Consider the following 66,588-nt stretch of genomic DNA (forward strand, 5'->3'; position numbering starts at 1 on the left):
GCAAAAGATGCTTCCTGGTTCACCTTCAGTCCAGAGTCCTAGACGATACGAGCACCATGCTAACGAGCTCGGCTAGCGATCATTTCGGAATGTTTGGAAATAAAAGGCGCCAGGATCTTTCTGGGTGGCAGCTGATAGCTATAGCTGACCTGAATTGAAAACAATGACAACAACTTGGAGTCTCACCTGAAGGCTGGTGATGGTTAGGTGGCGGGCATCGTCAGACAAACTGGCCACAGGGACCATGAAGGGCGAGTCTGGGATATGCTCATCGTTGAACTTGATGGAGACCTCGTAGTCTCCTGTCGGAAGAAACGTGGCGGAAAGATGAGCATGTGAAGACAAACATTGGTAGGAGTTGTGTTTGACGGGAAACAGGTCTCACCGGGCTCCTGGACCACGTAGGAGACGCCGCAAGAACCATCCTTGCGATCCTCAAAGGTAATCTCCGCCTTGCTGGGACCCTCCACTGCAATAGACAGCCCACCCGCACCTGCCTCTCTGGTCCAGATGCTGAACTCAGCTGGGATGCCGGCCACACCTTGCTCCAGTCCTGTGCCGCCTGCCCGCACCTTGTGGGCGCCGCCCTCTCCCAGGGGCCCCACAGTGAACTGGAAGGGGCTCCCGGGAACATGTTGCCCACGATACTTGACATCCACCACGTGTGGCCCCATTTCCTGCGGCACGAAGCGGACGCTGTACGTGCTGTCCTCGCCACGGACGATCTCGGCATCCTCGCACTTGCCGCCCGGACTAGTCACCTGAGCCGCCATCTCCTGGTGGGCTGCCTCTCCTGAGAGAGAGAGACCTTTCCAGTTTGGAGGACTAGGAAAAGGTAATTTTTTAAATCTGTGGTGGCCTAAACACGATCAGAAGCACCAATCCACAATCACAACATATATTCATATTCTCATGTATTTCTTTGTGCAAGTCTTTGTGTTATTTTTCTGGTTGCAGTGGTCACACATACCCTCCTGTGGTGGTGACTTCCCACCAAAGCCACTCAAATTCTCCTGTCCCAGGAAGTCTCCAAAGACATCCCTAAAGGGGTCTCCAACTTGCGTGCGCTCCTCCACGTGGACTTCCCGCTTGGTCTCGCCGCCACGCGTCTTGCTGATCTCAGTGCGCTCGGTGCGCGTGTACGTGTGGCTGCTGCGCGTGAACGTGCGAGTCACCCGCTCCTGCGCCGAAACCATCTGAAACCAGTTGCCTGCGGACAGAAGCAAGGTGAGCGATAGACTACAAATATTTGGTCAGTGTGCTTAAGTGGAAATTTTACACATCTGTACGTTTACTCCAATTGTATTCCCCTGACCATCTTCATTACTTGTTACTACAAAATAAAATGAGGGCGCAGGAAGTGGGTGGAGCAGAGCAAGTGATGTCACAGTTTACCTGGGATCTTGAGGTTGAGGTCACAGGTGCTCCCCACGGTGGCGATGGCGGGGGCCTGGCGCTTCCTGGTGATGCTCTCCTTCATCCGGCCTTTGCCAAACACTTTCACGGTGAAAGGACTTCCTATTGCCATGGAAATGCACGCAGGAAGAAGTCATGTGACTGTGATGGAAAAGTCAGGTTGGCCATTTAACACAATTACTTCACTGTTAGCATCTGTTCCATGCTGCTTAGGAGTATTTTCATTATGTATTTGTGTGTTTAACTGTTCCAACATGACCAATTTTTTTCTTCATTCAGATGTCCTTTTGAGGGGTCAAACTTGGGGATAGGGCATGTACCTGGAACGTGCTGATCAGCAAACTTGATGTTGATGATGTAGTTTCCAGGCTCACTGGGGCAGTAGGTTACACGACACGTGCCGTCCTCCACGTCCTCACAGTTGATGTCTACTTTGCTGGGACCCTCGATGGACAGACCCAGACCTCCATAACCTGTCACAACAAACACACCCACTTAGAAAGTGCAGGCAGGAACTGAGCAAATTTGAACATACCAGCAGTCCTGGTGTCGACAATGAACTGGGCCACCTCGAAGGTGCGTCCCTCCAGCAGTCCCGCCCCGAACACTTTCACCTTGCTGGCATCGCCAATCTCAGACTGCACCACCATGATCTTAAACGGGCTGTTGGTCACGTGAGTGCCGCCCTTCTTCACACTCACCACGTGTTCGCCCACTTCCTTCGGCGTGAACGAGATACCTGACAGGTAGAAAAGAATGGTGAGTGACTGAACCGTGTGCTTCTTTTCCATGACAGCTATTTAGTCACTGATTACTGCCGAGATGGGAGTAAGTCACATATGTGCTAGTCAAGTCTAACCTCCTCAAGTTTCTCATGCAAATTATTGTGGCAAAAATCAAGCCAGTCAAGTCGAGTACCCACCCAATTTCAAGCAAGTTACGTTATTATTTATGCTCACCAAGTCAGAAGTGATTTTTATTTTTTTTTTACTTGAAGGACTTGAGACTTACTTTTAAGTTTTAGTCAAGCAAGCTCCATGTTCTAAAATTGGTGAATTGAGTCTTGAACTTTTCTGCTGGTTAGTCAACGCACCAATGTGTCTGTTGGGGAGTCTCTTCAACAGGCATGCCTCTTCGCTTCCTGACGGAGCTCGAATGGTCGCCGTCAGACTGCCCAGGTCCGTCTCCGTGATCCTCAAGGAGACGTCGGTCGCCGTGCCGACGTTGAGCTGAGACATGGCGAGAAGGTCGTCACCTGGAGAGACCAACACACAAGCTGCAGAACCAGAAGAAAGGGGGCATGTGGCCAAACAATGACAGCGTCACTTTGCATACCGGTAATTTTGGCGGTGAACGGGCTTCCGGCGATGTGTTTGTCATCAAACTTGACAATGATGACGTAGTCACCAGCAGCCGTAGGCAAGTAGGAGACGGTGCAGGTCCCGTCTTTGTTGTCCTTGCAGCTGATCTCGGCTTTGGACGGGCCTTCCACCGCCAGAGACAAACCGCCTGTGCCCACGCGGACCATCAGAAGTCAGTCAGCAAGTACATGTTATTTATTTACAGGTAGCACTTCCAATTTCCCTGGAGAACTCACAAAGTACTTCATATAATTAAAATACAGTCATACATATCGAAAATGCAGAATCACAACATTTTACTGTTAAAACAAGTCAATACAGTGGTACAGGTACATCTCAAAAGGCTTTAGGCTATGTACCTATTGCATTTTCCAGCTAATGAATCACTATAGTCATCTGCAGGCTTCTGTTGCACAATTTATTTAGGTATGTCATCTCAATAAATTAGAATAAATATATGTAATTAACTGAGATATACCTGTAGAGCTTTGATAAACAGCGCCACCTTACCTTCACCGGCGTCCTTGGTAGCAATGGTGAAGGTTGCTGGTATGTTGGCTACGCCGTGGCTCAAACCAGGGCCATACGCTGTCACATGACCACTGTTCATGGCATCCACGAAGAACTGAAGCGGACTTCCTGCAGTGGACAGGGAATTCACAAATTGTTTTTAACTTCCTGTTTGATCAAACTTATCGTCAGGGCTGACTCAGGGATTTTCCCTGACGCACAGCGCTTTAGTGATGGGCGTATCGATTCTGTGGTATTGATATATCGATACTCTCACAAGTATCAATTGGGTATCGACTATGATCATAAAGTATCGATATCCATTTATATTTTATATATGTGTGTGTGTATAAATACAAAGTGAGGCAACATACTGAGTGCCATTTTAGCAATATGATAAAGAGGCTCTTTTACCTTTACATGCATGATGCAGACAATATACTGTATTATTTATGTCATAAGTAAATGGCTAAAGTTGAGAAACAATCGATTTTGCAGTTCTTTCATAAAACATTATTTCTGGTATCAAATTCTGGTATTACAACAATGTTCAATTCTTTCACTTTAAAATATTATACTTAAAATGATATCATTGCGTTCAGTGTGTCACATTTTAGATCAGAGAACATGATTTATATCATAATAATAATAAAATCACTTTTGGTATCATAAAAAAATTGCCCCAAAAGTAATTGGTATCGTATTGAATCAAAATTGTCTGGAAATGACCATCACGACCAAGTTTCCTTTCGTTTCCTTTTCTGAACCTCAGTCTAACAATTTACAATTTGAATCTAAACTGAATAAAATGTAAATACTTATTTGAATAAATACATAACAGTTAAATATACAATTAAGTTAATATGCTCAATAAATACTACGTTTTGTCATTTTATATGATAAGTTCATTTGTTCATATCAAGTTTGTTGTGAATGTACAGTCGAAGAATTGAGCATTTCCTTTTTTGTGTGCTCACCAACTAACTTGTATATGTCAATCTTTTGTTTCTTTAATTTCATTTGCTGATTCACGTGTAATGTCCAATTAGGTAGGGGTGGGGCGTTGTCTTACCTAGAAACCTCGAGAAACCTATTAATGAAGGAAGCAGAAGCAGAAGTGATTCTGGTGACAAATGCTTTATAACCAAGTCTACAAGATTGTTTTGGACTATTTGTAACCGTAGGAAAGTGAGTAAACAATGCCATTGTTTTTATTTTACTCAGACTTAAATGTTGTGTGTCGAAAGACAAAAGGCTAATCGCTGTTAGTGACGTAGCATGCTAACGCTAATGCTAGCGTTCATTCGGCTCGTATATGCACATTATAGAGGTTTATAGAAAAATGAAAAACGAAGAGAGACTTTTGTACATATAATGTATATAATGCTCTATAATGTATAATGTATGGCGGACCGGGAAAACTCTTTGAATTCTGCAGATATGTGAATATTCGCCGCAGAATGGCTGTCCCAAATCGTCACTCAACCAGCCACACTCATAATCGCGCATTTTGAGTGGCGGTGAAAGCGCCATTTTGCATTTTTTTCTTTACCTGACGTAGAACAGGTATCCTAGTATTAATTACGATTTGGAAATTTCACGCGTTATAAGACAATAGTTCCCTAATTTACAGTCGACAATATTTCCCTAATTTACAGTCGACAAACCCAGTCAGAAACTATTACGTGAGTCAGCAGTTTTTTTTTCAAAATGCATATCACGGAATTGATGGGATACTTTTCGACGTTTCTCCCAAATTTGAAGTAAATTAGTCGATTTACAGACACACGTTTTGGACGTAAAGCTGGCCAGGTCCATTGTGACGTCACAGTGACCCGCCAACACGGCTCATATTTTCTATTACTTCCAACGCTAATTTCGTGATTTCTATCAACTATACAGTATACCCACGCGCACATTTACTTATTGTTTAACATAGTAAGTGTAATTAACTATTTCATTAAACGTAATTAACATATGTATTGTCAGTTTCTCTGTTTAACAAGCTTTGCGTTGATACCAATTTTTTGAAAATAAGATAAAGATTGTTACTGAGTGTTCAAAACTCGGATTCACCATAAAAGGTCACATCTAAAATCTCGACCCCTATTAACTTAGCATTAAGACGTTGACCATAAATTGATGCATTTTCATCAGTTTCAAAGAATGTGTCATGGGAAAATGGTACTTGTATCACTGGAATGGTCTTCAAAAGATCTGTCTGATAATGTGGGGCGTGTGTAAAACAATTATATTGAAAAAAGATTATGCACATACCTAGACCCTGCTGCTGTGGAATACAAAGTCATCTCGCAAGCCTGGTTGTCCTTTGTCTAAGCTGCTGTGGTGAGGCAAGCTACATTCACCCTAGCTGTCCATCTACTAAGGATTCGTGAGTAACTTTCCAACTTATTTGCACGTGCTATTTTGGGGAGCGGGGGGGGGCTTGCATTGCAAGTGAAGCAACGATTTATATGTTTGTAAGGTGACAACGCACACAAGCATCATCAGGCCTAAAACTGAACTGAACTCAAAGGGGGTTTTTATTTTAATTTGTAGTAAAATTACACAGGACCCCATTAATTGTACTTAAACCACATTAACGTGAGTTTTAAAGCATTAGCTACATGGGATGAGTTGTCATATAGTGTAGGAGCCAGTTTTGGTTTCTTCTGCATCACTGGGCTGTGTGCTTGTGAGTGTGTGTATGTGCACGTACCTAGCATGCACACGCTACCACCACGGTTATTGGGAGTGTCACCGGGGGAGTGTTTTTACTTATAAGTGCGCTCACCTGTATGTTTTCTGTGTGTGCCCTTAAACATACAGCAGGGTGCACTTGGGGACAAACTTTCTGTTGACCGCAAAACGCAAAAACAAGTCACAAACCATAAATGTCAACACCATTGTCATTGCGGTAGCCAAAAAACGAAAGAGCTTCACTGTTTTGGAGGTACCTTGCATGGCAAATCAAGGAAGTGCCTGTTTTTTTTTCTTTTGCATCTGGAGGAATAAACATCAAAAGCAAGTGTCCACGTACATATCATAAAATTTTAAGCCCATCTTAGCCTGCTCTGGCACATCGATAGAACTTCAAGCTTTAGAGGCCAGAATACCTGGAATGTGCTGGCCGTCGTACTTTATGTCCATCTCGTGCAGGCCGCGCTCGTTCGGTGAGTACTTGACTGTGACGGTGCCGTCCTTGTTGTCAGCTATGTGTGGGCAGGCCTTGCGGCCGGATGGCATCCGCACTTCACCTGTACGTCCGCAAAGTGACGACATCATCATTAACAGCCCACTTATTGGAGAGCTGAACCAAAAGCAGGCTCACCTGTTATTTCTCCCGTCTGCACGGTGAAAGGAATGACCAGACTGAAGGGACGGAGCATGGCCTCCATCCCATTGACGGGGATCATGGTATCGTTGGTCGCCTAAAAGGACGGAGTCAAACAACTATGAATTTTGGATTCCTGATGGAACTTTTTAGCGCATTTCATGTTAGCGCACACATAACGGTGAAGAGCGCCACCTTCAGGATCACACAGGCGTGGGTTTAGCGGCAGATCATGCAGAAGAGACGTGGCTTGTTAGTGAGAAATGGCCAAATTTGGAGTGTACTTGACTCCTTGCCAGTGGCCTGATGGGAAGAACACAACACTTCAACAACAACAACACAAAGAAATTAGACCACCTGAGCTCAACTGGATGTTGAGGGATTAGCATTTTAATTAGGCTCTCCATTAGCATGGCAAAGGGGGATGTTAATTAGCATGGAATTAACGATAGCATGCTTGCGTGAGACTCACCAGTATGTGGAAGGGACTGTTGGGAATATGCTCTCCACCAAAACGGATAGTGATGACATACTTCCCGGGTTCTGGCGCTGTGTAGTAAATGTCAAACGTCCCATCTGCGTTTTCCACCACATCAACATCCAGCTCCGCCCCGTCAGGTGTGGACACCTTGCAGGTGACCTTGCCTTTCCCGGCAGCCTTTGCGTCCACTGTGATTACAGTCTCCTCTCCAATCTGGATTGTGGGACCGACACCAAACCCTGGCGAGATGGACACAATGTCAGGGCTGATCATTCTTACGAACCCTTCATTATAAATTATTTATTCATTACTTGTATTGACTTACGAGATGCTTAATTTACAAGGTAACACTGTATTAAGAATCACGAGAACCAACCAGGACGCAGACTCAAATAGCTCACAGTAAACGTAACTTTTAGGTGTGACACACTCACCTGGTCCGTGTCCTCCAATGGAGACTGTAAGACAACAAGATGCTAATTAGCACCATAAATAAATGAAGGACAGGGAATGGGTAGACCGAGCCTGACCTGTGACCAGACACTTGCTGGCATCCCCAGTGGGCACGGCGTGGATACGGTATGGCGAAGACGGGATCTCGTCCCCACCGTACTTGATGGTGATGGTGTAGCGGCCCGCCATGTCCGGGACATAGGACACGGTGTAGGTTCCGTCGCGGTTGTCCCTGATGTTGGCCTTCTTAGGTATCGACTCAGAATCCTAAAGACAAGTGGACATGCCAAATCAGAGTCAGAAAAAGAAACCTTGACACAGAAAGTGCTTCCCACCAAAAGTCTAAAAACTGTCCAAATATTCAAGCTTTTGACCATTCGTCCATCTTTTCCTCTGTCCAACGTACATCTTCTCCAAGACAACCGAAGAATCAGAGCAAGTAGCAGGAGGACAGTAGAAAGAAGGATTGAAAGCCAGTTTGCTCTGCTCATACAGTGAAACTCTGGAATGACTAGAGCATCTCAATATTCTGGTTTGAGACCAGTGGTGGCAGCAATGTGACATCAAGTCTGGACGTCTCAAGCCATGACTAGTTCGTGATGATGAAGAACAGGATTGTGATGATAAAGTTAAAGACGATGAAGATGAATGGATGAAGAAGTTAGCTGATGATGCAAAATATGTTTGTTGAAGAACTTACAAAGTTTTGGTCATGTAGTTCTGATGACAAATTGCTTTATTAACAAGGCAGGGAGGATGAGATGATGTCAGGTTGGCATTGTTGGCAGGGGAAGGGAAAGGAAGGGGAGGTGTGTGTTGTTGGCCTTACGCAGGCTCTCTTAAAAATGGAGAACGGGATGGTTCTCTTGACTATATGAGATTCCCAGACACGTGTGTGCCAGTCCTGCACGAACACGGCGGCTTGGTGCCCGCACCCGTCAGGATCCTGCATCCGGCGGCACAGGAGGTCACATGGACAGTGTCATGGTCAGCTTTCATGTGCTAATGCTAGGTAGCTAGCTTAAGGTCAAAGTACAGTGTCTCGGACATGCTTCTGGGACTCACCAGGATCTGAACGGTGAGCAGTCCTTCACCAGCATCTCTGGCGTCAATGGTGAACTCCACCGGCAGACTGGCGGGAACGCCGGACGAATTCAGACCGGGACCGCTGGCACGGACCTTGCTAGCATCATGAGCCTGCAGGGTCTTGATCTTGAACGGACTGAAAAGGAAAGGTTTTCACAATCAGAATCATCTTGAACAGAGGATCAAGTGAATGACTGTCCCTCACCTTCGAGGGACCTCCTGCTGGGCATACTTGACGCAGATGGTGTACGGACCGTCGTTGGCGGGGGTGTAATTGACTGTGTGCGTCCTGTCACTGTTATCTATAATACTGACGGGCTCAGTGACACCTGCGCAATGAACAAGTTTATCTTCAAGACAGCACTGTCACATATTTGGATGCAGTTGACCAAAACCATCCTCTCAACACTTCACTTTGACATGTTGAACAACTTATTGTTGCTATATTTTGATGGGGCCCAGCGACCATAATGTTTCAAGTAGACTGTATGTCGTAAATAATTGTACAGATAAGACAACAAAATTTCTTGGTAGCGTAGTCACCATTTCTAAAGCGAAAGACAGGGAACCAAACCGCCATTGAAGATACTTCCTCATTGGTATATTTAAAATATTTGTTGGGTTTTCTTTGAGAAATTTAAAAAAACATAATGGCTAGTCTGCTAGCTAATGTCAACTACAGCACGCTATCCATTTCCTATTCCTCACCTGTGGGCCCAAAGATCTGGACCTCCAGAGGGGCTACACCAGCCTTGCTGCAGTCCACCGTGAAGGTCTGAAAGACGTGAGCACGAACACCACTTCCAAGCCCAGGTCCAGAACAGCGCACTTTGGTGGGGTCCACCAACTCCCGCACCGGGACTCGAAATGGACTTCCTGCGATGAGTAACCATGAGCTCACTCATCTTCAGAGAAGTGAATGCTGCAAGTGGCCACAAGTGCTTGACTGAACCTGGAATCAGAAGTCCTCCAAAGGTGATGTTGACGTCATACTCTCCAGAAGTGAAGGGAAGGTACTCCACGCTGCAGCTGCCATCTTTGTTGTCCTTGCAGCACATCTTTGCCTCTGACGGGCCCTCAATGGCCAGGCCAAGACCCCCGGTGCCAGCACCCCTGAGGAGGGGAGCAGAGAACAAAGTGGGGACCTTAATCTACTTAATTTCAGGGTGAATGTAGGACATTCCTTATGAAAACTTTTACTCAAGTTACCTGGTCTCAACAGTGAACCGGTTGTGTTTGTTGACCAGACCTTCCCCCAGGCCTGGCCCATAGGCTCGAACTTGACTTGGATCACAACCTTCACTGACAGAGACCCTGAACGGACTTTTTGGTAGGGGGTCATCATCCAACAACACCTCGATGACATGCAGACCTGGCAAGACACACAAAAACGCACACTAAAACAAATTTTCCAAAAGTTGTAACTGGAGAAACACGTTAGTTGGGGCACTCATAATTAAAAGGTGCCACTGTAATAACTCTAGTCAAGTGACTGACCGTCCTCAAAAGGCGTGTACTCCACGCGGTACATGCCATCAGCTTTGTCTGTAATGTAGGCGTCAGTGGTGGCGCCTGATGGATTGGAAATGTAGGCTTTAACATGGCCGCCAGCCTTCTGGTAAACACTTCTGGCGTCCACGATGAAGTGTGTGGTGACTTCTCTCAGGACTCCTGTTGAGGAGAAGAGGAACATGAAGAAAGCACAAGTCCACTTGAAAATTAAATCATGCAAGTGCAGATAGCTGGAAAATCTACTGAAGCACAGTGAGCAAATAGTCGTACTTGCTCACCAGCTTGGTGTTTGTGCAAGACTTGCAAGTATTCGTACTTGCTCACCTCCGGCTTCCACACCAGGTCCATGGACCTTCACGCTGCTGATGTCGAGGGCTGCTTCCACTTGCAGACGTGCAGGGAACTTTGGCACCAAATGTCCTCCGTACTTGATGGTTATGGTGTACACACCGTGGGACTGAGGGATGTAAGTGATAGAGTAGGTTCCATCACTGTTGTTCTCCACGTGAACTTCAGCTTTGGAACCCGACTCAGAGATGATCTCGATGGTGAGCTCTGCCTCTCCTGCTTTGGAGCAATCTACCAGGAAGGAGCTGGCCTCATGTGTTTTACCCCGCTCCAGACCAGGCCCGCTGGCCGTCACCCTGCTGGGGTCGAACACAGACTGGACGGCAGCTTTGAAGGGGGACCCGGGGATGTGCTGGTCGGCAAACAAAATGTTGATATTATACTTGCCACACTCAGTGGGCAAGTAGGACACGGAACAGGAGCCATCGCCGTTGTCCTGGCATTCAATCTTGGCCTCACAGGGACCCTCCACCGTTAGGCCTAAACCACCGGTGCCCGCTCCCTTTGTGTCGATAGCAAACGGGGCCGGTTTACCCACCACACCACCCTGAAGACCTGGACCGTAGGCTCGCACCTGTGAGGCCAGCAAGGAAGCTGTTGATGTGACTGTAATGACTACCATCTTTTGAACGAACCTCATCATCTTCACACTGGAAACTCACCTTGGAGGGGTCAGGGGGCAAGATGCCCTCCACTGCCAACGGACTTCCTGAGATGGGGTTCTCGTCATAGCTGATTTCCACTCTGTAAGACCCCTCCTCCGGCGGAAGGTACCTCACCGAATGAATCTCATTGGCTACACCGGACTCCAGCTTGCATGGAATCGGTCGGCGGGACGGGGAAATTATCTTCACGTCCAGTTGGCCCTGACCACCTGCGCCTGAAGTACTGATGCTGAACTCCTGATCCTTCCCGACGTCCACCTCTGATTGACACATCACTGATGTCAAGATAGAGCTGCAAAAATAAATTGTCTAACACAGTGAATCCCCGCTTTAATAACAAAATATGTGCATTATTGACACCCCCACTTCAAGGTTTATAATTGCTGATAGATGCCACAAGACGGCAGAAAAACACCAATTCTGTCTAAATTAAGCTCCTCAACTCATCCATCCATCCATTTTCAACATCGCTTATCCTGGTTAGGGTTGCAAGAACCTCTCCCAGCTGACTTCGGGCAAAAGGCAGACTACAACCTGAACTGGTCGTTAGCCTGTCGCAGGGCACATATAGACATGGAAAACCATTCGCACTCAAATTCACACCGTCACTGAGTGGGAACTGAACCCACTGCTGCCTGCACCAAAGTCAGGCGAGTGTACCACTACACCATCAGTGACTGCTCCTCAACTCACTTCAACGTAGTTCCTTAGCACCAAAGTGCCATGAGATGTTGGCAAAGTACTACTTTTGTCTTAGTGAAGCTCCTCAACTCACTTCAGCATAGTTCCTTGACATCAAAATGCCACAAGATGGTACCAAAGCATAACACCTTTGTTTAAATGAAGCTTCTCAAATAATTTCAACATTCTTTGGCACTAATGAATATGGGCGGTTCACTTTAAAAGAAAACTTTACTGACTGTTGTTCAGGCCGTGAACTAGGACCTTGCTGAGATCCAAAGGTGGAGCCACCGTGATGTGAAAGGGACATTTTGGAATGGCGTCGCCCCCGTGGAGTACAGTGATGGACAAACTTCCCTGAAGGACGGAAAACAATCACGAACGTGAATGACACATGGATGCTCCCAAAAATAAATAAAAAATAATAATTAATAAATAAATTTAAAAAGTTGAAATCCAACTCACCTGGTGGGTGGCAGTGTAGCGGACCGTGTACGAGTAGTCGTGGTTGTCAATGATCTCAAAGTCTCGCACAACGTTGCCTGTAGCTCTGCCTCCAAAATGGACCTCAGGCTGGGCTTTGCCAGCCCCTTTGGTGTAGATGGTAAAGTGTGTCGGCTTTCCTGCTTCAACGCCTTCACCATAACAAAACATCCAATTGGTCAATGCCAAAACTCACCAGAAATATGGACATTCAAGAAATTGTCTTCATATTAGCTGACCTGATTGACAAAGACCAGGTCCTTCTGCTCTCACTTTGGCAGCATCATGAGAAGGATCCACTTTTATCCTGAAGGGGCTGATAGGAATTTCCTATTTCAACAATAAAAGGTGTGATGTTTAGTTTCACGTCACGAGTTATTGTTCAGCGTCTTTGGCTCCTTTGTAAAGGCACTATATACTTTGAGTTGGTTACTACAGTGGTATCTTGATTTATGCCTAACAAGTGCGCTTCTGGCGGCACGGTGGGCCACTGGTTAGCACATCTGCCTCACAGTTCTGAGGAACCGGGTTCAAATCTGGCCTCGCCTGTGTGTAGTTTTTATGTTCTCCCACATCCAAAAGCATGCATGGTAGGTGGATTAAAGACTCTAAATTGTCCGTAGGTGTAAATGTGAGTGTGAATGGTTGTTTGTTTGCTAGCTGTTTATTATCATTGTTTCTCCATCTCACCTGGTCAGCGAAGAGCACCATGATGGTGTACAATCCGGAGCTGGGCGGCGTGTACTTGACTGTGAACGTGTCGTTGTCGTTTTTGATTATGTCAAAGTCGATGCCAGCTTCGGCGGGTCCGACCATGCCAGGCGCACACTTGATGCCGATGCTGACATCACCTGAGGCGAGGGGCACAAGCGGCCAGACGTCACTACGTCGTTGCCGTGAAGACCAAGGAGGAGGAAAAAGTGGTGCCTCACCTTGTCCTGCCTTGCCGCAGTCCACCGTGAAGTATGTCGGTTCGTTGGCCTTCAGTCCGCTTTTCTCCACACCAGGACCAAAGACATTTACATTCTGTGGATGACTCCCCTCTCCGATGCTCACCTGGTACACAAAACACGTTTAGGAATCTCTTCCATCCTCCTTTCTCAGACTTTCGCACAGACATTAGGTATTTATCTATTGGGATTGAAATGTTTAAAATGCATTTTATTTAAAGAGTGCTTATGACAAGATGTTAGGGCTGGGTGATTATTGAAAATCACAATTATTTTGTTTAATATTGAAATCACGATTAATAAATGAAGCAAAGAATCAATGAATAATTGTATTGTTATTTATTTTGAATATTAGTATTTCACTACCAAAACTCAACTTAAATATAACTTAACAGAACAAACCTGGCTAAAAACATTGGCACGCATGGGGTGACTGTAACGCCTGGGATGACTGTAACGCCTGGGGTGACTGTATTGTCTTTTATTTATATATTTATATATATTTGTCTAAAAAAAATCTCTCAATATTCTGGCATTTAGCAAATAGAAATAATGTTGGTAATCCTAATTGACCTAAAACAGGAAAATTGTATGATTTTATTGAATGTCACATAGTCAGGGGGGAAAAAAAAGCTTTTGTCTTTTTATACAAAGCCATGACTGTATCTGCTGTTTCTGTGCACCTTGGCCTCTTAGAGGTAGTGCGGTGCGATGCATGCATCAGAATCAGAATCATCTTTATTTGCCAAGTATGTCCAAAACACACAAGGAATTTGTCTCCGGTAGTTGGAGCCGCTCTAGTACAACAGACAGTCAATTTACAGAACACTTTGGGGACATAAAGACATTGACAAAAAACAATTGTGCAAAAAGATGCAGAGTCCTCTAGCACTTAGAGCAGTTAGAATGACAAATATTGCAATAGTCCGGTGCAATGACCATTGTGCAAAGGGCTCTGATACTTCAAGGAGTGTATGCGGTGTAAAGTGACGAGTAGTGCGATCATCTGGGACAATGTCGGTTGTGCAAATGTTACAGATACTCCTCAATCAGTGTGCAAATGGAGCAGATGCTACTCTGGCATGAGTGGCCAGTATATGCAAATAGTGCAGCATGGCGAGACAACTACAGTGAGTGCACGAGTAATACATAATTGGGCCCACAGAAATGTGACAACGAACTCAAGTCAAAAAATGTCCATCTTGTTGTAATGGAATTATAGGTTAGGTGTTTAAGAAGTTGATCGCAAGAGGGAAGAAGCATGGAGCTGCATATTTACAGTAAGTTAAAAAAAAAAAAAAAAAAGTCAAAGAAGAATGTCACAATAAAACTTTAACTCGGTATTCACAGATTGGGAAGAATATTTACTTGCGAGTGTTGTTATATTGTTTGTCTGTATGTGTTACTATGACATTTGTGTGTGAATATTCGTAAGGTAAATCCGTCTTGTGATCTAATGCTAATGTTACCTAACCCGTCAATAGGGTTTTCCATTGACTGTTAACAAAAGCTGACGATTTCTAAAACGGTGTGTGTCTTGTATTTAAATATACAATGCGTGTAATTCTTTTTTTTTGTCTATTTAGTTTTTCAGTAAACTCCAACTGGGGTGTCAATAAACAGCTAAAGCACATTCAGGATGGACAGAAGAACATGAGTCACACGCTTGCTATAAGCAACAGGAGGGTGCATTCAGGGTGAGTTTCCAACGCAGGAACTTGAACACACAATCTGCGTCGTGGCCAAGTAAGGTTTTTCTTTGATTATAATGTTTTGATGATTGTGAGAAGCCAAAATTGAAATCCCGATTAAATTTTGATTAATCACCTAGCCTGACAAAAGGTTACAGGAAGAGACCATAGTACCCTGAAGGGGCTGTTGGGAATGTTGACCTCAGCCCACGTGACGATGATGGTGTGCTTGATGGGTTTTGTTGGGATGTAAACGCACAAGAAGGTCTCATCTCCGTTGTCCCTGATCTCCACGTCTATGGGGCAGCCTTCAGCGTCCTTCAGGGGGACACAGACAGGAAGTAGGTGAAAGTGGTTGAGTACTCAGTCAAGGCAATTTTATTTCAATACTGCTAATTTACAATCGAAGTTATCTCAAGCCACTTTACACATGCAGCAAGTCAAGAACCACACTCCTCATACTACCCCAATTCCAATGAAGTTGGGACATTGTGTTAAACATAAAGAAAAACATAATACAATGATTTGCAAATCATGTTCAACCTATATTTAATTGAATACACTACAAAGACAAGATATTTAATGTTCAAACTGATAAACTTGCTTGTTTTTAGCAAATAACCATTAACTTAGAATTTTATGGCTGTAACACGTTTATCAGTTTGAACATTAAATATCTTGGCTTTGTAGTGTATTCATTTAAATATTGGTTGAACATGATTTGCAAATCATTTTATGTTTAACACAACGTCCCAACTTCATTGGAATTGCGGTTGTACATTAAAGAACACCAAATTAACCCAACATCAGCAAGCATTTGGCAACGGAGGTAAGGACAAACTCCGTCCCAGAACCCATTTTCTCTGGAGCGACCATCTGTCTCGGCTTGTTGAGTGGATGGAAAGACAGAGTAGAGGGACAGAGGGTAGCTAGAGAAAATAGGATGGAGTGGTTGAATGACGAGAGAACAATGGACAGAACAACATCTGTATCAACAGCAGTAATAGTCCCATGATGACAGGACTCAGGCGTGCAAGTCCTCACCTGAGCGTAGAGCCTCAGCTTGCCTCTGCCAGCTCCTCGGCTGTCGATAGTGAAATCCGTTGGTTTGTTGATGATGCAGCCAAGGGGCTCGAGGCCCGGTCCATAGCACCTCACCTGCGGAAGAGACGACAGCACGTTGAGCTGCCGAAAATCTCTGCGGGACAGACGGTTCGGGCCTGTTAAGTGCCACCTTTTCTTGGCGTAGGTCCATTGCGGCAGGCAGTATGTGCGCTATGAAGGGGCTGTCCTTCACGTCCTCGTCGTCACATATGACGTGGACGGCATAGTCGCCGGGCTCGGTGGGCCAGTACCTCACGTCACACGAGCCATCCCCTTTGTCATCGCACTCGATCTTGGCCTGAGACGGACCTTCGATGGAGAAGCCTGACCACCAAAAAACAGTCATTCTCAGTCAGCCACGTCTTCTTCCTCTTCTTTCTCCTGCCCATGTTGCCTGTTTGAGGTGTGAGGACATACCCAGTGTTCCCACCTCCGTCCCGATGGCCTCCACCACGAAGTCAGCACTCTTTCCCACTATGCCCGTCTCCAAGCCAGGACCCCAGGCTCGCACTTTCTGAAGCCCAGCTTCCTCGTTCACATAGACCTCAAAGGGACTGAAGACACCCACACCCAAAGAAATGTAACAAACATTCCACTTATTGAAGATGGCGGTCAGTTGAAGGATCACCTGCGTGGGATGCTGTGGCCCCCCCAACTGATGGTGATGATGTAATTTCCTGTCACAATGGGGTAGTAGTTACATTTGTAGAGGCCGGTGTCCACCTCAACCACCTTCACGGGTTCCTCCAGTCGGTCTGTAGTGAGCATGTGCAGTAGAATCTTAATGGTGACTGAGCGTCGCCTTCAAAGATGTGACGTGTGCTGAAGATGCTCACTCAGTCCCTTCACCACCACTTGGAGCTCGCCAGTGCCGCCACCTTGGGTGTCCACTTTGAACTCTGCCACTTCCTTCACCCTCAGACCTTTCGGCTGTAAACCCCGGCCGGACGCCCTGCAGGCATTTGGGTTGCAGGCTGCATGGACCAATCAGGCACTGGTTAGATTGCGTTCAAATCGGCTCAAACGACACAGAGCATCACTGTTAGTTGTGGAAAAGCAAAGCAAAGCAAATGTATAAGGCATTTCATACACTAAGTAACTCAATGTGCTTTACATGATGAAAAGCATTTAAAACAAAGGAAAAAAAACAGTCTGGGCGTCCCTGCTAAAGCTACTGCCCCCGCGACCCGACCCGGATAAGCGGTAGAAAATGGATGGATGGAAAAAAACGCTTATAAACATTTAAAACAAAGAGAAAAATTAAAATACAATTAAAAGAGCGTACAGTGCAAGAAATATTTAAAAGTGGAAATGCTCTAAAAAGCATGAGGAAAAACCTGGAAAAGAGGAATGAAAGGTGAAATGACGACATCTGAAGAGGAAGCAGATTTCATTAATTAGGTAAAATAACCAAAAAAACCTAACTGTGTCAAAAGTAAAGCCACCAGACACTACAGTGGACCATCGCTAGGTAACGTCCACCTACGTGTTCGTAGCCATTGAGAAGCGTGCGGCAATGACTCAATCCACACGCAGACATAAACAGGCTCGCGCGCTGCTGAAGATGAGGAACCGGCTCAGGACAAAGCGGATGGAGCCATGCTGGCAAGCAGAGTCCAGGGGCGCAGACAGGCGCCAGTCACAAGCCCGACCCCCGCCTCTACTAACTTGGTCGCCTTGGTTTTGGCGGTGTTGGAGGGGGGGCTCTCCTTGGTGGGGTGCATACTGACTGAGGTAGAACCTGCACCAGAGTGAACGCAGACACCGGCGGAGGCGTCGACACGTTCTGTGGAACTGACCAAGGAAGGAGGAAGTGTCCAAGTCGCATCATCAGCCGCTCAAATCATATGATCAAGTGTCCAAATCACAGTGTCAGGTGTCTAAAGGGTCATACGTCCAAATCATGTTGTCAAGTGGCAGTCATATGATCAAGAGTCCAAGTCACAAAGGCGTACCTTGGGCAATGAGTACAGGGAAGGGGCTTCTGGGAATCTGCTGTCCAGCAAACGTGACGTAGACTGTGTGCGTCCCCTCCAGGACGGGAACGTAGGTGCATCGGAAGATGCTGTCACCCTTGTTCTCCAGGACCACCTCCACAGTGTCCCTTCGACCATTCGAATCCACGATGATCACGCCCACATCACCGGCACCAGCCCCTGGTTTTCCAAAAATTGCATGGGGGGGGGGACGACGACACATTTAGGGGACACAATGCAGGGACATTAGGAGGTTTTAGGGCACAGATGTGGACCTGCTGTGTAGATGTCGAAGTAGGTGGGCTTGGTGGCCAAGTTTCCCATGTGTTGCAGTCCTGGGCCCCGTGCCTGCACCCGGGTCGGGTCCCCCATGGCTTTCGAGACGTGGATCATGAAGGGGCTCCCGTTGATGTCCTGGCCCGCAAACAGAACCTTCACCTGGGACAGGAGGATAACGTTAGCGGCTAGGTTGCTTTCACTAGCTGTTTGATGAACTTACTTTATGGAGACCCTCCACTTTGGGCAGGTAGCCTACAGAGTAGGTTCGGTTGTTGTCATTGTTGGGGATCACTCGGGCCTGAAACAAACACAATAGTGACATTGATTTGTTTTGAGCCCACCAGCTCGGTCTCGTGTACCCACCTCCTCTGTGTGCCCTTCCAAGTCCTCAACATAAACCAGAACCTCGCCCATTCCGGCCTCCACTGTTTCCACCAGGAACTCTGTTGGTTTGAGAACCACGTTTCCTCGAGGTTCAATGCCTGTGACCCAAAAGGAGAACATTTTGTCTTTGTTTTAGACTATTCATCATGTTTGTGGCCGCACGGTGGGCCGACTGGTTAGAGTGTCTGTCTCACAGTTCTGAGGACCGGCGTCCAATCCCCAGCCCCACCTGTGTGGAGTTTGCATGTTCTCTCCGTGCCTGCGTGGGTTTTCTCCGGGGACTCCGGTTTTCTCCCACATCCCAAAAACATGCATGGCAGGTTAATTGACAACTCTAAATTGGCCGTAGGTGTCAATGTCAGTGCGAATGGTTGTTTGTTTGTATGTGCCCTGCGATTGGCTGGCAACCAGTTCAGGGTGTACCCCGCGCCTCCTGCCCGATGATAGCTGGGATAGGCTCCAGCACGCCCGCGACCCTAGTGAGGAGAAGCGGCTCAGAAAATGGACGGATGGATAATGTTTTTTAACAACAAGGCGCCACGTCATTTCAGGGTGGCAATACGAGACTGACTTCCGCTGACCAGAACTGAAATCAATGCCAAAACCCTGTTGCGTTTGCACTGTCAAATATCTAGTGGCGCAATCGGAGAAAGCGCTTTAATTAACTACTCGGAAGTACGTGACGTCACGGTGAAATAGTTTCGGAAAGCAGCATGTTCATGAGTTCTTATGTTCTTCCCACCTGGCCCAAAGGCTTTGGCCTTCTTGGGATGCAGTGTCTTTGCCCTCAAGGGGGCGCCTGGCTTCAATTTGGCTTTGGGAAACTGAGACAAGTAGGTCATGACCGAATGCTCATCCACATTGGGGTCCACTATCTCCTCTGGATCGATTACCTGTACACACGGCGAAATTCAGAGAACTAAGAAATAAACTTCACCAAACATGGGATGCCACAATACAAAGGAAAAGGACATGTAGGAACATGGAAAGTGACCTGCGGTACGCCCAACCAGTCGTCCGCCTGTTGCATGGCTTCTCTGGCGTTCTCAACTGGCTGACTTGGATCCCAAGTTTCCCAGTCTGGACAGAGACCTGAAGAGACATGACACTTCTAAGGACCAGCAAACTGCTACTTCCTATCCCTTCGTAAGCATCGAGGGACCGCTGGTCTTACCGGGGGCACAATTGTCCACCAGGGCTCCCAGGGCCTTGCCGTCCCTCCAATCACGGTGGAAGTTGGTGATGGGCATCTGGCGCACCTTGTTTTGGATCCAGCCCAGAAGACGCTGCTTGGGCGTCAGTTTCCTTGCGTCCTCGTCGTCCTCGTCCTCCCACATGGGCATGGAGATGGAGTAGTGCAGGATCAGCGTCCAGATCAGGCCCAGGATCAGCTTCAGGTTCCCATCCACAATGGCTTTTGAATCTGGCGTGGGGGGGGGGTACAGTGTAGTACATAGAGCATTTAAGAAACGTGAACTGCTACCGCTGACTTGAACTGAAACCAGGACAAAAGGATAACTTTTTTCAGATTACCATTTAAAAAAAACAATAGTAGTCCAACAGAATCTGTGGGAAAGGAGGGAGGATAAATGGAGTGAATGTTGAAAATTGTTGTCCAAAGAGAAGAAGATCGCAAGACGGTAGTGGAGTAGCCACTTCTAAAGGGACAATTTGGGAACCAAAACCTCAGGTTTGTAGAAGGTATTTTATCACACGTATAAAAAAAATCTGGTTCAGTTGTCTTTAACAAAACAACAAGCTGTCATTTCAGCGTCAGAACAGCTTGTCTCTGCCATTAATCCAAACAACCGAAAAGTCAATTAATTAGCCAGTGCCTCAATTTTCATGTTAACTATATATATTTTTTTTTAAATCAACTTATCTGTTCAAATTTAAATTACATGCAGCGTTCCATCTCCCTTCCAAGCAATTTACCTCAAGTTACATCTTTTAGTCTGACACTTCACACATTCAAACTATGAAGGCTAAAAATCTTCATTCAAGGCATTTTAACCTAGTTTCTCAATTTATTTGCCTGGTCAATACACATGGATGGGTTTGTTTACTAATGGTGTCACCTGAGCTCTTAGCACCTGGAAATATGTGTGACATCTTTGTGAAAAGGTATAGACAAAATCCTGAAAAATTACATGAAAAGCCTTAGAAGCTACATGACATCTTTTTAACCAGCGGCCCGTCATTAGCATATTCACCCAGGTGAAGTTCCCACCCCTTATTTAGACTTTGCCCTTCCTGGATTTGAATGCCTGTCTTCTTTCTGCTCCATTAAAAGTCTGAAGGATTCTTCATTTTGGCTCACTCGAGAGACTTCTTTGTTCCACACAAACAGCCGTTACCCATGGCAACAGGACAAACACAAATCGTGTGATGTTGGAGGGAAACCGTTCCACGACAAGCAGGAAATGGGACAGATGAGCACACAGGGAAACTATTTGTTTGGCTTGTTGGCACCTGGCTGCCCCCCGCAGGATGAAATTATCATCGCATGCCCACAATGAGGCTTGGACCCACTTTGAGCCAATTTTGACTCAAAATAACCGGCATCCCTCGACCCAAAGCTAGATGAACATTCCACCAGTATGACTTCAGTGTGACGTAATGACATCATGCAGTCATGAAACCATTCATTCACCTTATTACACATTAACACACCCGTCAGCTATAAAAGACAGCAGCTGACACCAAAGTCCAGCAAAATGGCAACGCATTTGTGTTCACAGTTGTTTAGAGCGAACAGCTGAAGAGGTTGTTGGTCATGTGGTAACAGAGTGCACTAGTTATGCGTAAAGTGTGTATGAGTAGCGTTTTATCCCACATGCGTTTTACTTTTACTTGAGTATTTTTGTTAAGGAAGGCTTTTACTCCGTCATATTGAGCTCCATTTGTAGTGTTGCAATTTTGCCACACTATTAATGTAATTATCCTTTCAGTAACCCACATTTGTGCATGTACGAGTGCATGGACCTTATGCTGAATATCAAGGATACTGAATAAAGGCTTTTTCCATACACCCGTTTCAGCATTTATTCAACAGGAGTTTACTCGTGCATGACGCATGGCTACTAATTGGGGCTAGTTGTGTGACACAGGAGCTCACTAGTCAGGTTCAATTACATACTAGTTGGTCAAAAGTAGCAGTAGTAAATGTTACTCGTAACACAAAATCATACAACGAGTGCACCCTTGTCTTTTTAGTAATGTATTGAATTATCTTTCTGGTGAGGACAAGGATTGTACTAGTAGCCTAGTGTGTTTCAAATGCATACTAGTTGGGCATATAAGTGCGACCAGGGCAGCGCAGTAGTTTACTAGTTAGTTTTCATTGTAAGCCAAAGTGGCGCTAGTAACACACAGTTGTTTTACGAGTGTACTCTTGTCATTCTACTAGTGCTCCAAATTGGAATAAATGCTCAAATGGCTTTCCCTAATGATAGTGTGTCCAAATTTTGATTGGTAGTGTATGTGAAATGCATGAAAATAATATTGTGATCTATGTGTTATGTTATGGTGTATGGCATCGTAAAGCCTAAAAGAGTCGTGTGCTTCTATTTTGAGTAGGGGGCAGGGTGGGGGGGGGGGGGGGGGATGTGGGAGAACTCAGCTGTCGCTCTGTCAATCAGGACCCCCACCCCCGGAAAACAGAGGCCCACCCCCACAATGCCATGTTAGGATTTAAGCGTACGTTTTGAAAGGAAGTTTAAAACGTGCAATCAATTAAAAATGTGTTTGGGGTCTTTGGCTATGGGGCTACCGGTTTAGCAACATTCCTCCCAAACCCACACTCACCGATGGACACCAGGCGAATGTGCTCACGTTCCAGGAACTCCAGTGCCACAGACACATTCTCCAGCTTCATCTGGCGGAAGTTGGGCCTGGTGTGGTACTTGCGGTACATGTTCTTTTGGCTCAGGACCTCTAGCAGTGCGATGAGCCTCAGGCCATCTGCCAGGTCCTTCTGCAGGTCCAGCATGCGCTTGTGGACGCTCTTCAGGTGCTCGTTGCACCACCGCGTGAATGTGTTCTGCTGGATCTTCTTCCAGGGAGCGTCCTCAGCCAGGTCCTTCTCTGTGGCGGGCATCTCCTCCGCTTCCTGCTCATCTTCCGGATCATCGTCCGCCACAAACTTGTGGAGCTGCATCATGGTGGTGCTAGTGGTTGGTGTCCTCTGCGCAGCCTGGAGAATGCGCCAAACCAGCGCAAATATGGCACGAGACGAGCCTCCTCCGGGGTAGCGAGCGCGTGCTTCAGTGTGAAGGACTCCCTGGAATGTTCCTCCCAGACCATAATAACAGGCGCACTGATAGCCAGCCGCCAGCTCATTGGACCGTGGGCGACCCGGGGGGCAGGGCCGGCCCTGCTCTATTTTTAGAGTTCAAGCTCAGGAGGGACACTTGGGGCCGCTGTGTTGTCATCAGCTGACATTTTCTTGCAGTTTTACAAAATTATTTTATCACGCAGCACTGTGAAAGAAGGGGCTTAATACGTCTGCCTTACTGTTTTGTGGTTCGGGGTTAAAATCTGGATAATAAACTTTCTGTGCTCCAATTGTTCATTGTTGTTGATCAACATGTAGACCAAACCACATCGGAATGATGTTTATTGGCTTGAAACAAGACATCAGCACAACTTACATTATTGTGCTAGCTGTTAGTCAAAATCTGACCCAAAAAAATAAATAAATGTAAATGGCATGAGTAAAACCATTGACTGAAAGTGGGAGTATTAATTGAGACAAAAAGCTTTTGAAATATGTCAATATTGCCTGTAAAAAAAGCAGATAAGTCCAGCTACTGGCTGCTGCAAGTAAATCAATTTGTAGTCAGTTGATGGGTCACCACCACCTAAAATTTACGTTTGCTTTCACATTTCATGTTTCCTGCTTCCCGATGCAGCATCCACACTCAACGAGGGCCCTCATTAAAAAAGCTGAGCAGAACATGTTTTATCAAACTCTGCATATCGATTATATTTCAAATGAACTTTGAATCTGGACTGGTAAGGAGATATTTTGGTATGGCTGCTCAAACAATATATGGGTAGTTTAGAGAAGTTGAAAAAGAATCAGGGAAATTGGTTACGTTGAGATTCTGTTGTGAGACTGTTGGATGCATGTATGAGACAAGAATAACTAGTTGTAAAAGATGAAGAACAAAGATAAAGAAGATTAAGACGGCGATGACGAAAATGTAGATGAACAAAAAGATGAGAGACGACAAAAAAAAAAAAAAAAAAAACGAATACTGCGTAAGGAGACTAAGACGAACAAAACGAAAAAGACGACAAGATGACGACGGAAACGACTACAAAAGAAAAAATAATTAGATGCTGACGACAAAGAAGACAGACAATGGAGAAGTGTATGATGAAGAAGACCTAGACAACTAAGAGGGAAGTACACGGCAACGAAGACAAGGATAAAGAAGAAGACGATAATGAATACAGAGATGACAAAGAAGACAACGAAGATGAAGACGACAATGAAGACGAAGATGTCATCGAAAAAGGGATGACGTCAAGATGACAAAGATGAAAAAGAAGACGAAGACGAAATCAAAGATGAGGAAGTCGAAGACGACAAAGATGACAAAGACAACGAAAAAGACAACAAAGATGAGGACAAAGATGACAAAGAAGTTGAGGACAGAGGATGAAGAAGACGGAGAAAACGATGAAGACGAAGAGAAAGAAGATGAAGCAAACAACAACGAATGTAGAAGATGACCAGCTTCAGGTATGTTTTCACTATCTCACATGCAGCCGAGTATTTTTCTCTGCAGGTTTATAAGATCATAGAAGCAGCAGACACGCCGCAGAGAGAAGCCCCAGCATTCGAACCAAGTTTGTGGGTTTTTGTCAAGGTGCATCGAGCTAGATGGAGTGAACCAAAGTGATGTGGACCATACGAGGTACTGAATTTATTTTCTTATTCACTTCTATCCGTTAATATACTTGCATTCACAGTGGGTGCACATCTCCCACTGTCCTGAACGGAGGAATTATACGACGATGAAAACAACGATGATATATACATGACGTGTTGTTTGTCAGGTGGAGAAGTGGCCTGAAAGCGGCTTTGTGAAGAAGCTCCAGCGTCGCGAAGACACCGACTACTACGGCCAGAGCAGAAAGTTCCACAACGGCGACGACTGCAAAGTCAAAACTCTTCTGTTACTGACTTGCTCTCGTTTTATTCACTTTTTGCATCATTTAAGTTACTCACGTTCAAAACTCTTGACCTGTACGCAAACCCCATTTTCCGGACGAGGATGCTCTTTGTTCTCACGAGTAAGACAATTCAGCACACTAGTAAAACGACTAGGGCGAATTGGGAGACAACTAAACTTCGAGTGAGCCAAAACTGTTCACTACTTGCCAACTTTCCCGAGTTACGTGTAGTTCTTCTCGTGCGCTGAATTGTCTCAGGAGAAAGTGCGGACGAGTACATGGACAGTTCAGCGAACCCGTAGGACATATGGAATAAATGCTGAAATTGTCTTGCATATGTGACAAGATTGATTATAGTCGCTAATTGATCCAAATGGGAGTTTTTCTGGCCTCCGCTCATGTGACGACTCACTGACATCCATCCACGGCTGACGCTTCTCCACCACCGTGCCGAGAGTCTTCGTAGTGTCCGCTTTTATCCGTCACCGTTTCGACAAATACTGGACCACAAATAGAAAGCCGACTGACGACGACAACCTGCACTAAAGCAAAGGTGAGGAACCCCAATACCGGACACACATTTGCTTGGATAATGTGCCATTTACTGTATGGGCAAACAGGCACACAAAAATCCAACAAATACTGTTTGTATGTACTGTACATTCAAATGAGCAGCAGCATTAGTGGCAAATGTGTATCAAATAAAATGTGCAGATGAGAACGTGAACAATGGAGAAGTGGCGGGTGATGTTTATTTTGGATGTTTGATTTGAATGGGAGTCTGAAATGGTTTGTTCGTATTTGCGTTTTTTTATGAATTGACTGTTCAATTAAGTCTGCAGTGATTCGGACGTGTTTTTTTTTTTTTTTTATTGGAATATGATTTATTTGTGCAGTTTATTTTTTAATGGAGTCAGGAATAATTTACTATTTTAGTTGTGTTGAATTGTGTGTTTTAAGCGCATTGTGGAACAGTTCTTATTTTTGAATGTTTTTCTAATTAACTCTGGAGTGATCCGTTTTATATTTTCCCAATGAAGTCTGGATTGCGATCTCCTTATTTTGACGGTTTCCTCGATGGAATCTGCAATGATCTACTCTTATTGTTTTTTTTTTTTTTTTTTTTTTAAATAAGAGTCAAGAAGGCTTTGCTCATTTGTTTTTGCCATTTTATTTTTCATAGAGCCAGCAATAATTTGTTATTTTCTTCTCCCCAATGAAGTCAGGAATTATTTGTTCCTTACAATGTTACCTTTTTTTTTTTTTTTTTTCTTGTCTTGAAGGGTCGGTTGTATTGTCGGCTCAGTCACGCGGCCAGCCCCCTTTAACTGCTCGAACTGGAAGTCCCTGCCTTTAAATCCTCATCGAACCTTTCTGTGTGGGTTTGCGTTTGTGTAAAGTTTACTTTCCATCCGAGGTGACGCTCAGCTGGTAAGGCAAGTATTTTCATTTGTCTTTCAACAATATGCTGGTGTTTATGTCTCCTCTAAATGATCCTTTGACCACACGCACTGAGTTGTTAGCGTCGTTAGCTTAGCCTCGCTAGCCGGAATTATAGCCTCGCAAAGCTGAGGTTAGCACGGGCAGCTAACAGTTTCTTGACGACAACGTTGTGTTTGCTTCGCGTCGTTGAAGGCGTCCACTTCCGGTTTACTGACACCTGTCACCGCATCAAGTCAAAGGTCAATACATCAGCGCAAGTCATAGCACGCACACGTTCCCCGTTTGTTGTGTGCAGGCGTCTGATTGGGTGCGCGAAGTTCCTGCAATAGTCCAGTCAGTGTTGTCCGTAGTATGGGGCACGCCGGCTACAGCCTTGACTGGCACTTCTTGACAAACAATAGACTGCTCGCCACCCAATCACAGGGCAATTACAAGAGCTGTGTGCACATTCATATACATATTTAATCGTATAAATATGTGCTGATCGCTGTGGAAACCAACGGCACAAGTCCACAATTGATTTGCACTTAAAAATCACTGCCCTCTCATTTACCTATGAATTGTTGTCCAAGTGTAGTATTTTATTTCAATTTGTTCTATGAATGCTTGTTTTAAGTTGCGACTATAAGTTAGCGGCCAGGTTTCTTAAAGCAGCTTGAGCATCACAAGTCCAAGGAGGAATGCGCTTTGTGGGCCCTTAAGCTGCTGTTTTTATAATTGCCCCCTTGTTTTCCAAGGCTTTTGATTCCATTCCTCCTGCCTTGTGACTCACAATGACAAGCGGTGTGCGTGTTCACTTTTAAACGTTGCGTCGGCATCATGCACAGTCCAGATTTGTTGCACTTTCAACTTCCTCTTTCTGCCGCATCAACACATGACAAAAAAGTGGAAGTCAGGCATTCAAATCACTTTTCTCGCAAAATTTTATACATCACTGAATACCAACTGTATATGAGCCTAACATATTTGTGACTTGACCAAAAATCATAACTTTTGTGTTTATTGCACAGACTAAAGTGTCGTTGCAAACTCCCAAATGTCCCATCGGCCCCTCGACGACATGGCAGGACGCTAGGAAGCCGGGGCTAGCATGCGACACTGGCCCAGTGCGTCCAGGTGGTGGCGCTGCTGAGTGGCGTACGTGCGAGCCATGGACGAGTTCGGCAGTAGGACGTACGGCACCAGCGGCCTGGACAACAGACCTCTGTTCGGGGAGACGTCGGCACGGGTAGGATGGCGCTCGCTGACTTTCCAGTAAATTTCCATGGGAAGAAATGTTGAATAGCTTGGCCTCAGCAAAGTCCTGTTAGCTTAATGCTAACACGCCATACATGGACTTGCGAAAAGCATCAATGACACGGTGTTACAAAACTAACACAAATGGTGCAGCAACACATGGAGACAGACTAAAAAAAAAATACTCACAGGCCTATATTCTTTTTCTCCATGTAGTCATGTGTTGCCATGGAAACGCTGAATGATTTGATGTTCGTCACGTGATCCAAGTTATTTTTTTTGTCCCAGGATCGCATTATCAACTTGGCAGTGGGAGGATTTACGGCTCTTGTTGTGCTGGTATGTGCGCATCGCCGTGTGTGCGTGCGTGTGGTTTTGTGAGTGTCAGCTATTTGTCTTAACATCCACTCAGCTGTTTTTTATTCCTAAAACACTTGAGTCAGCACTTTGTATTCCTAAGATTAGGCCTCACTACATTTTACAGTTTTCTTTTTATAAACAGTGATTTATAGCAAGGCATTTTTTAATATGACAAAGATTTTAAATTTCAAGATCGTCAGGGAAGTGATCCAATTTCACATAATTGGTCCCAAAAATATTTTTCTCCTATAAATATGTTAATGGAATCTTTAAACATTTATTTCCATCGTTTTGTTTTGTACTTTTTTGAGTACAATTTTCTGTTACGACATTTCAGCACAGTGGTAATGTTCAAACGGCATCATGCTGCAGGGGCTTGAACTTTTTTTTCCATCCAGTCGAGCACATTTTTTCAATACATTTCAGTTGTGTCTGTTTGTTTTTGAACAGTTATCTAGGCGCATTTTATTTATTTTTTAAAAACTTTTATGTTTAATATAAGCATATTAGCATTTAAGCCTACAATGCAACTGTATTGTAATGTTCACTATAATGGCAGTACTTTGAGACCTAAGCATTTTTTTAAGTAGTACTTGGTTTAAAATGCTTGAAGTGTTGCTCTATATAACGCTACGTTGTACTTTGTTATACTCTTATCTTCAAAATTCTAAACATCTGTATAGGAGAAGCCCAGTGAACACTTAAGTAGTCACGGCTCTTCACTTTTTCCACATCTGTATTACAGCTGTAAGAAAAAGATGAATTGAATCCATTCTTCTTTATGATAAGTTTGGATTTCTTTCTTTTGGAACTCAGGCCGTAACGCGCCCTGAAGACTTGCCGGATGCAGTGAATGATGACGTGATTGACTGATGCGTTTACCTTGCAGGTGACAGTCATCAGCTCCTTCGTGTTCCCTTCGTTGCCTCCGCGCCCGCTCAACGTTTTCTTCGCCGTTTGCATCCTGCTCGCCTGCGGATCCACCATATTGTTGGTACGCACGCAAAAACCCTCTTTGTCAGTTCCGTAAACAAAACGGTTCATTTGCTCCTTTCCTCTCAGATCTTCTGGTACCGCCAAGGCGACCTGGAGCCCAAATTCCGTAACCTGATCTACTACAAGCTGGCGTCCATCGTGTTGCTGTGTCTGTGTGCCAACCTCTACTTCCACGACGTCAGGTGAGCCGTCGACGTGCGCCGGGACTGCGAGGCGCGCCGGACGGACGGGACCTCTCGATGGACCGGACCGGACGTGTTTACACACTGGGAAAGCGAGACATAAAAGCACTCCTGTCCCGCAGCTGTTTGTCGTTTGTCTGATGAGCCTCACAAACGACACAATGAAGCCAGCCCTTTAACTCTGTGGCTTTTTTGGCTTGCTGTTACCATGGCGACGGCAGCCAGACTTGTAGGAGGGGACACAGTATGGAAAGCGGTTCAGCATTTAACCCATATTCTTGACATCCAGCTTAGGTACTAGTTCACTCGTTGTCCTCACTAGTAAGACATTTTAGCACCATAGTAGAACGACAGTCTTACAAAAAAGAAGAGAGAAAAATCCACTACTAGTAACACTTTTGACCTGCTAATATGCATTTAAACATTACGGGTAAACTAAAGTGCTGCAACAGAAACACTAGTCATGTTACACGCTAGTAGCCAACTGCACTCTACTAGTAGCACTAAAATGTCTACGAGTAGTTTTGCCTCACAATCAACATGTAGTTCTAGTATTATGCCAAAGTTGTCTTACAAGTGTACAGAAATGTCCTAGGGTAGTGGAAAACATGTTATATGTAAGACAGTTGTTCTACTGGTGCGCTAGATTTGTCTTACTCGTGAGGCTTTTCATGATGCTGATTTCCAGCTTCACTCGTAGGCTCTTTGTCCTCAAGAGTAGGAAAACGACTGTACATATTACCAGTGAGCCACTAGTTGACATCCATGTGTGACTAGTACCACTACTGACATAAAATTCAATGAGTTAACACCTAGCGTTTTACTACTTGTACTAGTAGTGGGCAGATGTCCACCAGTCCATAGTTTTGCCTCACTAGTAGCATGTAGTTGTCCTACTAGTTTGCCATACAGTAGTGGATACAAAACTACGATTTTCTCCTAGTGCGCTGAATTGTCTTACTAGTGAGGACAAAGAGTATACTAGTACATAGATGAAGCTGGATATCAAGGATAAGAAAAATCCTGAAACGGTTTTCCGTGGCACAGAGCCCAAGGCGAACCTAATTATGCAACTTTATTTTCTTCTATGCCAAATGTAAACTCTTTCCGCACATTCCAGGTAGCTTAGCAGGGCGGCGTGTTTGCATTTCTAATCGCAAGCTCTAGTCAAAAGGTACACAGAGCCTTGTGATAGGTTGTCGAGAAGAATGGAGAAAACACGCGTACCTCAGCACTTCCAACTATGAATAAACACTTCTTGCGCTTATGTGCTCCAACCAAAACACCACAAAGGAGTTTTATTTTTTACATTTGACACTTTTAGCGTTTTCTCTGTTCCCACACGAGAAAATGAGCCCGAAGAGTAAAAGCTCACGACGACTTTAGGATTGTCAAAGCCATGTTTTCGTTTTGTTTTTATTTAATATTTGAAGAAATAAATAACCTGTAACCTGAACTCAACCGAGTCACCATTTCTTCTTCATTCCATCACAAGCCCAGAAACGTTGTCGTTATTTTGAAAAATTGGCACTTGTAAAAAGTCTTCATATATTTAAAAAAAAAAAAAAAAAAAAAAAAAAAAAAACAAGCTTGACTTCCCAAGCTCCTGGTCCTAGTCGCACCCATCCTGGTTCTCCAAGATGGGATCTGAGGACAAAAGACAGAAGCGTCAAGTGGCAACACCTGGACCCGCCGATCGCGCGTCGCGGGCGTCACCTGTCAGCGTGCTGCCCACATTGGGAGGGGACACGATCAGGACGGCGCCGCCAGCGGCTATCCCAGAATGCACCTCGGCTGCGGGCGAAGTAAGCTGCTAATCAAAAAAATCTTAGAATTAGGAAGAATCTGATTTTCCCAATATTTATTGAGCCCATAAACACAAACAGCCAATAAACACAAACAGCACAGTTTCTCACATTTAGGAATTTAGAGGTATATTTCTGAGTAAAAACAACATTGTTTTCTTCTACTAAACTAGTGAGAACGTAACTCCCAAATACAAATAATGTTGAGCATTTATTTGCAGAAAATATGTTTTTTCAAAAGCTCAATACCAAAAGGTCCAGTGTTCTCAGACATCAAATAATGCAAACGTTTGAATCAACTTCATAATTCAAGAATTGAATCCTTTTTCCTCACACACTTTTTTTCCTCCTTTTCATTGCATGGTCAATAGTTGTTCATTACTTTTGATGTACTCGTAACACTGTTTTTGCCATCCAGTTGGCCCTACTGCAAGAGGATAGTTACAACCACAGCAATGTTTTTTATTCTTATTATTTTTTGAAATACTTTCACTGGTTTCAAAAGATTTGCTTCAGGCTTCCTCAGTCACTTATGCAGTAGAAAATGGTCTGTGTTTGAATTCAAGAAACACTGGATTGGAATGACAGTCTTTTGGAAAGAAACATTTGCAGTGGTCTCTTCATTTAGGATGGCGCACCACCCAAAAACAAATGGACAAAAAGTACAGATACTCAAAGAATGATCTCTGAATGGCATCAGGTGGATCAAGAGGTTAATTGGACCTTGTGTCATTTAGTGGTAGGAAATTTAATCATTACATTGACATTATTTCTCATGAATAATAATTCATGAGAACAATGAGAGAGTGTTTGGGAATCACTGATTGAGCTCACGTCTCAAATGTCTTCAGTCAACATCTCAATAACGTTTTGAACACTGCGGGCACCTTGTCAGTGAAGCCGTCCGTCATTGGCTCCTCACTGTCTTTTTCCGAATGTTCCAGAAGACCGGAAGTGTCGAGACGTTCCTCCTGCCGCCGTCCCTCTGTCTCCACGATCAGCGACTCTGACGCCACCGTCTGGATGATGACGCCATCGCTGGCGCACAGGCCGTCCGTCTACAAAATTGTTTACATTAAAGAATATATACTGTATGTACACTACTGACAAAATGTTTTGGGTATTTGGTTTTTGGGTGAAATGTCAGGATGAACCTGAAATGCACGATAACCTTTCCAGCTAAACTTAATTTGACCCTTTAATGTTGCAGTCTTATCACAAGAGAAAACGCTGGAAGCAGTTTGGACGCACCGCCAGGCTGTGAAAGATGATGTGCTCGTGGGATGCGGAGGAGGAGCTCGTCGTCAAGGTAACTGTGTTGTTACTGGCCAGGCTGAGGGGCAGACCCTGGCTGGACGTGGTCTGAAGCAAGTACGTGCCCGGCGTGCTGGTGGGCTGCAGCTGAAATGACTGACGGCAAAATAGCGTCATCAGTAGATCGTCATCATCATCAGTTACACACATATGTGTGTGTGTGTGTATATATATATATATATATATATATATATGTATATAAACACACACATATATATATATACACATATATATACATATACATACATACATATACACACATATATATGTGTGTGTGTGTGTGTGTGTATATATATATATATATATATATATATATATATACATACACACACACACACACACACACACACACACACACACATATATATATATATATATATATATATATATATACATACATATATATATATAATTCTCTCTTTTATCAAGTTAATACTGAAGGACAAAGCTCTGTAAAGCAGTCAAATGTTCTGCCTGTCATTCATCTTTATGGTTGTAAGCATGAGGGGACCATCCATTTTCTTTACCGCTTATCCTCACTCGGGTCGTGGCCTCTGGAGCCTATCCCAGCTATCTTCGGGCGGGAGGCGGGGTACACCATGAACCGGTCGTCAGCCAATCGCAGCAAAAATAAGTTATTATATTCATAATTTTTTTTTTAATTAATTGGCCCATTAATCGGTTATTGGAATTTCATTCTGCAAAATATCACAATCGGCCTCCAAAAATCCATATTGGAACATCTTGCCAGCGTTCAGCTTCACTTACCGGAATAATCTCAAAGGCCTGTAGCGCGCCGGCGTTCAGCGTGATTGTGTCAACCTCGCCGCCGGCCGCCGAAGAGTCTGAAGATCACGACGCAAGCCACTCAAAGGTCAGAGTTCAAACAACTGGCCCCAAACGATGCGCCGAATCTCACCCAGGTGCGCGATCTGCAGCGGGATCTGCAGCGCCGCCGAGCCGCCACCGCTTTCCTCCAAGCGACCCACGCGGATCTGCAGCGAGGAGACGGAGGACGGGCTGCACGATCCGCCCGCCGACTGCGAGGATGACATCATCACCTCGTGGAGCGCCTTGAGCAGCACTGGAAACACACAAACGCGCACATGTCGGCATGCAAGTACTATTCGATATAGTTCATTAAAAAGCCCAATAAATTTGTATTTAAAAATGTATTTGTGTGCATTGGGGACTGTTGCCCCCCCCCCCCCCCCCCACTCAAGCGGTGGCGTATCTGAAGATCTCATCAATAAAATTTTGGCTGGCAAGACAAAAGCTAAAAAATAAAGAAAAATAATCAACCAAGCAACGGCTAGTAATTAGAGGTGGGTAAAAATATCGATTATTAATGCATTGCGATAGTCCCCCTCAATTGCCATTCAGCAAATCCTGAGTCAATACACCTCTTAGCCAGTTGGGGGCGCTAGGTATTTGATTTGCAAATTTGAATTGAATCGCATCTGAAATAATCTAAATTGAATTGTGCATTACTTTAACAATACACAACCCTACTAGCATCTTTGAGGTACAAATTACTTTTGCTCGATGTTAGTGCGAGGGTAATGTTTTAAAATAAGCCTTTTGAGTCTTTTAGGATCAAGTTTTTGGGAATATTTACAGATTAAACTATCAACATCGCCAATTGTAAACATTTTAGGGGCGTGTCTTGGCTCAGTGAGGGTCGGCAACGCGGCTCTGGACGAACAATTGACTTGCTCACCCGGGAACGGGATCCCCTTGTGATTGGCCACTTGTCTCTTGATGCTCCACCACTTGGAGCGCAGCCACTGAGGCGAGCGCACGCTGCTCCAGCCGCCCGCCAGATCTTCCCACTTGATTTCGTTCTCTTCTTTCACGTCCAGCTCCAAAATCCTGGGAACGAGAAAGATCTTGGCAAAGAACAACAAGCGTAATCGCGCCTCGATTTGCGATACTTCATCTCGTTGACCTGCGGGTGAGGTGGAGGTCGTCGTCCTTGGTCCATTCGGTGCCGCCGCTGTGCTTCCAGTTGAGGTAGTTGAGCCACTTGGAGCGGCACTGCTTCTCCGAGCGCGTGGCCACCCGGTTGGCCACCGAGGCCCAGGACACGCCCCCTGTCACCGCCGAGCCCGGAGACACGCCCGCCATCTCGTACACCGCCTCGGCCAGAAGACGCTCCTCCTCCTCGCTCCACTTGCCTACGCAAAACCCTTCCGGCATTTATTCCGCATCAGCTTCACCTCTGTGTACTAGTACACAGCAGTAGTAGACAATTCAGCTCACTCGTAAAACCTATGTCTTATGAGTAAGGTCCCCCCTCCCCCCACACACACACAACTGCCTTTTACTCCTGTATGACATTACTGCTAGTAGAACTAGTCGAAAGATGACTGTGCACATGAACAGCAACTGCATGTTACTGGTGAGGCAAAACTGGGCGGTACATGTGTGTGCTACTAGTGAAGTGCCGGATGTTAAGTAGTCAAATTTTATAATGTCACTAGTACAGTGAACCCTTGCATATTTTTGTGCTAAGGTCAAAGCGCCATCTTGGTGGCAAGGAACTAGAAAGTCAGTTGAGGAGCTTCATTTAGACAAAAGTAGTCCTTTTCCGCTATCTTCTTGCCAAGGAACTATCGAGGTGAGTTTAAGAGTTTCATTTTGACAAAAGCAACGCTTTTCCACCAATTTGTGGCATTCATGGCAATTATAATTTTTTTTTTTTTTTTTGCATCAGTTACTTGCGTATTTTCAAAACTCTCAACGATTCTCCAGCAAATAACAAGCTTCACTGTACTAGTAGTTGTCAAATAGCGCCGTTTTGCCTCACCAGTAAGATGTTGTTGTTCTACTAGTGCACAGCAATGTCATACAGTAGTGGAAAAAACGTTACTTGGTAAGACAGCCATTCTACTAGTGCTCCTTGATGTTCTACTCGTGCGCTGAATATGTGGACCGATAAGCCGATTCAGTGAGCTCGTGGCTTCGTACCCGTGTTGCACGTGTCCTTCATCAGCCGACAGCGGTCCTTGACGGACGAGGCGCTGCGGCCCAGCGCCGCGCCGATGGTCGCCCAGTCGTTGCCGTGGCGATCCCTCAGCCTGAACATTTCGCGGGTCAGCGACAGGTCAGGTCAGGGTTCTCGAAATTATCGCGAGGAGCCGCTCATAATTCTCACGCCAATTTAATAAAAAAACACCGACATGCCCTTGGAATTAAATATTTGCAGAAGAAAAAAATAATCTAATGTTATGATAACAAATGAATATTTTGAAAAAAAGTTGTAATGACATGACAATAAAGTCATTTTTATCAAGAATTTTTTTTTAATGAAAATAAAGTTGAGAAACAATATTAAGGTCAAAACTGACGAGGGAGGAAAGTCCGATTTTAACAAGTGAATTATTTTTTTTATTTCAACTCATCGTATTCGTTGATTCTGTAACATTTTAATTTTCATCCTGTAAAATCAAACTTGAATGGAGGAAGATGATGACAGAAGAGAGCTACTTACCCTTTCAACTTCTCTATCTCTCCTGGGGTGTACCTAACCACACACACACACACACACACACACACACATGCGCGGGCCAGATATCAGTGCGCACATTCATCACGACGTCACAGTGGTCTTCCTCACTCACTTGCCGACGTGGTTGCGGTTGTCGTACATGCGCAGGACTCGTCTGTAGACGGCGAAGAGCGGCCTGTTGAGGCCCGACGCCACCGAGCGGTAAAAGTCTTTGCGCTCCTCTTTGGACATCTCGAAGATAATTTCGGCCGGGTCCTCGATGCCGCGACCCTGAACGCACACCCGCGAGCGCATGCACGCACGCGCACACACAAACGAGTGAACGTCGGTGTCTTGGCTGCCGTCGATCAAATGATGAAATGCCGTTGAGCGACCTTGACGTATTGTTGGATGTTGCTCATGAGAATGTCGACCTCCTCTTTGGACCACATTCCTTGTTTCCACTTGTGACCTGACAGGAAGGAAAGAAAAACGCTCGTTCAACTCATTGCCTTCACCGCCGCTTCTCAAACTGGGGTCCCCGGAACCGCCAGGGGTCCGCAAAATCATTTTTGACTTGATGGAGTCAAGTGTGATGTATCCTGAAATATAAGTTTTGCTTTGGCACCCCATCTTGTGGCATCTTGGTGCCAAGGAACTATGCTCAAGTGAATTGAGGCGCTTCATTGAGACAAACGTAGTGCTTCGATGCTGTCTTTTGGCATCGACAGGCTATTACAAATCTTTTTGGGGATGACATGGCCTTATTTGCAGGGAATAGGGACCAAGCACTAAAATGAAATGAAATGAAGCTCCTCATCTCCCTTCAACGTAGTTCCTTGACACCAAGATGCCACAAGATGGAGTCCAAAAACAGCAAATAGTGGAGGACAGATTAAAAAAAAAAAAAAAAAAAAAAAAAAAAACGTTGAATCTGTGACTCTGCGACTCGCCAGTATGTGAGGGAACACGGTCCAGTATTTTGTATACATTTGATTCTTTTTTTGTCTTTTCGTCAACGTGGGGATGGCTGGATCCAAAAGGTTTGCCAACCGCCGGCCTACACGTCCCGCTCGCCCTTCGAATGGCGTCGTTACCTTTGTTGGCGAGGGTGTCTTTGTCTTCTTTGGTGGTGAACCAGGCCTGACTGACGGCCGACACTTCCGCCTTGTCGTCGGGCGACAGAGCGGCGCCGCTGTCGTCGCACAGGACCTGCAGGCACGCCAGCGCACAACTGTGAGTCGGGTGCGGAAATCGCAGGATGTTAACGACCCGACCTGAATCTGCGCCACGCCCTCCTGAGCCGCGGTGTCGTCCGGCGCCGTTGTCGTCATGGTAACCTCGAAGCTCTTGCGGGTCTCGGCCGCTGAGGGGAGACAACGGCTTGGTGTCACTTATTTTCTTTACAGGTAAATGTGAAAATGAGTTGACCATAAATCCAAAGTTTACAACACGTGGATGAATCTTCTGCTTTTGCCTATTCACTGTAGATCTACTCGCATCGTGTCCAGACATGTTGTCGCCAGCCGGCATCGTGTCTGACGTCCGCACAGCATCTCACTCACCCGGCATCGCGATGAGAGAAAAGGACGCGTCGGAACCTTCCGGCGAGGCGCGGGCTTTCTTGGTCGGCGGCTCGCCCTCTTCATCTGCACGCATGCGCACGTGAGCGCCGTATTGTCGTGCGTGCGAGGGCGGAGGCGAGGGCGGCGACGTAGCGCCGGCGGGGCAACGCAGTACGACGCTGGCCTCGCTGTCCTGCGTCAGTGTGAGCGACTTGAGCGTCTCCGGCGCGGCGCCGTCCTGCTCTCCTGCCGCCGCGCTCATCGCACGCCTGCGCTACAAGTAATGTCAACACACGTGCAAGACAGAGATTATTGTTAAATAATCGGTACATTGATTTCTTGTAAAAACAAATTGTTTGAAACAGTAAAATATACATATTTTTTCTATGCATCACAATGTAAGATGTCCTATTTTCTATGTCAGAAGAAGAAAGACCCACATTTTTCTTTACACAAAAAGCTTTTCATCTTGCATGCTTTGCATTGATTGCCTTTCAACTGTGGAAGAGGACGCGTTATGTTTGACTCAAGTTGATGTTTAATAAGGACTGGAAGGTCTATTAGCCGATAAGCAACATTCTATTCAAAATTTGATTTGTTCCTGTCTGATGGCTACGGTGATGAGTTGCTCTCGACACCGCTTCATTGCTCTTATTTGTCTTGTATTTTGGTGCCTTGTAAGTCTGTGAGGCCTGGGCATCTTGTTTGGTGTATGGCACAAATTAATAAAGTAAAAAAAGCTCTACAAATGTTTGCATGAAATAAAACAGTGTATGTAAACAATTGAACATTAACAATGTTATACAATGATCCATTTCGTGACATTCTATGGAATACTTTCAAAAGTATTTTTCAACAAGTTTAAGTCTATTTGAAGGAGTTTAAATGTATTTAAAGTGTGTAGGAGGGGTAAAACGGGAAAAAAACATGTTTGTATCTGGTTTTTCGATATTGCGGTTTTTCAGCCAGCCAGAATGATCAAGCTGCCCACTGGCGCCCTCTGTTGTTTAGGCTTGAAACAGACTCTATTCAAAGGCCAACTCGGTAGAACACATGTAAGTCGTTATTTTTACAGCAGTTCACGCCACAAAGTGGAAAGCGATTTTCATTAATCACTTTATGGAGTCCATGTATGCATAGGTTTTACTTGACGTTGTCTTTTGTGTTTTGCATGACACAAAGCTACGTCGAGACCTTTCCACAAATGCACCGACGCACACACGGCAACAGTTTTGTAGCTGCTTTCTTCAGTCATTGAAACGCAAAACAAACATTTATGATGCTAATCGTTAGCTTCCAGTGAGCTAGCCCCGCTACGCTAAAACGAAAACGCTACGCCGCCATTTTAGTGCCCACGGAGCAGCTGATGGCGTCTAGCGTGATCCGAACGATTAATATTCGAGCCGGTGGACGTTCTGGTGGCGTGCGACAGAAAGTCTTTTCTTTTTTTTTTTTTTTTCTTTTTTTTTTTTAACTGTTGAATGAAGTACTTACTTCCTGTTTTGGGTCCGGGAACTTGCTAGTTGCCAGGATGAAGGCAAGTGCCAGGATGCACGACGTCCAAATGTGGGCCAGCGGGTTGCCAGATATCGAAGATACCCGTCAATATATAGCGAGTCTTAGCTCACTACCAATGCGAATTAAATTAACATAACACTAGATGTATCAACTCTTACTTGAAAAGATTCAATGTACGTTGAAAAAAAATCTTTAAAAAGCCGATTAAAATGTAATTTTCGTAAGACGCAAACGTGGCAACCATCTTGTCCGCCTGATAATATCTTCCGCTGCAAACAAGAATTTGGCTCACATTTACGGAATATAAAGAGTAGTACATGTGAATTAGTTATAGATTTATATTCGATATTTTATATCCTATATTTCAAGTAGAATGCATGATTTATTAACACGTTCGTTGTGTGCGTGTTTTTAAATCGAATGTTCCGTTGTTGTTTGCAGCGGAAACGAAAGACGTACGGAACCTTCAAGTTGGAGAAATCTAATGGCGGAGTTATCTTCCATCTGAGTAAGAAATGGAAGAAAAACCGGCGAGAGTGTAAGTAACGCCGCCGAACCTTTTAGTTAACCTGCGATGTAATTCATGCCTCGAGTAAAAGTTGCGCTTTTGTAGCTTGGTGTGTGGGGACGTTGAAGGCAAGCTTGGAGCGCTCTTCAACAGAGTGCACAGCATCCAGAAGAAGACGGGACAGTTTGACGTGAGCGAGCTGCAATACTTTTATCGAAGCACCACTCAGTCTCAGAGCTGTTGAAAGGGTGCTCTTGGTTTCTTCCTGCAGCTTCTTCTGTGTGTTGGAGAATTCTTTGCATCGACACCGGAAGCCGAGGAAGAGTGGCAGCAGTACAAAAGTGGAGCAAAGAAAGGTACATTTGTTTTGACATTGAGTGAATGGATTTAATGTCAACTGTTGTGCTTCCTCAGCCCCCATCCACACGTACATCCTGGGCGCAGGAAGTCAGGAAACGGCCAAGAAATTCCCCAGTGCGGATGGCTGCGAACTGGCTGACAACATCACATACTTGGGTGAGAAACGTCGGCCCTCTCGCCAGGCTCGGGGTTAGGTCTGGGCGTTTGCCAATACGCGGTGGGCCTGTGCTCCAGGTCGCCGCGGCGTGTTCACGGGGGCGTCGGGCCTCCAGATCGCGTACGTCAGCGGGCGCGAGGCCCCGCGGGAGCCGGCGCCCGCCCACTGCTTCGGCCCCAAAGATCTGACAGCCTTGCTGGACCCGCTGACCGGCAGCAGCAAGTTCCGAGGCGTCGACGTCCTGCTGACGTCGCAGTGGCCGAGGGGGGTGTGGCGCTACGCAAACAACCCGGTAACCGTTAAAACGACATCGGGCCGTCCATTTTGTATATTGCGTGACCTCGTTCGGGTGGCGGGTAAGCTGGAGCCTGGCCCAAAACAAACTCAATCGAAACCGATGTCATTCTGATCGTTCCGCTTGCAGGAAGTCAACACAAAGTGTTGTGGAAGCGGCGCCGTGGCCAAGCTGGCAGACAAACTGAAGCCCAGATACCACTTTGCCGCGCTGGAGGGCGCTCACTACGAAAGGTTACCTTACAGGTGAGCTCAATAAGACCGAAATTGTGATGGCTCTTCTGGTGATGTCCTACTAACCCCCCACCCCACACCCCCCAGGAATCACGTGGTTCTCCAGGAAAACGCTCAGCATGTCACTCGCTTCATTGCCTTGGCAACCGTCAACAATCCTGCCAAGAAGAAGGTGAAAGGATGTCGAGATCACGCTAAGCTCGTTATGAAGGCGAGGCAAACATTGGTGCTCAAGGGCCCCGTTAGATTTTTTTTAAACAGATGAGAATGCTCATTTGTAGTGGTTTACAATTTAAATTATATTTTTAATACATCTATAAAAACATTTCAATAAATTCACTCAATTTTTGATTTCATTAGCTATTCTTATTATATTAAATGTTATCTGTGAATGTTAAATTGTAGTTTAGTCTTATTTCAAATTAAGATTTTTTTTCTCAATTTAAAATTTGTACTGTACATTTGTATTTCAAAAAACGTTTTATATTAAAATTATTTATGAAGCAATATTTAATTCAAAATAGTATTTTTTTTTTTTAGTTTTGTATATATTATATTCATCCGTAAATGATCTATTTTATTGATTGCATTCATCCTGAATCATATCTAAAAAAAATAAAATAAAAAAATGACCATTCATTTAATACAAAATGAATGAACCAATTTTAGCGGGGGAAAAACCCTACATTAATGGAATAAATATGACACAGCTCTCGATAATGTAAACGTTTGGCGGGCCGGCTTCACGTGTGCCGACGTGTTTGTGCGCGCAGTACCTGTACGCCTTCAACATCATTCCCATGAAGACGATGGAGCCGTCGGAGCTGGTCAAACAGCCGCAGGACGTGACGGAGAACCCCTACAGGCGGCTCGCCAAAGACGAGGAGACTCTGAAGAGCGGCTCGGGCGCCGGCGTGGAGGAGGAGGTGCGAGCGCCGTCCGCTTACGTCGCCACGTCGCCCTGACTTCTTCCCGCTTGTTCTCTGCCCAGGAGCCGAGCCCTCAGTTCTTCTTCGACCTCGGCGGGGGGGACGGACACGGCGGCGGGCGCGGCCGGAAGAGACCGCCGGACGGAGACCGGTCGGCACGCAAGCGACCTCGCGAGCGCCGTAAGTCACATCAGATAAATTGACGGCAAAATGGTGAGCATCCGGGCGCCGTTCACGGTCTGATGTTGGCAAAAAAAAAAAATCTTGTGTAGCGCTTCCCCCCGGGGAGTGCTGGTTCTGCCTGGCGAGCCCTCAGGTGGAGAAGCATCTGGTGGTCAGCATCGGGACACACGTGAGTACGGCGTAATCCGCCACCTCGCGGCAGTCCGCGTTCTTCACGTGACCTTGCGCCGCAGTGCTACCTGGCGCTGGCCAAAGGCGGCCTCAACGCGGGACACGTCCTCATCCTGCCCATCGGACACTACCGGTCCACGGTGGAGCTGGCCTCCGAGGTTCTGCGGGAGATGGACGAGTACAAGGCGGCCCTGAGGAGCTTCTACAAGAGCCGCGGGGAGCGCTGCGTGCTCTTTGAGAGGAACTACAGGAGCCAGCACCTGCAGCTTCAGGTTCCCTGCCAGCTCCGGTCGACTTTCATCCAAAAGGCTTCAAGTCAAGCGGCCCTTTTTATGTCTTCGGGGGCGGTGGTTGTTGGTGCCACCAAACATCAACAAAAAGCCTCAACCATTAGAAACCACAATAACAATCATCCAATCGCCAATAAGTCTTCCACAAAAATTGGGAAGCCACCCCTCCCCCCAAAAAAAATCTGTCAGTGAATCTACAGGTTCCCAACTGTGAGTAGGCGGGGGGGGGGTCCACTGGATTCCACGTGAAACGGAAGCCTTTTGGATTAAACATAAAAAAACAACTGACCTGGATGTCAGACAGACAGTCTACAGCGAAATACAAAAAGTTTTGAAAAGCTTCGTGCTTTTCTTGTCGTCAGGTGGTTCCGGTGCCGCCGGACCGCTGCCCCGGCGCCGGCCTGAAGGAGGCCTTCGTGGCGCAGGCTCAGGAGCAGCAGATGGAGCTGGTGGAGATTCCGCAACACAGCGATCTCAAGCAGGTAACCCGCAGCGCGCCATTTCGGCAGCGGCTCGCTCTGATCCTCGCCCGCCGGCGTGCCTCGTAGATCGCGCCGCCCGGCGTGCCCTACTTCTACGTGGAGCTGGACTCGGGCGACAAACTCTTCTACCGCATCCAGAGGAATTTCCCGCTGCAGTTCGGGAGGTGAGCGCCACCTTCGGCCAACTTTCCGCACGACGTCGGCTTGAGGGTTGTTTTTTTTTTTTTTTTTTTTTTGGTTCGCAGGGAGGTTCTGGCCAGCGAGGCGGTTCTGAACATTCCGACCCGAGCCGACTGGAAGGAGTGCAGACAAAGCCGAGCGGAGGAGGAGGCGGCGTCCGCGCGGCTGAGAGACGCCTTCCGGCCGTACGACTTCGCCTGGGACGAATAACTACATTTGTTTTTTTACGTTCGATTGTTGTTTTTCGAGTGTAAATCAACTCCGATTTTCACGACACGTTTTGTTTTGCCAGCCAATCACGGGGCCGCTCGTCCTCCGGGCTGCTGAACGTCATCACGATTGAACTTTTTTTTTTTTTTTAATTCATTTATTTGGCATAAAAAGTTCAACACAAAGTAAACAACATAAAACATTAGTTGCAATAAAATTCAAACAAGCTAAATGTTAGCGTGTTTCGTACATAAACACTCCGCCAGAAGACGTGCCGAGCAAATTGAAAATTTTTTTGTGCCCGGCGCAACACAGAAGTGAAGTGGGACTCGAACGCTCGCCGACTTGGGCGCCACGCGCTCACTCGTCCAACGTGGCCGTCCCGCGTGCCCCCGCCCCGAGCGGTGAGTTAAAAAAAAAAAAAAAAAAAAAAAAACCCAAGTAGTAAAAAAAGCATTGGTTACTAAACTGAAGGCGGGAGCGGGCGCCCGACGGGGTTAAACAAAGTCTCTGGATCGCTTGATGGCACAGCAGAGCATCATGCTGAAGATCATGCCAAAGATCTGAAACAAACAAATCCCAATTCCAAGTGAGCCACAATGTGCGTGCGTGCCGATGTTTGCGCGGTCCGCCCGCTCACCATGATGACGCCGATGCCGATGCCCACGCCGCCGATGATGTGCAGCTTGTTGTTGAACATCTCCTCGATGGCGGCCGGGCAGCTCTGACACGCGCACGAGTGAAAAAAAACAACATGCCCGTTATCCAAACAAGCGGAAGCGCGCTCACGGCGTTTATGGGATGTCAGCTGGTGGTTACCGTGGTGATGAGCACCTCCAGCCCCTCCTTCTTGGGGCAGATGTCCTTGGTGGCGTCGATCACCGTGCCCGTTGGCCCGCAGCAGTTCAGCTGAGGGCGGGAAATAGCCGCCGGTGAAACAGGAAGTGGTACAAGAGAAAAGCACTCAATTGCGGTGCCAAACACTCACTCGTGAAGTTTACTTTCTAACGAAACTAAAAAAACTACATTGTGGATTCAAAACAACTTTTCCTTGGGAGTCAGTTTAGCTTCATGCCAACAAACGCCGCAAAATTCCATAGATGGGCTCCCGAATAGCATTGGCGTTCTCTACCAATTTTATTGAGGAGGGCCCGCCCCCGAAGACTAACGTCGCGGCGGACTCGTTCTTACGCCGAAGTGGATGAGGCGGAGGGTCTCCTTGAGCGCCTCCTGCCTGGTGTCCTTGTAGTTGGTGTACGTCTGCTTGTAGAACTCGGTCACGTCGTCCACCACGCGATCCTTGTTGGACAGACCCCAGATGCCCGCCGCCACCTCCACGGCGAAGATCACGAGCAGGAACAGGAAGAACTGCACCGAAAAATGACGTCTGGTCAAACTTTTGTGCTTCATTTTTATTATTATTATTATTATTTTTTTTTAAATCAGGTTATTCGGAGGGGGAAGAAGTTTGGAAGTAAAATTGCATCACATTTTTGCTCCAATGAAAAAAAAATTCATTAAAATGTGACATTGTATTTTTATTTGACTCATATTCTGTATTTGGTTGATAAAAAAAATTAAAATGATGGATCGGTAGAATTTGTTTTCAATGTATTTTTTTTATTTTACTAGTTATTGAAAGTTAAGTAAAATATGTTAAATTTTGAGAAAGTAAAACTTTTAAATGTTGTATTTTAATTTAGTTTTGAATTAACCTTTGTTTTGTTTGAAAAGATTCCATTTGAATTTAATTTTTTTTTTTAAAGATGAACAGAATTTTTAATATACCAATGAATACAGGTATTTATTTTATTATGTCATTTAAACAATAATTTCATAAATCCCAAATTTAAAAAAAATTAACCAATCAGTTTTAGGGGTGAAAAATAGATCAATATTACAGTGCCGGGACATTCATAGGTTTTAACAAATCATGATTATTATATGTATAATTCAGTTAAACTAAATGAATACAAAAAGCAATCCATTTTAAGGAAGAAAACAAAAAAGCAGCCAGATGAAGCTCATAGTTGAGCGTTGCGCTCGCAAATGCTCAGCGGGCCACACGTGAATTTGAATGGGAAGCAACTGACCAATCCCAGCATGCACGGCGACTCCTTGATGGCGCCGCAGCATCCCAGGAAGCCCACCACCATCATCAGCGCTCCGGCCGCGATCAGGATGTACACGCCTGCGAGCACACGTGACTTTTCATTCATTCATTCATTCATTCAACTTTGTCGGGGGGGGGAAGACATTTTTTTTTTTTTTTTTGCAGCTTTCGCGGTCGAACGGGTGATTTTGAGGACGCTCGTCCACAAGCGTCACGGGGCCGCGGTGACCTCGGCGCCCCTCCCGAGCCCGCCTCCACAAAAGACGCATTCCGGGCCGGGACAAAGAGCCCGCTGTTCGCCCGCCGGGCGCTCGGTCGCCAACGACGCCTCATCTTGTCCTCGCGTGCCCGCAATCGCCTCAAATCGCATCTCGGTTGGTTTTGAACCAAAAAAAGGCAAATGAAGAGCAAGCGGCACATTTCTTATTCTATCCTGGAAGACAAAGATCTTATATTGACCATTACTTGGATACATTTCTGTAAGACACGACTAGGTTATATATGAATAACCTCTTATTGTTTTAACAGTTGGACGACATCCATTTTGACTGCTTTGATCATGTGAACCGTGTCATTTATTGCCACATAAAACAATATATTTATTCATTCTGATATATTCATTTCCCAAATCCTTTTTTGTGTTCAAATAAAGGAAGAAATCCATGATTTGGCCGACATTTCTTGACCGATTCAGACTTGAAACCGTCCAAATGTTTCCGGGCGTGTCGGGAAGAGAAACGCCGCCATTTGCGTCTTTTCCGCGACCGGCGAAAAGGCCCTCGGGGCCGGCCGGCGTTCTTACCCGTGAAGAAGACGGAGGGCGAGTCGTCGCCCTCAAACAGTCCGGACGTCCTGCTGTCGAAGCGCAGCCATAGCCCCACCGCCAGCACGCCCGTGCCGGCCAGCTAGAGGGCGACAAGAAGCAAACGCATCATCTCAGAGTCGGCCGAGCGAACCGCCATTTGGAAGCAAAGACAAGAAAACGTTTTGGAACTCGAGATTTCGCTCATTTGCTGCTTTGTACGTTTCTGCTCGTCAGCTGGAATCCGTTTGTTCGCCGCCGACCGACGTATTCGTCGACTACGTTTTTCGGTTTCGTACAGCTCGTCCGCGAATACGAAGTTTGCAAACCACCGTCATGACCGACGCATCCCTGACTTGAAGATCAAGATTGGGGGGGGGGGGGGGGGGGGGGGGGGCAAATCTCGGCTCGTTGAGGCACCCGACACTCCCGTAGTAGCGTTTACTCCGGTTGGAGCAGATGTGAGTATATATACACACACAGTTCTGTGTCGCAGTAGGTCATAGAAAGTGTGCGAACGCCACAAAAAAAAAAAAAAAAAGCCGTGCGGTGAGTCATCGGGTTTCTGAGTTGCACATCTGTAAATCCATTTTTGCTATCAAAAGCCATTTTCAGTTTTTTTTATAGCTTGAGGTGTTACAAAAGCAAAAAAACAGCGTCACTCACTTTCTTTTCACAAAGAGCTCATTTTCTCCGCTTTTTGTTGAGAAACTGGTGAAATCAACCCGTTTGACTGCTGATTAGTTATAAAAGGAAAAGGGTAGGAAAAAAAAAATCTCATCTGGCGAACGACGAGAGTCTTGCGTTCTGTCGATTTTGAAAGATCCGTCAAAACGCTCCAAAACGTCTGCCAGCGAGCGAAGCAGCTCGCTGGCAGACGGAACTTGTTGTCATCCATCGAGTTAGCACGCTAAGGAAGTTAGCATGAAAATACAAAAATGATGATTAGGAACAAAATGGCCGCAGGCGAGAGACAAGTCGCGAAGCAACGAGTTCATTTGTCAAACGAGCTGTGAGAATGCGGAGCAGGTGAGCCCCGCTGCCTCATGGGAAATGCAGTTGCCAACTCGAGACAAACGCAAACGTCAGGAGGGCTGCCATGTAAACGATATAGTCGAGCAAACAATGTGCAACGGACGGACGGACACGCACACACACACACGCACACACTTAATTGCTCGAGAGCGCACACGCATAATTAGTTTGCTTTAAAGCACACAAGTCGAGACAAAATTTGAATCCTGGCGTTGTTTTTTTCGCGCCGTTGACTTGAAGTCGTGTCGACGTACCCAAAAGAGGACGTTGAAGATGAAGAGCAGGTACTTGACGCACTGCAGCGCTCCCATGACCACCGAACTGACCTCGAACACGCAAACTAAATCCCAATTTGCACTTGAACACTCGCACACAAGCAACTGGTGTGACTCAACGAGTGCAAGTCGACGACAAGAAGAAGAAGAAGAAGAATGAGGAGGAGAGGAAGAGGTGGGAAGTTTCTCTGGGAGCCACACCCTGCCCTCGCTCACCTGGGAGGCCAAGAGGGGGAGGGGGAGGGGGGGGGGGAGGGGGAGGGGGCGGGCGCGCCAGGTGACCGGAATCAGACAGACACTATATACTTCAATAACATTATTTACACGGTTGCATATTTAGATCATGACGACGACTCTCGGTTCACGCCTCCCTCATGTGACAACGGTCGCTTTGTCTTCCCCCCTCCCCCACAAAAATATAAATAAAATACAAATTAAAAAAACAAACATCCTCCCACGTCTTTCCTTCAACTCAACAATTCCATTGAACGAGCAAACTGATACTAATGTTAAATATCAAAATGTTGAAATGAAATGTTAAAAACAACACGTGAGAGCTGGCCAGATGACACAAAAGTTTCATATTTATATTCATTATTCTGATACGTAAACGGATATGTAAACATATCAGAAAGCAACAAGAAAAAAACGGACACTCAGGTTGAAGAACCACGAATGTTAAACATACATTTTTTTACGAACATTTATGAAACTAATTCATGTTTGACAATGTTATCCAATGACAGAGACACTTTTGTTGATAATATCGTAGTTGATATCGTTCACGAGTAATACACTGAAAGTCATTTTAAATAGGAATCATAAATCAGCAACGCCCAGTCAATAAATCGCAAGGGAAACGGCGCCGTCTGGCGGACACCAGTTACAATCACACCCTCCAGTCATGCAAGATTTTGACTTCTTCAATTTGAACCCTTATTTTATTGCTTTAGCCTTTTAAAAGTAACTAATAAGTACTGAAAAACAATAACACCTTTATTAATACTTGGTCAAATACAGGTGTTCAATTTCCTTGTGTTGTAAAGTTAAACAATTGAGCATTTTCTAAGTGATGACGTTGTTTGCTAAATGTCTGCTCCAGCAACGCAAATAATGGCATTACACACACAAGATTAAATAGTGTGACAATGTTTGAATTGAACGGAAACTTATGCAAGCGAATTTGTGCCATCTGAGTTTGAATTTGAATTTGCAACAGCGAATTTTGAGCTGCAAAATCCAAATAATGTTCAACGAAAACGCTCACCCAGAAGATAAAGTTGAAGACGAAGAGGGCGTACTTGACGCAAAGCTCCCAGCTGCTCAGAGCCGTCATCTTCTTCGTTTTCTTCTTCTTCTTCTTCTTCTCCTTCTCCTTGTTGTTCTCGAGCGAGTGCCCAAGTGGCGGACGGTCGTCCGAGCATCTTGTGCCTTCGGAGGGCGTGGCCCGCGCGGCTCGGCGCAGCTCGGCTGTCTTCGGCTTTTTCCGCGGCTGGAAAGGTCAACACAAAAAGTCGTTGGACCAAACCGCTGTTGTGGGCTCCCCGCTGGCCTCGCTTGCTTTTCGATGCAAATGTCATTCAAATATCGAATGGAATTGATTGCAAACATCAAATTGCACCTTTTGGCCAATGGAAACCCACGAAAAAAAACCGTGTTTTCACCCTGTTATGTACTGGATTGAATCACGCAATTTGTGTCGAATGGGTTCATTCCACATTCAACACTTGAAAATTGGAGTTATATTTGTATTCATCCATTTTTGGACAAGCAGGGCAATTTGATGGACGACTTATAGTTTCCCAATGATGTGTTTAATGCTTTACTTTCATGGAGCTAAAAAATAATAATTGGAAATTCAATTTGGATTTGAATAAGTCGAGACATCAAAAGTGGCACAAGTACAACAGCTGTACTACTAGCAATATTTTTAAAAAGCTAGTACTGAGAATTTATACATATATATATATCATTATTTTTAATATTTGTTCCAATCTGCCCATTGTGCAAACACACTGGTTACAAATATTGTTGTGATAAAAAGGTTAAAAAAAAAAATCAAGTTTCTTTTTATTGGATATTTTCTACTAATGACAAGAACTGTCATGAGTTCAAAACTTTGTGCTGTTTAAATAATAATAATAATTTCAAAAATGACAGACTATGTCTGTATGTGGCCAACAACAAGCTCAAAGGGGAAAACGCCACCAGGAAGAACTTACCTGACACGCATGACCTCATAGGATTGAAAAGTTAAGTCAAACACGCAGTCCAAGATATTTATTGAAAAATGGGCAGCCTTGTTAAAATCCCAGCCTTTCTTGCCTACGACCGAAGATTAATTACACGCGCGTGGAGCATCATAAACCACTGCACATACACTGCAATTAAAAACCTTTGGGGCTGAATACTTTTCATAGGAATAGTGAGTCATGTTTTGGCGCTATTGTTGTTTTTACACAGAACTAAATGATGATGAACTCGTCATCCAAACGTGCTAAGAAATCATCGACACTGCACTGCAGTGAACACGTTTAAGTCTTTGTGGCTCCGCAGAGTATTTCTTATAACACCTGAAAGATGATTTTGTGTCCGTGTGTGTGCGGTTGCACAAAAGCGCGAGTGTCCCCTTTGACAAACAACCTTCCTGCTGTGCGAGCGTTTCCTTTTTTTCTGTCCAAAACAAGTCGTCCTTCATGTCCTCACAAAGATTCCCTTCACAGCTCCCCTCGGTGTGTGAGGGAGGGAGGCCGAGAGGACATTTTCTGCATGTTTCCGCGTTGAAGTCGACACAAATGTGCGACTGCGAGACCACAATGTCTCTGTGTTATTGCGAAAATGAAACATTATGACGATTATTGGCAACAAACTGCAGCTCGTGACTCAAATTCTTCATTTGAACCCGAGCACTGGCACCACGTCTCCCTCTAGTGGCGACTTAACCAACTGCAACAACTGCTCTCTGCATTCAACCATTTGGATCACAATCACTTGTCGGTCGGACGTGGGGCGGGGGGACGTCAATTGCGGCCACAAAACACTCATTTGTCACCGCAAAATTGCCCTGATATGCAAAATATTTCATCTGTGACCATGAAATACTAACTTGTGGCTACAAAAGGTATAACGTGCGTCCAAAATAAAAATGTGTGCTTTTAATGGAATTGCCATGAACAACTTGGGAGGTCAGGGTGAGCAAATGGAGCGCACCTCTGACATCCTCTACAGCAGGTGTGCTCCATTTGCTTAGCCATCTGTCCAGGAATGTTATGATTATTATTATTAGGATTCATCTGAATTTGTTTCGCACATTCTACCAATTTTGTGCACACCTGTGGTTTTGCCACAAACGTAGCTAGCACGCTAACTCCATTCACGACTTCAAGCTTCAACGTCAACAACCAATTATAATACTGTATGACATGTATTCATATCATACTTATACTTACAGTGAAAGCCCGCATATTCATGGTTTGGCACTCGTGAATGTTTGTTTTGGAACCAATATTTGATGAAAAAGTAAAGTGCTGTTTTTGCGCTTCGGTCAAAGCCATTCAAGTATTATTTTGCCAGCATTTTGTGGCACTTCGGTGTTGAGAAACGGTGTTGTTGAAGTGAGTTAAGGAGTTTCATTTCGACAAAAGTAGAAATTTGATGCCATTTTGTGGCATCTTGAAGTCAAGGAACTATGTTGACGTGAGTTGATGTGCCTCCATTCGACGATTGCGGTGCTTTGTCACCATCTTGTGACTTCTTGGTGCCGACGAACTGTCGAAGGCCAACGAAACGTTCCAAAGTGAGTCGACGTATTTCGTATCGGCGGAGGTCGCGCTTTGCCGCCATCTTGTCATATCCATCGGCAATTCGAAACCTTTGCGGAGGCAGGGGTGGCAAGTAGGTGGGGGTCCGAGTATCCCCCGCAAATAAGAGATTGTTATTGCTCCAAAATGCCGCTTGTAAAAAGGTGCAAGTGAAAATGATCTTTTGATGGTTTTATTGATTTATTTTTTATGGAAAATATCATATCATGTAATGAGCAAAAAACATTAGCCAGGTACAGCTGTCGACAGATATACAGACGTTTGTCCGTCAAATACGGTTGACGACAAAGAGCAGGCTGCTAACGCTACTGCTAATGCTACCAGTCGTGGACGTAAGGCGTACCTCCAGTTTGGGAGTGTTTAAGGGTGACTTTCATGTTTTTGTGTGTGAGAGGAAACAGCGCCACCTGAGGCTCTCCAGTCGGGTCCGGGTCCGGGTCCGGGTCAAGGCTCACATCCTGGCTCTGGGATACTGCGGCGAATAGAGATGTTGCTGCAGGAACTCCAAAATCTTCTTCCACGAGTCCTCCTGGGCGCCCGAGTGGGCTTTGGTCCGGCCGCCCCACAGGAGGGTGACTGAGCGCAAGAGTGACACGCAACGGGGATTCTCAACGTCTGCTGGGTACGAGGGCGCCCCCTAGCGGTACGCCGTATGTGGTATGTGGCCAGCTTCGTCGCAATGAATTCGCAAAACCGGCGCCTCTCAAACGCCATCTTACGACCAAACACACGGCACGGTTTCTCTGAAAACTTTCAGTTCTATTTCACTTTGGAGTACATACATTTGGTTTGTTTTTTAAACAGCTCTTCAGCGACAATTGTTATTTAGGTTTCTTTTTTATCCACAAAAGTACTTTTTTTTTCTTTTCCGTTTGAGTGCATTTTTGTCCAATTCCGTTCAGTTGTATTTAACTTTGAAGCACAATACCTTTGAACGTCATCTTTAAAAATGGATTGTTTTGAAACATTTGTTCAGGTACAAATGCTATTTAACTTTTATGTGCAAAACCTTTTAGTTGGTTTTTAATTCATACTTTTTAATTGAATTCATGTTTTATTTTCTTGAATTTCAACCAGTATTGTGACCGTGGCTGAAACTTCTTTTTCATCCAGTACAGTACTTTTTTTTTTTTTCTTCTTACTTTTCACATAGAGTACATTTTTTAAATACAGTTGTATTTAAGTTTTAAATTTTGTTCAACAAGCACTTTAAAAACAAGTGCACCTCAGACAAAGTGCTGTACATAAATAAAAATCAAACATAAAACATACGACCGTTGAACACGGCAATTTAAAAACATTAAGAAGGTTAAAAACAATCAAAACGCAGAACAAGACGTTTGCCTTTCATCTTTACGAACTGCTTTTTTTGGTAAAACATTTATGCAGTATGTATTTCTGTACATATATTTTATTTGACTCACGATATGAGTACATTTTTCAATGTTTTTTTATTGTCCTATAATTAAATATACGTTTGAAGGACTTAAACCTCGACGTCGTTTTGCATGAATATTTGGTGTTCCTACGGTGCAGCATTTGAACGCCGGCCACGACGAAAAAAGCTCGCCGACTGCCGACGCAGAACTCCGAGCGCGCGGGCCCGCTGCCACCCACCTCTGGCTTTCTCGCTGTCCCAGGTGAAGTCGGCGGCTCGGAAGCGAGGCGAGTACGGCGGCTCGCTCGGGCGTCCCGCGTCGGGATAGTCCAGACGGCTCAGCGGGCGCCGCTTCCCCACCGAGCGCATCATCGGCTCCATCTGACGCACGCGCACGTCACAACAACAACAAGGAACCGAGTCTTGAATGCGGCACACCCAAAACTCACATTGACGCGCGGAACGGAATGCTCGGGGCATTCATTTTCAGTTGACTTGAGTATTATGTTGAAACTTTTACATTTGGACTTTTTACTTTCCCCTCACCTTCGACTGAGGTGGCCCATCTGTCCGCTTTCAAAATCAAATGAGCATTTCGTGCTCTTTTGGTTCGCCCACCCCCGGTCTATATCGTGCGTGCGGTTTTCGCGCGTGCGCTCACATCGTCGGCATCCTCGGAAGTCGGGCGATTCTGGTCGTCCTGGCCGTTGACCAACAAGAGAGGACAGTTTATTCTCCTCACCTGATAATAATAGAACAACAACAACAACAACAACAACAGTCGCAATGCAAGTCTTACAGCAGAGGGCGCCGTTGAGTCGGCCGAACGAGTGAGCAAAGTTCGGCGTTCCACGAGCACTTACGTCGGCTTTCCCGGACAGGTCGCTGTCGACGGGCAGGTTGATGTCTCTCCAGATCAGATTTTGCTCTTCATCCACGCGCAGCTTGCGAACGTTCCTGTCGCCGGGGCAACCGGACCAGAGTCAACGCACCTGTGTGAAAAACGCGCACGGCGCAGACAGCCTACCCGTTCGTCGGCCGGGAGATTCCGCTCAAGGGTTTGCCGCGCGGGTAAAAATGGCTGCCGCCGATGCAAACGCAACAGCTGGGCTGCCGAGGGAAAAATGTGAGACGGTAACAAATAATAATGAATCGAGCGTGTCCGGCCGTTCGCGGCGGACGGATTCAAACGAGCGTCCGCTTACCTTGGCGACGGAGCTCTCGGCCGCCATATGAATGGCCGCCGTGGCGCCCAGGGAAAGGCCGAAGAGGCCCACTTTGTCGGGGACGACGGACGGGTGCTGCCTGACCAGCTCGAAGGCCGACTGAGCAAAAAACAACGAGACGAAAACATTGACACCAGTACTTCCCAACACAAACATTTGTTTAAATAGCCCAAATGTTGGCATTTTTCTGTAAAATATTAGTTAAAAAAGGAAAACATTGGATGAAAGAGACATGAATATTATAAAAATACCAAATTCTGATGAAAAACATCGATGAAAAATACGCAAATATTCGAAAAAAACCATCAGAATATTCAGAAAAACTGAAAGAAATGGCAAGAGTATTTTGAATCAATACAATTTCCTTCTTGTTCTTGCATAAAATGATGCCTTGGAAAATGCAGGTCAAGAGTTGCAAAGCAAACTGACTCACCTCAAAGTATTTGAACTCCAGGTCGGCGGACGCCAGCTCGCCGGGGGCAAAGTACTCGAGCGCCAAAGAGACGTAACCGTGGGACGCCAGCAAGGCCGAGCGGCACGCCGGCGGGCCGCCGCCGCCGGCCCGCATGTCCAGCAGCCCCGGGAAGGGTCCCGGACCTGAAGCGGGCACACAGCACCTCAACTAAAAGTCCCGAACCCGAGGAGGCGTGCGCTTCTCGACCTGCTCAAAACGCAAAGTGGCTTCAGACAGCTTGCGACGTGACCTGAGGGGATGAAGAGGGTCCCTCGCACGCCTCGCTCCCTGACGTCCACCCGGCGGACCCCCGGGGCCGCGTACCACCTCTCGGCGAGCACCTCGCCCAGAGGGCGACGGCCGGCGAAGTCGCGGCCGACGTGGCCGTCGTACACGGAGACGGTGAAGAGCGCGGGGCTGCGCACGTCCCTCTTCGGCAGCCTGACAGGAAGTCAGGAAAATCAAACCGCGTCGCGGGAAGTTACAGCGAAGCCACGCGGCTCGTCTTTCGCCCACATCAACAAAGTGTTTGTCACTTTTACAGTCAACGTCAACTGGGAATGACAAATAAACAGCTCGAAGCAGGCACCCTTCGCCTTTCATTTGGAGACCTGCGCGACGGAGTCTTCTTTTCGGTTCCTCAAAGCGATGTTACGCGTGAGCTCCCATTTCTGAACAGCGAGAGAGTGAGAGCAGGCGCCAAGGAATATTTTAAAAAGTGTCTTTGAATACTTGTCAATGTTATTAAAGCGTCGATGAGCAGTAAAATCATGTTTCCAAATGGTTTTATATGGTCTCTCTTTTTTTAAGGCTCCCCCGGGCGGGTCTGGAACAAATCCTCCTTGTTAAACAGCGGTTGACTGACGATGTTTGATTCACCTGAGGCCCGTTCGGCTCCCGGGAACGGGCCGCATGCTCCACAGCAAAGCCGTGGCTTCTATTCCTCGGTAGGTTCCTCCTAAACTCGCGTCGTCTGCGACTGCAGGAACGGAAACGATGAAGTCAGATCGTGTTTGACTGCGATATTCACTATAAAAAGAAGTCACGTCCATGAATTGTCATGTCAGGAAAAATCATCTCAAAACTGGGATTTATTTTGATCTCAACATTGGTTAAGCAAAGGAGAAAAAAAAAAGACAAAAAGAACAAAAGTTTAAAGTAGTATTCAATAAATGTTTTCGAAAACGTTTGCACTTGCCAAACGAGGTGTTTGAATCTGAGGACGTTTTACTTGCCGGACACGGTTCCCGTGGCGTCGCTGATGTAGTGGCCGGAAGCCTCCCAGAAGTCTTTGTCCTCCGACTGGTGCAGACAGCGCAAGGTGACCGGAGCGCCCGGGGGCAGATTCTCCACCCGCACCCTGAACGCCTCGTCCGCCAGGGCCCGCGTGGGCGCCAAGGACAGAATGGGCGGCGGGGCGGCCTGGGACATGGCGGACACTCGTCTGCAGACGGAGGAGCATTCGTCACTTTGAGGATGAAAATAAAGAAATGCAGTGAACCCTGCTACATCGGGGTTAAAAAAACAAATCTGATCATTGTCAGTTCAAAAAATATATTCTAATAATTCGAGGCATTTTCCACAAATCCATAAATTTATCAAGTCCAATTCCACACTTCTAAATATTTGCGTAGGAACCCTGAGAGAATTGAAAATGTTCCCACATCCTTGAAGGAATCCTCCCGTTGGTGCAATCATCAAGTTTACCACTAGAGGTCTCTACATAGTTCTTGTTTGAGACAGAAGGCATCAAATCAGATTCCACAACTGTTTAAATACGTTTAAGCAGCATTACGTTCATATTGAGACGATGAAAGGGAATATTTGATATTTTTATACATATTACAGATTGATATGCACTGTTTTGAGAATGTTGCGTCCAAGTGCAGATGCTAGTGTCGATTTGTTTGAACTTCACTGCGTTAGTACGAGGAAATACCTACTTTTCATATCCTAAAAAACATACTAATATATAATTAGGAGACGCCTGGCAAAAAAAGAATTATTCTCTCCACTGACAATTCATTAAATTCTCGTTTATTTAGCATTTTCTCTCGCGAGTGAACGTAAACATAGCGTTGAGGAAGTTGGTCTAAAATATCAGTCCGGTTGCCGAGGTGATGACCGGTTGCCTAAAACACTTTATAATTGCGCTGCAGTCGCAATAAAACAATTTCTGAATATTTACCGAGCTTTGTTACGACTGGGTCATCAAACCGAGCCGGAGGAGTGGCGCGTAGTGATTACATCACGGGGCTGGCGTTGAGTTCAATGACCTCACGTGAACAGCGGCTCTATCTCCCGAGACATAAGAACAACTTGAATAACAATAAATAACATCAACATACTAATGTAACGAAATACACGTTGAGCACATTTACACAAATGTACAAAAAAGTACTTAGTCACGAAGCAATATATAGCGTTGAGCCCTGAACAGTAATATTGATGTGTGATTGGAACTCACTGTTCTCTCAATAATTCCATGAATAAAATAAAAGATGTTTAAAGCTAAGTGACGTGTGGATGGTTGTTGGAATGATTCGTGTTGGAGAACATATCCCAAACATGATCTACAAGGTCACAGGTCATGGTCACCTGGTAGTGGACACGTGGCATGACCTGCAGAATTTCATCTGCAGGTGGAAAATGAATTGATCTCTTTGTTTGAATCTCAAAAGACTTCAACGACTATCGATAAGGTATTAGCAAAAGTCATTCTGAAAATGTTTTGTTAGCTTGAGTGTTGTGATGAAATCGTGTTTTGATGTTTACTGTTGTTGGTTTTTTTTAACAATTAGTTTTGAGTGTTGTTTTGTTAGGATGTTTGATTGATTGAAATGACGGATGATTAAAAGCGAAGCAAATAAATACTGCAACTGCTAATAAATGTGATTAAATTCAATATTTGATCATCTGGGTTGGTTCACTGTATAAGTATGCACTCAAAGTAAACAGTCAAAACGGTCCACAACGAGTTTTAAGAAAGCAAATTGGAAGGTTAATCGCCCTCCTGGCACATTCCCAGCATTTTTGGAAAAATGGATTCCATGAAGTAGTCGCACTTACAGACCTGCTGGCTGAAGAAGTTGCGGACAGCGTAAGCGTTTGCACGCTTTGTCAGTCGCGCGATGCTGCACTTTGGAACGTTTTGCTCGCACGCGCCTTACATCATCTCCGGCACAATGATCCGAGACGTGAGGTCAAAGTTCACCGCCGAGGGTAGAAAGACAGCAAACGATCGGAGTCACGAGGGGGGGTTGTTGTTCAAATATTCAGGCTTCGTGGCACGTCCTGTCCTTTCTCTGACTGCACTGACGGCTGTCACGAAAACGAGTCAGCGAGGAGGAACGGGCGAGAGAATCATTTACTGTATCTGACCGCTGCAAAAGTCAAATCAGTCACCAAGCGAGGAACATCCTCATTTCAATTTGCGTTTTGCTAGCCGCAACTGGCAAAGTGTACCAGTGGACATTCTTTCAGGAGGGTATGCTTTATTATGACTATTGTACAATGTAAGCAACACACACATGAGTTTGTTGAGAAGCTGTCCGAAAACATTCTGGATTAGTGACATGCAGTTGCATGAAAAAATTTGCCAACGCTTTGATTTCAATCCATAAATTGGTCCGAAAATGTACTTGCACACAAGCGATTCTATGTTTTGAGGTGGCGCAATATGTAAACATTTATATATTTTTATTATATATGATATGCGAACCCCTAGGCCAGAGTTTCTCAAAGTGTGGTAGAGTTCAGTTGCATTTCACTTTTAAATTCAGTATATTTTGCTTTATATCCTGAGGAAATGTTTGGTTTGAGACACTTATTTAGGTATACTTTGTATTTAACTGACTTGCGATCAATTTTTAATGAATCATTACTGTATTATTTTTTTATGTTCTGAAATTCAAGTGCAATCAGAGTGTGCAGCGCTTCTTTTTTTACAGTATATTTTTAAAGTACGCTTCAGTTGCAGTTAATTTCAATATGGGTTACAATTTTAATTGAATCATTATTAAATTTGCTTTTTTATTTTATTTTCTTCAGCATTATTATGAAGATTTTTTGTTAGATTATTAAAAAATAATAATTCGCTCATCAGATAAATTAATCATGAAATTAAAAAAATGAACAAACACATTTGTAATCTCAATATTTTAATAATACCAACAACAGTCCATCAACTAGTTTACTTTCGGATTGGCTTCTTCTTCTTTGGTTATATGGATTCATTAACTAGTCGAGCGTTAATTAATTGCGCCCGCTGCGGGTTACTAGCAGTAGTGACACCTATTACTTCGACAATTGGCACGTTTGTTTTTTAAATTTACATTGTCATTATTCTTGTGAAGCAGTACCTTAAGATCAAAAAAGCTTATGAGGAATAATTAAAAAAATCTTTTAAAATAAATGAAAATGTTTCGAATATGATCCATCGGGGTGAAAGGCAAACGTTTAGACCAGTCGGCCATTTTGGATGGAGCTTGCGAAAATTTTGTTTTGTATTTATCGGATACCGAATGTCGAACGATTGACTAACATTTAGGTGAGCCCGAGTTCGATTGTCACTTTCTACAAGATTTTCATGTCTTCTATTTCTTGTGTCAATGGTGCTGAGGTCGGGAGTCGAACACGAGTTACCGGTGTGAAAGGCAAACTTTTAGACCAGTCGGCCATTTTGGATTGACAAAGTTCTTATAGGACTAATTGTATGAGGATCACCTGAAGCGGGGTCTCAGAAGGATTGCATCTTTTTTCCTTTAATTTATTTAGATCTTATTTAGTATAGTTGGTTTCGATGTAACATTGGTGCTCTATTTCTTTCATATTGTCACGTTCTCCTACAAGGCTTCATTTTCACCAGCAGAGGGCAATATTTAGCCACATATTTTGCACCACGTTTATAATGTAGCAAGCGATCAAATGCACAAATGTTGATTTTCCACCTCAATTTTATTTAGCAAATATATTCAAATGCAACAACAAAGATAACTTCCAGAACGTACAATGGAACAGTAGATTTATTTTTTTCAGTAGTTTATAGAATAAAACTATTTCATTTTAGTCAAACAAACGGATCAAATACCAAACTCTACCAAATCCACTGATAACTTAATCGTAAATTTTGGTACTTTTGTGGCCACTTTTTCAAGAAAACTACATTTAAAAAAAAAAACAGCATCTTTTTGCTTCGGCAGGCTGACGACGTCCTCAAAAGGCTGAATCCCATAGGCGACCACTAGAGGGAGACAAACTCAAAAATCCAATTGAATCCAAGTTTGGTACAATATTGACATTGAATCTATTTTTGATGACTAAAAGTTAACTGTGTAAACATTAAGTAGCAGTAACATGAAAAAATATCGTGGACATTTTCCTGTACGCTGTCATTGGCCACCTCAACTGTGAAAACACCCCACCCGGCGCCCGGACACACCCCTCCATCTGTCAATCACCTTTTCTGGCGCGTTTCCACGTGCGCATGCGTGTCGACCTCGTGGGCGTGTGCGTGAGCGCGCACGTTTCCCCCATCGTCCATGCGCATCGTGCAGGACGTGCGCACTCACGAGAGGAGCTAATTGCCGTCTGACTCGCTCTCCTCCTCCTCCTCCTCATCCCCATCGTCGTCAGCGTGGAGGCTGCGGCAGAGTGCGGACCTGCGAGCATGTTGGCGCTTGAAGAGAAGGGGAAATCATCTTTGGCTTTTTTCTTTTTCTTTTTTTAATCTAGTGACGTGCATGGTGGAGGCGACATGTCAAACTCAAACAAGAGCAAAAAGGACAAAGAGATCCTTGCGGACTATGAGGGCCAAGTGAAAGGTAAGGCTGCAGCGCACGCACGCACGCACGCACGCACATACCTGCATTGTGGGTAACGCCAGGAGTTCATCCCGAGTGCTGCATGAAGCTGGAGGTGTGGTATGGGGCCGAGGCCGTCTGGGGTTCAGGGTCATGGGGGTCGGGTGGGAAGTGGGGGTTGCCGCCGCCCCCCCTTCCTCTTCAGGGAGCGCCATGGTTACCAGCCTCCAATGCATCTTGAGCCCTTTGGACCCCCCCCCCCAAAAAACACCTCCAAGGACATGGAAATGACTCAATTATGACACTTTACACCCACCAGCACCTCACACACACCACCACCCATTCGCCGGCTGCCCGCCTCCCACGTCCGCTCGCACCCGTGCACATTCCTCGGGAGTACCGTGAGGAAGGTTTCATTCACAATTCTGCTGTTGGACATAATGGATTTCATTTATTCATATTAGAATTCAACAAACAAAGCATGGTGGCCACTGTAATCAAATGATTCATCTTCATTCATATTTCCAACACCCCCGATGACTGGTGACATTCTCCCCCCCCCCCATTGTACAACATACAGTGCAATTTCAGTGCATCTAAAGATATACAATAAAGAAGAGGAAAGGAATGATTCATCATGCCAATGTATGCAATTAAAAAAGGGATTATTTTCATATTTAAATTTTAAAAAAATTTGTTTCTTGGCATGTGCGTGGGTGGGGATGCCCGGCATTGAAATGACCGCTCACACGAGATGAAAAGCCCCCCGCCCCCACCCCCACCCCCCGGACCGTAAAGCTCCTGTAACTATGTGCGTTCCAAGTCTGCCTCGCTCTCCTGCCTCCTGATTGGTGGAGAGCTGCAGGACGTGGCGTGCGATGTAAACGCGCAGCACGGACAGACGGACGGACGCCAGTGCCGAGAGGACAACTTTCACGCAAACGAGCCATCGGCGCTTTTTGGCCACATGCTACTCGTGCGCTCAAGCCTCCGTGTACTAGTACACTCTGTGTCCTCACGAGTAAGGCAATTCAGCGCACTAGTAAAATGATTGTGTCTTACGAATGTTTTTTTTCACTAGTATAGCACATTTCTGCAGAATAGTAGACCGACGTGTAGACATGTTCCTAGTGAGGCAAAACTGTGCACTAGTTGACATCTGTGCACAACTCATACAAGTACTAGACGTTAACTAGTCAAATTTTATAATGTCACTAGTAGTCATAATACCATGCGACAAGTGCAGTTTTGCCTCACTAGTAATATGCAGTTGTCCTACTAGTGTGGAGAAATGACATATTAATAGAAGGTGGTAGTTATTGACGGGAAAAAAAAAATCTACGAGTGCACAGAAATGTCCCACAGGACAGTCTTTCTCCTAGTGCATCCCAGTTGTTCTAGTGTGCAGAAATTTCCTACATGAGTAGAAAAATTGTCACGAGTAAGACAGTCGCTCTACTCGTGTGCCCGAGTTGTTTTACTCTTGCATCCTAGTCATTTTACAATTGCACAGAAATGTTACACGAGTGAAAAAAACATCAGCAATAAAACATGCATTCTACTAGTACGTCCTAGTCATTCTACCAGTTGCACATCAATGGCATACATGAGTGGGGGAAAAAAATCACAAGTAAGTAGACAGTCGTTCTACTTGTGCACCCTAGTCCTACTTGGAGTGCGCCTTCATTGTTCTACGAGTCCAAAAGAGCGTACTAGTACGTGGACAATTCGGCGCACTGAAAGCACGTTTGGGATGCTAGTGAGCATGCTCAGTGGACGGGTGCTAGTCATCACCCTCGCCGCCTCAGACTTCACACACGGACCAATGCAAACGTCATCCTCCTCGCCGGCGCCACGGAACGGTGCGATGTAGTCCGCTAGCTTGATTTATGCTCATACATCATGGGAAACGCCATAGACAGGCTCACAAAACTAGCATCAATGTTACAGCGTTATCATTCTTGAAGCAACAGGTACTTGAACACAGCAACACATGTAGACGGATAATAAAGTCAAATAATATTCCGAGGGATATATTCTTGATCCTCTGCAAAGAACATATTAGTGCAGCTCACTTTTGGGATTTGTGAAATTTTTTTTTTGTTTTTTATTTTCAGGAGGCTGGAACAGATTAACGGCATTTCCATTCATTTCCCACGGCAAAATTAACACATTTACGGATTCGCGTATTGCAACGGTTCGATCATTTGCTCACGTGGGGGGAAAAAAAGAAAAGAAAAAAGAGAATCGTTTGTGACATGAAACGAGATCAAGTGGAGCGTTGCCTTCCAGAGGCGACTTTGACGCACTTCAATTAGCCTTCGGTGCCAAGTTGAAACCCGATTGTCTTGTTCACGCTCAAAGCGAACGCTAATCTGATTCCGCTGCTTCCGTATCGTTGCACATAAAGGAGCGCTGACAACAGCAACGCGCGAACATGCCAAAAAGGCGTCACAATGGCACAATTCTGCACCCCAAGATGAAAAGCTTGAAAAGCATTTGTCCACAATTGGAGGTTCGCAACTTGCAAAGCGTCAACAGTATAAAAAAAAAAAAAAAAAATGGTTCAAGTGTTGGGAATTGACCTTCATAAAACATTGACACAAAGTTCCCCAAAAAAGAAACACATCAAAGATTCAAAAAGCGCATTTGGAGCCTGCAAAGTGGTCACGCTCGAGAAGACAAAACCGCCGTTTGCGAAGCAAGCTAAGATTATGCGAAGGGATTTTTATATAGCGGACGACATAATTGACGCGAAGGCTGAAACGATTTATCGAATACTCCCGAATCACTAATGGGGGATTTTTATCTGGCGGCCGCAAAGCTGAGTGGAGGGCTGAAACACTCAAACGTTCAAACTTCGCATAATGTGACAGTGGCTTACAGTGATAAAAAGCCGGTCCGTCGCCATGGCTACGCCGAGCCCGGCATAAGGTTGACACCAATTGAGCGGCGCCGTTCTCGGGTGAGCCGGTACGGCCGCCGACCAATCAGAGGCCAGCGTGCAACTCCTCCCTCCGGGTGGCATGTGCAACCGCGCTCGTCAGACGCTCATTCAAATCCAAGTGTGGCAGATTGTGGGCCACCGAATGTAAATGAGATGAAAGACATCGGTGGGGGCACAGGGTGGGGGGGGGGTCCGAGTGGACAATTTTGTACAATCGTAAATGGGCTGCCGTACATTGTTGCGTAACTGTAAGACACGCAAACAAGCATTCTGAACTCCAATCTTTAACGAAGTCAGCACGTTTTGGGCATTTGGGAGAAAACGGTAGCCCGGATTCAAACCCCGAACCCCGGAATAGTGAGCCGTACGTGCTAACCACGAGCGCATTGCGCTGCTCCTCCCATCTATTAATATTGGAGTCATTGTAAGTGTAACATGGATGCGGCAGATCGCATTCCCTCGCCGTCACCTTCGCCGTCACACGCTTCACACGTTGAGCGGTTGCCTGGACGACGGCTATCGGAGTAGAGAGGCTCCCCGAGGATTCGGTCTGTGTGTGCGTGCGCGCGTGTGTGTGTGTGTGTGTGTATGTGTGTGTGTGAGCGAGGCAGGCTGATTGTGCATTCCGTCCTCGCTCTTCTCCCTCCCCGCCGTTGGAGACGGATGCGGCCCGACCGGCGAAGCGTGCCGCCGGCGTCACGGCGCCAACTGCGTGTGTGCGTATTTGAAATGAGATGTGCTCCAAGGTGACTCCTGAGATGGACACTCTCGCTCAGTAATTAGAAGGATTAACAAGATCAAGCAGCTGTGTTGGTTGGAGTCCAAATGTCACTTTCGCAAATCACCCGCCCGCATGAAATCAACTTGGGTTGGTTCCAACCCGTTGAGAAAAATGCGGGAGGAGGAGGTAAATATGGCAAATATCGGCATTTATGTGTTCATTTTGTCATGGAAAATGTGCGAATTTAGGGGGAAATGGTTCGTGACGTCCTGAATTTTGCAAATATATTGAAATTGGATTGGTTTGAATCCGTTGAGAAATGTGGAAGGCTGGATTCAACTTCCGTTTTCAATTCCAGTGGAATTGATTTTCACGGGGAAAAAAAGGAATTGCGGAAAGAGTCGTCAGTATTTGAATGTGCAAAAGCAGTTCCCGGGAAGTCCTGAATTTTGGCGAAATGTGGAAAGAGCGGCCCGCGGGAATCATAATTCATGTTTGTGAACGGATGAAAAATGTGCAAAACAAAAGTGTCCGGCGCGTGCGTGCAGATGTGCGAGCCCAGCTGGTGGAGCAGCAGCGCTGCCTGGAGCAGCAGACGGAGATGCGGGTCCAGCTCCTCCAGGACCTGCAGGACTTCTTCCGCAAGAAGGCCGAGATCGAGACCGAGTATTCCCGGAACCTGGAGAAGCTGGCCGAGAGGTTCATGGCCAAGACGCGCAGCACCAAAGACCACCAGCAGTACAAGTAAGACTCGAGCTCCTCCCCTGAGCGGAACGACCGCAAAACGCAATCTTGTCTGCTTCTTCTAGAAAGGACCAGAACCTTCTGTCACCGGTCAACTGCTGGTACCTGCTGCTCAACCAGGTGAGTGGACGCGTTCAAGAAAACTGGGAGATCTCAGACTGCGCAAACATTTGTCGCTCAAGTCATCTTTCCCCACTGAAATGAATGGAAAAGAGTTCCGGCCCCAAACTTTGCGCCTTGACCGCCAGGGGGCAGTCAAAGATAAACACACCAAAAAGAGTTTCACAACTGACTCAGGAAGCCGTAGTAATATTCGTCGTTCTTTGCAGGGGATAAAGAATATACGCCTGGAGTATTGTTATATTGTCTGTCTACATGCGTCGCTGCACTGTTTTGTTCCCAAAAACTATTGTTTCAGAGGTTGCAACATCGCAACGTCGATGCTCGTTTTGTGAGCCCGTCCATGGCCTTTGGCGTTGTGCATTAGCAATAAGCTAGCTTGTTTTCTGCTTCGTTGGAGAGTCAACTCCAACAACTGGTTCGAAGCCTTTTTTTCTTGGTTTGTTTTGTTGTGTTTTTACTCGCAAGTCAAAGCAAAAAAAATCATCCGACCGACAGCTCGTACATTGAAAAATTCACAAATTGGGTCACTCGTAAGTCAAGGTACCACAATTTAATTTAGGTGTCAGGCCAAAGTCATGTCTAATATTACAGTATTGCGTTGGCGCCATCTTAGGGCCAAGGAACTATGTTGAACTGCAGGGAGGAGCTCCATTAAGTCAGGCCATAGCTTTGCCGACTGAAAAAAAGAGCTTTTCTGCCATCTTGTGGCATTTATAGGCAATTACAAACCTTTTTGATTGGGTTTCAAATCTCATCCTTGTTCTAAAGTTCCATGCAAGGTTTCCAGTTTGGAATATTTTAGGAATTGCCCTGGAAATTTACCAGGAACGTTGTGGAAATGGATGAGGAATTTTCCAAACATGCCGAAAGTTGCGGGTTGCGGGTTCAACTTCCTTGTGGTCGTGTTCAGGTGAGGAGGGAGAGCAAGGACCACGCCACCCTGAGCGACCTCTACTTGAACAATGTCATCAGTCGCCTCACGCACATCAGCGAGGACTCGGCCCGCCTCCTCAAGAGGGTCAGCTCGCCCTTCGTCGTCGTCGTCGTCATCGCCGCCACCATCATCATCATCATCATCATCATCATCATCAATTCATGGCAAGGGTAAAGAAGCTCGTGGAATGTTGGCGGTTTTGGTGTGCACCGTTTGCACTGCAAAGTTCAATCAAAATTAGACCGAATTTTATTTTATTTTTGGAAAACAATTGGCTTTCCAAGATTAGATGCAATTTGATTCTACTTAAATGAAATACAGCTGAACTGCGCCAAACTCATTGACTGCCACGGCCATGAATATTCGTCAGCTGGCACCGTTTACTGCCGCTGATGTTTATGTTTACGTCAAGTGCGTTTTTCAGCGAGTCGTATGGATGAGGGGGGTCTCGCCCAGCTCGTCAAACGGAAGCTTTTAGCTGACTGTAATGAAAACAGACGCCAGCAGATGGCGGCATCGCATCACTTTGAGTTGCCATCAGCACAGCCTTTGAAGAGAAGATTGCTCTGCAAACTCTCAAAAGCTTCTCCAGAACATTTGTCTTATTTCTAGTCAAAAGTCTCAAAACTCATCGGATGACATTGAAAATAAGATCACCACCTAAAAAAGTAAATTGTGTTGAGACCATTTTTTTGAGTTGAAAAAAGCAGGAAACAATTGTCAGTGGAGTTCTGAGTCGCACACATGCGAGCCCCATCGTCCTAAAAGTGGAAACAATGCGCCTTGCTGCATTCCCAAAAACATCGATTCATGTTTTATTCAACTTGAGCGCTAAACTCGGAACACTCCTTCTCCGCTGAGGGAAAAGTCAAGTTGATTTTGTGGCGCGCGCGCATGCGCTTCCCCGCCTCCCACTTGAGCTCATCATCTTCATTATTCATCCCTCTCGCGGCGTCTCAAAAACAATCGCCTCCTGGATGCCATGGCGGCGACCTGATGTGATGTCAGACGACGTCATGCGATATTCAAACGTTGACTGTTGACGTGTCGTGCTTTGTAGAGCAAGGAGATCATCTTCCAGCTTCAGGAGGATCTCATGAAGCTCCTCAACGAGCTCTACACCGTAAGTGATAGCGGCCACGCACGCACACACTGACCTCAAGAGTGCAAGGCTGGCTCCATTCCGGCAATTGCAGCCTCGTCAGCCTCTTCTGCCATGTTGCTTCTCCTCCGATTTGAGAAACATTTGTGCCACACTGAAGAAGAAGAAGAAAAAAGGCCGGTTCAATACGAGAGACGTCACTTGAGGAGGCCATGTCGATATTATATTATTATATTAATTATATACACGATACAGGCATCTCTGTTCATTTCAAAAAGCGAAACTCATAGATGTACGATTGTATA

At 45.5% G+C, this 66,588-nt stretch overlaps 7 protein-coding genes and 1 long non-coding RNA gene across 24 annotated transcripts in view; 4 read left to right on the forward strand and 4 right to left on the reverse strand.

The window, feature by feature from the left end:
* Window positions 1-22,983, reverse strand: part of flncb (filamin C, gamma b (actin binding protein 280)) — a 25,277-nt gene extending 2,294 nt beyond the window's left edge. The window contains exons 1-44 of one of the 6 annotated variants that reach the window (XM_061667370.1): window positions 22,522-22,983; window positions 19,889-20,137; window positions 19,709-19,806; window positions 19,457-19,607; window positions 18,694-18,812; window positions 18,551-18,628; window positions 18,327-18,489; window positions 18,031-18,231; window positions 17,744-17,869; window positions 16,912-17,049; window positions 16,704-16,830; window positions 16,493-16,629; window positions 16,206-16,399; window positions 16,016-16,129; window positions 15,146-15,289; window positions 13,263-13,386; window positions 13,021-13,181; window positions 12,570-12,660; window positions 12,313-12,482; window positions 12,087-12,204; window positions 11,164-11,426; window positions 10,478-11,075; window positions 10,139-10,312; window positions 9,851-10,013; window positions 9,594-9,754; window positions 9,350-9,517; window positions 8,847-8,970; window positions 8,621-8,777; window positions 8,385-8,501; window positions 7,633-7,822; window positions 7,537-7,560; window positions 7,094-7,341; window positions 6,619-6,718; window positions 6,404-6,544; window positions 3,288-3,416; window positions 2,752-2,925; window positions 2,510-2,671; window positions 1,952-2,155; window positions 1,737-1,889; window positions 1,396-1,518; window positions 971-1,210; window positions 386-793; window positions 187-302; window positions 1-38 (exon numbers count right to left, since the gene is read on the reverse strand). The exon at window positions 1-38 is cut by the window's left edge and continues 95 nt beyond it. In XM_061667370.1, the coding sequence (XP_061523354.1) occupies window positions 1-38; window positions 187-302; window positions 386-793; window positions 971-1,210; window positions 1,396-1,518; window positions 1,737-1,889; window positions 1,952-2,155; window positions 2,510-2,671; window positions 2,752-2,925; window positions 3,288-3,416; window positions 6,404-6,544; window positions 6,619-6,718; window positions 7,094-7,341; window positions 7,537-7,560; window positions 7,633-7,822; window positions 8,385-8,501; window positions 8,621-8,777; window positions 8,847-8,970; window positions 9,350-9,517; window positions 9,594-9,754; window positions 9,851-10,013; window positions 10,139-10,312; window positions 10,478-11,075; window positions 11,164-11,426; window positions 12,087-12,204; window positions 12,313-12,482; window positions 12,570-12,660; window positions 13,021-13,181; window positions 13,263-13,386; window positions 15,146-15,289; window positions 16,016-16,129; window positions 16,206-16,399; window positions 16,493-16,629; window positions 16,704-16,830; window positions 16,912-17,049; window positions 17,744-17,869; window positions 18,031-18,231; window positions 18,327-18,489; window positions 18,551-18,628; window positions 18,694-18,812; window positions 19,457-19,607; window positions 19,709-19,806; window positions 19,889-20,137; window positions 22,522-22,876 (7,433 nt within the window). In that variant the 5' untranslated portion in view covers window positions 22,877-22,983. Of the gene's footprint in view, window positions 39-186; window positions 303-385; window positions 826-970; window positions 1,211-1,395; window positions 1,519-1,736; window positions 1,890-1,951; window positions 2,156-2,509; window positions 2,672-2,751; window positions 2,926-3,287; window positions 3,417-6,403; window positions 6,545-6,618; window positions 6,719-7,093; window positions 7,342-7,536; window positions 7,561-7,632; window positions 7,823-8,384; window positions 8,502-8,620; window positions 8,778-8,846; window positions 8,971-9,349; window positions 9,518-9,593; window positions 9,755-9,850; window positions 10,014-10,138; window positions 10,313-10,477; window positions 11,076-11,163; window positions 11,427-12,086; window positions 12,205-12,312; window positions 12,483-12,569; window positions 12,661-13,020; window positions 13,182-13,262; window positions 13,387-15,145; window positions 15,290-16,015; window positions 16,130-16,205; window positions 16,400-16,492; window positions 16,630-16,703; window positions 16,831-16,911; window positions 17,050-17,743; window positions 17,956-18,030; window positions 18,232-18,326; window positions 18,490-18,550; window positions 18,629-18,693; window positions 18,813-19,456; window positions 19,608-19,708; window positions 19,807-19,888; window positions 20,138-22,521 lie in introns of those variants that run through there. The other 5 variants (XM_061667372.1, XM_061667371.1, XM_061667373.1 and 2 more) reach the window with 5 other exon arrangements.
* Window positions 22,984-26,213: 3,230 nt separating this feature from the next.
* On the forward strand, window positions 26,214-30,573 carry tmem243b (transmembrane protein 243, mitochondrial b). The gene is made up of 5 exons (XM_061668315.1): window positions 26,214-26,331; window positions 27,354-27,571; window positions 27,868-27,918; window positions 28,829-28,933; window positions 29,002-30,573. Exons 2-5 carry the CDS (start codon window positions 27,494-27,496, stop codon window positions 29,119-29,121), a joined length of 354 nt encoding a protein of 117 aa, XP_061524299.1. The 5' UTR covers window positions 26,214-26,331; window positions 27,354-27,493; the 3' UTR covers window positions 29,122-30,573.
* Window positions 27,171-39,071, reverse strand: dmtf1 (cyclin D binding myb-like transcription factor 1). 5 transcript variants are annotated; one of them, XM_061668307.1, is made up of 17 exons: window positions 38,786-39,071; window positions 37,292-37,560; window positions 37,004-37,092; window positions 36,824-36,938; window positions 36,122-36,198; window positions 35,860-36,017; window positions 35,730-35,762; window positions 35,207-35,316; window positions 34,185-34,413; window positions 33,957-34,108; window positions 33,156-33,320; window positions 33,005-33,081; window positions 32,174-32,332; window positions 31,810-31,980; window positions 30,834-30,930; window positions 27,769-30,764; window positions 27,171-27,679 (listed from the first exon to the last, which is right to left on the reverse strand). In XM_061668307.1, exons 2-16 carry the CDS (start codon window positions 37,551-37,553, stop codon window positions 30,730-30,732), a joined length of 1,929 nt encoding a protein of 642 aa, XP_061524291.1. In that variant the 5' UTR covers window positions 37,554-37,560; window positions 38,786-39,071; the 3' UTR covers window positions 27,171-27,679; window positions 27,769-30,729. The 5 variants fall into 5 exon arrangements, with proteins under 5 accessions (XP_061524291.1, XP_061524290.1, XP_061524288.1 ...); XM_061668306.1 differs by having other exon boundaries at window positions 37,292-37,565; XM_061668304.1 differs by lacking the exon at window positions 38,786-39,071 and adding an exon at window positions 37,732-38,730 and having other exon boundaries at window positions 30,834-30,927.
* On the forward strand, window positions 31,704-33,421 carry LOC133397432 (uncharacterized). Its single transcript, XR_009767614.1, has 3 exons — window positions 31,704-32,013; window positions 32,133-32,231; window positions 33,160-33,421. It is a non-coding gene; the product is annotated as an uncharacterized LOC133397432 (long non-coding RNA).
* cwf19l1 (CWF19 like cell cycle control factor 1) lies at window positions 38,838-44,397 on the forward strand. 3 transcript variants are annotated; one of them, XM_061668308.1, is made up of 15 exons: window positions 38,840-38,982; window positions 39,251-39,347; window positions 39,423-39,507; window positions 39,589-39,673; window positions 39,732-39,833; window positions 39,912-40,126; window positions 40,259-40,374; window positions 40,450-40,534; window positions 41,136-41,288; window positions 41,354-41,471; window positions 41,564-41,643; window positions 41,708-41,917; window positions 42,298-42,417; window positions 42,484-42,581; window positions 42,663-44,397. In XM_061668308.1, the coding sequence occupies exons 2-15, from the start codon at window positions 39,325-39,327 to the stop codon at window positions 42,805-42,807; spliced, it is 1,635 nt and encodes a 544-aa protein (XP_061524292.1). In that variant the 5' UTR covers window positions 38,840-38,982; window positions 39,251-39,324; the 3' UTR covers window positions 42,808-44,397. The 3 variants fall into 3 exon arrangements, with proteins under 3 accessions (XP_061524294.1, XP_061524292.1, XP_061524293.1); XM_061668310.1 differs by lacking the exon at window positions 39,912-40,126 and having other exon boundaries at window positions 38,838-38,982; window positions 41,136-41,471; XM_061668309.1 differs by lacking the exons at window positions 38,840-38,982; window positions 39,912-40,126 and having other exon boundaries at window positions 39,065-39,347.
* Window positions 43,116-48,445, reverse strand: LOC133397430 (CD9 antigen-like). Of its 2 annotated transcripts, none has more exons than XM_061668312.1 (7): window positions 48,300-48,445; window positions 45,723-45,825; window positions 44,901-44,998; window positions 43,999-44,175; window positions 43,627-43,716; window positions 43,448-43,531; window positions 43,116-43,370 (listed from the first exon to the last, which is right to left on the reverse strand). In XM_061668312.1, exons 1-7 carry the CDS (start codon window positions 48,366-48,368, stop codon window positions 43,305-43,307), a joined length of 687 nt encoding a protein of 228 aa, XP_061524296.1. In that variant the 5' UTR covers window positions 48,369-48,445; the 3' UTR covers window positions 43,116-43,304. The 2 variants fall into 2 exon arrangements, with proteins under 2 accessions (XP_061524296.1, XP_061524297.1); XM_061668313.1 differs by lacking the exon at window positions 48,300-48,445 and adding an exon at window positions 47,012-47,252.
* A 2,551-nt stretch (window positions 48,446-50,996) lies between these two features.
* On the reverse strand, window positions 50,997-56,164 carry LOC133397429 (peroxisomal succinyl-coenzyme A thioesterase-like). Of its 2 annotated transcripts, XM_061668311.1 has the most exons (11): window positions 56,100-56,164; window positions 55,147-55,355; window positions 54,791-54,890; window positions 54,162-54,352; window positions 53,891-54,054; window positions 53,437-53,556; window positions 53,259-53,341; window positions 53,095-53,188; window positions 52,893-52,973; window positions 52,471-52,612; window positions 50,997-51,429 (listed from the first exon to the last, which is right to left on the reverse strand). In XM_061668311.1, the coding sequence occupies exons 2-11, from the start codon at window positions 55,340-55,342 to the stop codon at window positions 51,305-51,307; spliced, it is 1,296 nt and encodes a 431-aa protein (XP_061524295.1). In that variant the 5' UTR covers window positions 55,343-55,355; window positions 56,100-56,164; the 3' UTR covers window positions 50,997-51,304. The 2 variants fall into 2 exon arrangements, 1 of the variants encoding a protein (XP_061524295.1); XR_009767613.1 differs by lacking the exon at window positions 50,997-51,429 and having other exon boundaries at window positions 52,527-52,612; window positions 52,778-52,973.
* A 2,212-nt stretch (window positions 56,165-58,376) lies between these two features.
* LOC133396884 (SLIT-ROBO Rho GTPase-activating protein 1-like) overlaps window positions 58,377-66,588 on the forward strand; it is a 14,885-nt gene continuing 6,673 nt past the window's right edge. For 3 of the 4 annotated variants that reach the window (XM_061667136.1, XM_061667137.1, XM_061667138.1), the window contains exons 1-6: window positions 58,377-58,460; window positions 59,645-59,733; window positions 63,929-64,124; window positions 64,190-64,244; window positions 65,158-65,265; window positions 66,242-66,304. In XM_061667136.1, the coding sequence (XP_061523120.1) occupies window positions 59,667-59,733; window positions 63,929-64,124; window positions 64,190-64,244; window positions 65,158-65,265; window positions 66,242-66,304 (489 nt within the window). In that variant the 5' untranslated portion in view covers window positions 58,377-58,460; window positions 59,645-59,666. The other variant, XM_061667139.1, reaches the window with a different exon arrangement.

The sequence above is a fragment of the Phycodurus eques genome, chromosome 22 (genome assembly GCF_024500275.1).
Source record: "Phycodurus eques isolate BA_2022a chromosome 22, UOR_Pequ_1.1, whole genome shotgun sequence".
NCBI lineage: Eukaryota > Metazoa > Chordata > Actinopteri > Syngnathiformes > Syngnathidae > Phycodurus > Phycodurus eques.

Excerpts from the sequence above, each read along its gene's own strand:
- cwf19l1 (XM_061668308.1), top strand. The coding sequence starts at position 39,325 with ATGGAAGAAAAACCGGCGAGAGT. Across the intron at positions 41,289-41,353 it reads GCGCCGGCGTGGAGGAGGAG|GAGCCGAGCCCTCAGTTCTT; the intron begins GTGCGAGCGCCG and ends TTCTCTGCCCAG. Across the intron at positions 41,472-41,563 it reads CAAGCGACCTCGCGAGCGCC|CGCTTCCCCCCGGGGAGTGC; the intron begins GTAAGTCACATC and ends AATCTTGTGTAG.
- LOC133397429 (XM_061668311.1), bottom strand. The coding sequence starts at position 55,342 with ATGTCCCAGGCCGCCCCGCCGCCCATTCTGTCCTTGGCGCCCACGCGG. Across the intron at positions 54,353-54,790 it reads GGGAGCCGAACGGGCCTCAG|GCTGCCGAAGAGGGACGTGC; the intron begins GTGAATCAAACA and ends ACTTCCTGTCAG. Across the intron at positions 52,613-52,892 it reads CTTCCGAGGATGCCGACGAT|ATGGAGCCGATGATGCGCTC; the intron begins GTGAGCGCACGC and ends CGCGTGCGTCAG.
- dmtf1 (XM_061668302.1), bottom strand. Across the intron at positions 33,321-33,956 it reads CAAGGGGATCCCGTTCCCGG|TGCTGCTCAAGGCGCTCCAC; the intron begins GTGAGCAAGTCA and ends GTGTGTTTCCAG. Across the intron at positions 32,333-33,004 it reads AGGCCTTTGAGATTATTCCG|TCATTTCAGCTGCAGCCCAC; the intron begins GTAAGTGAAGCT and ends TTTTGCCGTCAG.
- LOC133397430 (XM_061668312.1), bottom strand. The coding sequence starts at position 48,368 with ATGACGGCTCTGAGCAGCTGGGAGCTTTGCGTCAAGTACGCCCTCTTC. Across the intron at positions 45,826-48,299 it reads TCTTCAACTTTATCTTCTGG|CTGGCCGGCACGGGCGTGCT; the intron begins GTGAGCGTTTTC and ends GTCGCCCTCTAG. Across the intron at positions 44,176-44,900 it reads CGCCGTGCATGCTGGGATTG|TTCTTCCTGTTCCTGCTCGT; the intron begins GTCAGTTGCTTC and ends TTTTCGGTGCAG.
- tmem243b (XM_061668315.1), top strand. The coding sequence starts at position 27,494 with ATGGACGAGTTCGGCAGTAGGACGTACGGCACCAGCGGCCTGGACAAC. Across the intron at positions 27,572-27,867 it reads TCGGGGAGACGTCGGCACGG|GATCGCATTATCAACTTGGC; the intron begins GTAGGATGGCGC and ends TTTTTGTCCCAG. Across the intron at positions 27,919-28,828 it reads TTACGGCTCTTGTTGTGCTG|GTGACAGTCATCAGCTCCTT; the intron begins GTATGTGCGCAT and ends TTTACCTTGCAG.